Source organism: Fundulus heteroclitus, chromosome 2, assembly GCF_011125445.2.
Source record: "Fundulus heteroclitus isolate FHET01 chromosome 2, MU-UCD_Fhet_4.1, whole genome shotgun sequence".
Classification (NCBI taxonomy): Eukaryota; Metazoa; Chordata; class Actinopteri; order Cyprinodontiformes; family Fundulidae; genus Fundulus; species Fundulus heteroclitus.
Genome location: NC_046362.1, coordinates 13,028,050 through 13,082,931, shown reverse-complemented (window position 1 = coordinate 13,082,931; position 54,882 = coordinate 13,028,050). Strand labels below are relative to the sequence as shown.

General features: G+C 40.8%; 1 protein-coding gene across 1 annotated transcript; it reads right to left on the bottom strand.

Annotated features, from left to right (window-relative positions):
- Window positions 1–17,071: 17,071 nt before the first annotated feature.
- cd82b (CD82 molecule b) lies at window positions 17,072–50,759 on the bottom strand. The gene is made up of 9 exons (XM_036148122.1): window positions 50,651–50,759; window positions 38,240–38,343; window positions 35,300–35,372; window positions 29,606–29,730; window positions 27,074–27,148; window positions 23,821–23,919; window positions 22,478–22,651; window positions 21,323–21,406; window positions 17,072–19,926 (listed from the first exon to the last, which is right to left on the bottom strand). The coding sequence occupies exons 2-9, from the start codon at window positions 38,300–38,302 to the stop codon at window positions 19,849–19,851; spliced, it is 771 nt and encodes a 256-aa protein (XP_036004015.1). The 5' UTR covers window positions 38,303–38,343; window positions 50,651–50,759; the 3' UTR covers window positions 17,072–19,848.
- Window positions 50,760–54,882: the final 4,123 nt, after the last annotated feature.

Genomic DNA, 54,882 nt, shown 5'->3' with positions numbered 1-54,882 from the left:
GTGGGGGGAGGGGGGCCCGAGTCGAGGACGACAGAGACAGCCACAGCAGGGGGGCATGCTGTTCTCCGTATTAGACTGTCAATGAATCTCATTAACATGGCTTCTCTAATCAGCAGCTGCGAATGTTCCTCTGAAGGCCATCCACCCTGCTTCCCACCTCCCTCCTTGCATTATGATACTCCCAAGGTAAATCTACCATTGCTTTTTTTTTTTTCCCCCTCTTTATATCGAAAAAGGGGTTGAAGAAAACTCTTTGAGAGAGCCGGGCTGCATCGCTCTGCCTCCTCCCACATTACGTCCGCTGGGCTCTTTCCTTTTATGTGGAAACACAGCAAGCTACCATGTTAAAGATATCTACTGTGCCTTGTCACCTCATGACGGGCTCGTTTTCCCACCATTTCCACTCAGCGAGCGCGGGGAGAGAAATGAGCGCTCAAGCTGAAAATTTTTTCCACATGACAGCTTTTTGATAAAAAAAAAAACACAGGCAAAAAAATATATATAATAATTCACATAGTAAAATTGTGTGAATTTGTTCTTGGTGCCATTTAGACATCTGTAAACTGAGTAAAACGAAAAGAGAAAAGAGGAGGGATGTCCAAAAATATTTGCAAGTATACTTCACCTTGCAAATGTACTAATACTGCAAGGACTTTTTTTTTTTATGTTTTGTAATGTTGCATAATTGTGAGGCAGAAGAAAAACGATGGACAGTTTTTAAAGTTTACAAATATCGGAAAGAAGGGGATTTGGATTTAGTTTCCTCGGCCTCAGCTTTGTGGAATCGCCTTTCGCTGAAGCTTCAAGCCTTTTAAGGTGTGTTTCTAGCAGCTTTGCACATCTGCAGACTGACATTTTTGCTTTTTACTAAAAAGAAGAAATGTTTCGCTTTATAGTCCCACAGAGGGTAAATTTTGCCTTTGCTTTTAACCCATCCCTTAGGGAGCAGTGTGCTGCTAACACTGAGTGGCACACAGGGAGCAATCTGTGCTCTAGGGCAATGGTTGCCAAACTGGGGGTCGGGACCCCCCTGGGGGTCGGGAGAGGATTTGATGCTGATGTGGTAAAAAGAGTTAGTACTTCTTTATTTGCGAAACTGATATCAAAGTTTAACTTTACAATATTCTTTAATTTAACGCAGGGGAAAGGCTGTGCTTTTTTGTAAAAGTTGTTATAAAAATACTACTTTATTCTTTGCAATTTTACAACTTTATTCTCGTAACCCCCCTCCCCCCAAAACTCCCAAAATTCCAGCTGCTAAAAGGGGGTCACCAGTCTTTGGCACAGTTATATTGGGAGTCACAGGCTAAAAAGTTTGGGAACCCCCTGCTCTGGGGTCTTGCTCAGGGACCCCAACCTTTGGGGCGTATCCAAGACACCAACGTCAGCTCTCTCTAAACACTAGGCCACCTTTTCTTACTTACAAAACCTCTCCTTCCAGTCTTAGTCAGACTGAGAGAGTCTGAAGATCAATTGACACGTATTGCCATGTTGAGCCCTTCTGACACATGAATATGCCTTGATCTAAACCATTCCATTGTAGCTCTGACAGGACAGGATGTTAGTCTTGCATGAAAGGTGACCCAGAGCCTCAGGGTCAAGTCTTTTGCACCTTCTAACATGTTTTCTTCTGTTATTGTCCTATATTTAATTCCTTTCGCTCTCCAATCAACACAGACTAGCTCCACTGTCCCTGCTGAAGAAAACCACAGCAAGATGCTGCCACTACAACTCACATTTTGCACATAGTACAAAATGTTCTATTTTAATCTCATTTGACCAAAACACCTTCCACATACTTTTTGTGTCCCTAATGCCTTGTGGCAAACTGCAAATGACGATCCTACTTCGCCTTTTTTTCCAACAATGGCTTTCTTCTTGCCCCTCTTCCCTTGAATTGTGGAGTGTATACCTAATAGCTAACCGGTAGATAAATCCCCCCTTTTTTAGGTGTGGGTCTCTGCTGCTCTTCCAGAGATGCCACCATTCTCTTGGCTGTTTTTTAATTATGTAAGGTCTTTTTTTTGCCATGGTCTGTCAGTGTAGATGAACAGCCATGCTTGATGTTTCTGCACATTTGCCTATTTCCATTTTGGGATGATGAATTTCACATTGTTCCCTGGGATATTCAAAACGTGCCGTTTTTAACCTGCTTTAAACGTCTCTATAATTTCCCCCCCTGACCTGTCTGCTGTGTTTGTTTGTCCTCACAATGCTGTTTGCTCTCTAACCCTCCGGGTCCTCTACAGAACAACTGGATTCATACAGAGATTAATTTACTATTTACTGATTAGGTGATTTAAAGCAACTAGAGGCATTGGGTTGTTTTCTGACTGAGGGTATCAGATCAAAGGAATCACCATGTATCCTATTTTCATCTATTATATGTAAAAGTGAGAAACAAGTATTATTTTTCTTCCAGTTCACCAATTCATTGTGATTTGAAATCTGCGACTGGAACGTGACAGAAGTTTTTCCAACTCACCCGAAGGTGTCTGTGAAGAGGCATGTCACTGGAGCCCATCAGGATTCTGTTTGCTCATAAAACAGGAAGGTCTGGCCCCAAAAGGGAGCTTTTTTTTTTTTTTAATTTTCGCTGCCCTGTGGTTTTCTTTAATGAGAATGCCTGGCGTCCAAGGGACACAAACTGGGGCCAGCTAGACCTTAACTGTGAATGTGCGTGGCATAAGATAAAACAGGAGATTCAGAGGTTGGAGACAAACTGACGTGCCAGACACATTCCCAGGGCTGCACGTGTTCATTCTTCATTCTGGATCAAGTTCTGCCAATTTTGGGAAATATGGTTTCCAAAGCAGTGAAAGCAACCAAAACGAATTGCTTCATTTTATCAGAATCAGCTTTTTTGGCCATGACTATGTTCACAATTAAGGAATTTGACTTTGGTTACAAGTGCTCAAAGCACACAGACATAAAGTGTAAACATATACCCTTTAGAAGAAGTAAAAATGGGGCTAAATGCAGCAGTCTGTACGTTCTTTTTTTAAGCCAAATTTTAAACCCAAAATTTATTTCAACCCTCTAAGGCTCTTCTGATTTCTGAACCAACCCCTTTAAATGCAACTGTTTCTGACTCACGTCTTCAGATCCATAGTGATTTACAATCTACTTGCAAAATGTTCTCACTTTACACTCCTCAGCAACCCTGTTCCAATTCCTGCGAAAGCTTGGGCTGTATTCCTTTGTGCTACATGTTCTGAAAGGCTAAATAAATCAACTGCAGACCCTCCAGAGAGCAGGGAAAGCAACTGGAACGAGCAGTGTGGAATAAAAAAAGACATCTGGCGAATGCGCTGGAGCTCTCCTGCTGCATGAGGAGAAGACGAGTTATTCGGTGAAGTTATTGGACAACTTAGACTCCCAGATCTGTGTGAGTCAGCAGTACGAAAGCTGAAATTTAAAAACCCCTTAACATTCACACACCGAACACCTAAAAACAGCTGTAAAATGCACACCCGAATGAAAGACGCAGAAGCTTGGTCTCATTGTTAAGGTAACACAGAATATTTAACCTGAACAATTAAGCATAATGTTACTTTGAGTATTTTGTAGTTATTGACGATGGATTACACAAAAATGTCACTTTTTTCCCCTCTCGTCTTAGTTTTAGTTTTGTTTGTCTATATGTAGCTGTACATTGAAAGTTAACTATATGAGCTAAGACATCAAATGTGTCGTCAGATTCAAGTCAAACCTACAGCAACTACAAATTCAATAACATTAGAACCAAAACTGACTATTCTGAAGAGCTTTTCTGGGGGTATATATTTGCTTTTTCCGACGTGGCCATTTGGAGCCTCCAAATGGCCAGTATAGAAAACACTTCCATACATGATTGACAAAACATTGTAATTTGTTAATCCTTTTACATACACTCATACAGCAAACTGAAAGTTCAAAAAGTGGCAAAAAATAGTCTTTGCACAGGTAAGCAAACACCTCTCCGTACCCCGTGCACATGCACAGGCAAAAACTATCTACCGTGTGCTCAAAAATGTATTTTTGTCTTATTTTAAAGAGGCCTAGTCACATAACTATGACCATTAAAAAACACACAAAAAAACATATTAATCTTCAAATAAAAAATATACGGCGAGCTTTTGTCCAGATAGTGTTTACTAAAAAGAATTTTGCATCGGGTGCGATCAGCAGACATTGCTGTGCGTCATCTTCTAGCAGTACCAAACTATCAGAAAGCAAGATGGCGACAATTGACACAGCTACTATAAGGATTAGGAGACCATTCTGCAATACCTAACAGTAAAGTGACTGCTCAGTGTGCTTAAACAACAACCAAATCTACAGGGTTAGGGTTACTTAACCTCTTTCTTTTAGCACCTCTGCTGGGTGTCGCTTACTCACTGGGCTCCATTCCTTCCTCTTGTTTACTCACTGTGCAGATGCGCAATATCGCACTTCCGTGGTCTTGTCATGGTAAATATGCACAAAAGCTCTTTATTTACGAACAAATAGAGCAAAAACAAAGTGTGAACCTCAGAAATAAAATATAAGCCAAGTTAATTGGAAAACCTTTGCATTGAAGCAGAGTGAGCTAGTGGCATAGGAATTCGTAAAGTCATAGTATGTGACTATACCCCTTTAAAATAGTGATTTCCAGCAAATCAACATATAAACAAACCGCAACGGTACATAAAAGTTTCTACTTATTAGAAAATGATAAAATACTATCCTTCTAAAGGTGATTTCAAACCAAACATGTTTTCTGCAGCAAAGTCGCCACATTTGCTTGCTTTTGCTCACCTGACATATCGTCAGCAATTCCCACAGCGGGCAACAACCCAGAAATACAGCAGAACAATGATGCTATGTAGTGACGCTTTGACTTAGCTGCCACTCCAGTCTCCTCACTTACTTTTCTCCAGGCTTTGCCCTTTCTGTACTTGTCTCGGTAGTAATAATTGGTTGAGTCATACAACTCAAGCTCACAGCAGACCGCCACTATCAGCTTGTCGTCCACGTTGAATGAACAGTTTCGTGTCTGCCGCACATTACAGCCACGTCCAGTTCCTGATTGGTTGTCCGATGTCACAGGACACAAAAGTTCAGATTTTCCAACTCCAGCAACTGTCGCTTTGCATTCATCGCAGGTGTTGCGTCACTGTAGCTTCGCTGTAATTGCCAAAATCGCTAGAAACGCATCTGTTGCATTGCTTTGCATCACATCACTCCTGTGTTGCACCTGTACAGAGGGAAATTGGGCGCTACGTTCACCGACAGCACGTTTGTTGTGAACGCACCATAAGTCTTCCTCCACCGAGTTTGGCAAACAATGTGAGCCCAGTTTGGTCCAGTCCTCCTCTCAAAAACTGCTTTCCCTTCTCTAACTGTCTCATCTGGTGATTAGCTACCTGTAACAAAACGTTTGCCATGATTTGTTTGGTAAAACACTCTGAAAGTTGTCTGGTAATGCTATATTCACAATTACCCAGGAAGGGTGAGGAAAAAAGACTACTTAAGCTCTTGTCATTTGAAATTCGTTTTAAGTTTGGCTCCATAAATATGATAATGCCATGTCAGTAATTTCATTGGCTGTAACATCAGAATAGATGCCATATGTAGGATATGATTGGCTCTGGAGAGACCACAGTTCAAAGCAATTGGCCAAAATAGGTGTCAATCAAAAGAAGAGAAATTGGAGGCCATTTTGGATCAGGCTGTGTTCACAACTTTGTTTTGTTTCCAAATGGCCTCACTCTGAAAGTAAACTTGTGTACTTCCGGCCCTTCTCACACTGCCCTTCTCACACTGAAAGTTGCTGTTGGGTAAGTTTATGTAGTACAGTATCAAAAAATTTTGTTTTTACTCTGTTTAAGTAAAAGCTATAAAAAAACACAATTAATGATTTAAATTTATAAATATGAAAGCAATTTAGACGAGAGCCAGAAAAGCATTGGGTTGCTTCAGCTCATATTTTAACACCACTCTTTCAGCTCTGGTCTTCAAAATGAACTCTATTCCCCATTGCTGGTTGGTATATTGATTTCAGAACTTGAGCACCTGCACTCTTTACAGAGGATATATAATTATAACTCACAACTTTTCCCTTTAACATCCACACCACTGTGCAAAAAAACGAAGTTTGCAGAGGGTGTGACTCGACAGTCCGCTCTAAGGGTGCAGCTAAGCGTTTGGATTCTGTGACAGTATCAGGTGTGTAAGTAGCATTTTAGATGCTCCCTGAGCTTTTCCAGGTCTGTTAGTTTGGAAATAATGCCAGCAGGCTCGTGATCTGCTGATAGGCTGAACTGATAAAGACAGCAGTGATGAGTAATGTACAGTAACTTTGTGCAGAAACCAAGTCTCCTGCTAAAGGGTAGATTTTTAAGCTGCGGTACAACTTTCCCATTTGGATTTTACATGACTGGATTTAACGCATACCAAAATAACATTTACATAATATTTACATTTTTATGATATGCCATAGCAAATTCTAACCTTCAAAGTGACAAAGGCACATAATTTGTGCTGTTGATGATCGATGTTTGATCCTGCCACACTGGCTTAGTGGTATCCAGTTGACTGACTGCTCTTAACTGAATAATTTTTACACATATTTGAGGTGCTTGGATCATGCTAAAGTTGCCGTATATTAGTGGTGAAACATAATTCAGAAAATCATACATGTTGTGGTTAGGCTGGACATCTGGGCTTAATGGTTTATGCATTTATTCTTGGTGTTTTAGTCGGAGGAAAGCTTCCCATTTTAGGTTACAACCTACGCCACCGACCAGCGGGAGGGATCATGAATTCACCAGCCAACAAACGAGACCTCTCAAAAAGCTTATGGGGCCTAAATGCGCAGACGGCTGTGCGCACTTGCCGCCGCATTTGTATTCCACACACAAACACGGCCGCGAAAGCTGGAACATTTGATCCCGTATCAACCCCGGTCCCAGTAGGTTAGCCGGAGAAAGATCCTATTAAACGGTGTAGCTGCTGCAGCAGCGACTAGACGAGGGGGAATACAACACTGACCTCCATCTGCTGTGGTCAGCTCCACAGCAGAGTCAGCAGAGTCGGAGCTTATTCTGGGTCTGATAAAGCATGTGAGTTCAGAGCCAATTGAGAGAGAGAGAGAGAGAGAAGAGGAAAAAGCGGAGGTGGGTGGAAGCAGGGAGCAAAGTCAGGCAACAGAACGAGAAACGGCCGTCTGCAACAAAAGCGCTGTGAGGCTTTCGTATCGGGGAGACAGGTGCATTATCATAGGTTAATGAGAAGCCTAGTGCTGCCTGTAGCTGCAATCAGGGGAGCACAGCCTCCGCCGGCACCTCCATCAATCAGACCAGACAGGAGCCCTCACTCAAGCGCACAGAGCCACAAACACAGAGGTGGAGACGGCCCGCCCAAACACACAGCACCCGGCCCACATACGAGGGACGTAGTGGCTCCTCACAGCTTGTGGAGTACGCTGAGGGAACAGCATTACGGCTTTAATTTGGTGCAGGAGATTGCGGAGTGATTATGAGGTATTTACGGACACAATGAGGGATAATTAGCACTTCAAGCACAGATCTCAGGTGTGATTATCAAACCAAGTTAACTGTACGGCGGTGTGAAACCTCGCCACATAATACAGTGCCGGGTGTATTCAGGTCTTTTACCAAGAGGCCTTGAAAACCTTTTTTTTGCTTTCTTTCTCCAGCTGCAGATCTTATTATGAATAACAATAACACGATTCATTGTCCTCAGCCAAATAACAGCTTTTCACTGTAGAGATTTTTGTTTTTCTGGCTTGTTTGTCCCTCTAAGGTTTGAAGTCTGGGCTGCTCTAATGAGAGAGGTTATGCGCAATTTGCTTTTACTTTCGTTGCCAGGGAGACAACAAAACCTCATCAAACCACTCCCACGTCATAATAAACGTTGGAAACGCCGGACACGATAACAAACGGCAGACGCAGAGTCCAATTTGCCGAAAAAAAAAAAAATGCTACAGTTCTGAATTTCTTCACCGCAAACACCAATCAACATACAAATTAGAATCTTATTTTATGGGTTTACATTGGGATTTAATGTAAAACATTAGGCTGCCAAATTTGATCAGCTTCAAAAGATGAAAAAAAAGGTTAATTAGGCAAGCCATCAAGACAAATGTTTCATGTGGTTGAAGCTAATTTGATTTCATGGGCGGATAAGCATTCTATGAGGCCTGAGGTCAGTGATTTGTTGTTGCAACCCCCCGCTGTCCTTGTATTGAGTTTTGACCTAGCAACAAGAGAGCAACCAGCCACTGAAATCTTAAATCAATTTGTAAACTAATGCCTTGAAAAAATTGTGTTAATACTGTTACGGTATATTCTAAAGCCTTGGAAAAATATCAATCAATTTTGCCGTGTTGATCGCTGCAATTCCAGTGGGAGGGAACATCTCCACCAGCTTTGCGCATATAGAGATAAATTGTTGTCCATTCTTCTTTGCAAAAGCTCAAACATCATTCAGATTGGATAGAGGTTCTTTGTAAATAACAATTTTCAATTTGCCTTAGATCTGGACTTTGACTGGGCCATTTTATCACACAAAGAAGTTTTGAGCTAAACTGTTCATTTGTAAATCTAGCTGTAAGTTTGGAAGTTGAACCTCCACTCAAGTCTCAAGTCTTCTTCAGGATTCTCCAGAATTTTGCTCCACTGATCTTCCCACCAGCTCTGATCAGCTTCAGTGTATATGCTGAAGAAAAGCTTACAAACACCATGATATGATTACTGCCATGTTTCCTATGGGGGAAGCGTGTTTAGGGTAATGTTAGAGTTCTACAACGCATTTTTGGTGTCATCAGACCAGATAACCTTCTTCTACATGTCTGTTTTGTCTCCTGCATGAGTTCTGGCAGTCTAAAAACTGGACTTTGTGTGGCTTTCTTTCGTAAAGCCCAGGTTTGTGGAGTGGATGACAAACAACTCTCTTGTCAACAGATTTTGTCAACAAAGCTTTGGATCTCTGCGTCTTCTCCAAAGTTACCAAAGGCTGATTTATTGGTTAACGGCCTTAGTTTAGGGTGGGTGGCCATGGATTTGGTAGGTTTGCAGCTTTGCCATACTCATTCCATTTAGTGGTGGATTAAACAGCGCTCCATCAGATGTTCAAAAGCTTGGGATGTTGTCTTAAAACCTTACTCTGCTTTATACTTCACAGGCCCAGCTGTCATTTAATGTCTGAGCAGTTCATGGATAAAAGAAAAACAAAAAAGCTTTTACCAAGGGTGATTGAGATAACACAAAGTAAATTGCGAGCAATGAAATGAGCTGGTTACATTTTATTTTAGTTTTTATATCTTAAACAAATTAATAAATTACTCAAGTTTTGTTAACTTGAGGGGTCTTGAATCAGCGTCCCTTTGCAGAACCAGGCACACATGGTGATGAATTGAAACCAACTTGGCTTTTGAGGGCTCTAATAATATCAGATGAAAATAATAAAATACTGTTCCCAACATTGACCTTTTGTGATTAGTTTTAGTTCCTCTCCACTTTTGGGAATACACATTATAGAGAGCCCAGGGAAGCCCCAGAAACTCGCTGGAGGGACAATAGATCCCATCTGGCCTGGGAAGGCCCTGGGATCCCCTAGAATGAGCTGGAGCACCATATACAGCACTATGTTCCATCTGTTGGCCTGTTTTTAAGCGCTTTATAAATAAAGATGGTATGGAGGATGTCGCTGGGGAGAGGTTGTCCTGGGTTTCTCTTCTGGACGCGTTGCCCCCGTGACCCGATCTCGGATAAGCGAGACAATGAACGGATGGAGTTTGCTGATTCTGCCTTTCAATAAATTTCTCTGCAATGAGGTTTAAATTCACACGCTGCTGTCTGTTTAGGCTACTAACATCCTCAGCATGCTACTGTTTTAAACTTTTAGGTATGTGCACAGGAACCATTTTTATCATAAATGGGTTACCTTATCATTTTTTGCAAAAATACTGCAAACATTTGGTAATAAATGTAAATATTGATAAACATAGCATTTATTTTATAGTCAGCACCAGGCTTTGCTCATTGTGAACTTTGTTTAGCCATTCTGGGTCGTCTTCCCTGCTCTAACCCATTAAAACAGAACCCCTCTGACTTCACATGCCCTCATTTATACAATGAGCACAGAGTGCAAATACATATAATAAATAAATAAATAGATAAAAATCAGTGTGCAGACAGATAGATTGCTCAGGGCTCAGAAAGAAACTGCTGAATACACTTTATTGTTGATTTCATGCATAATTTATGAAACAAAAAGCACATATTTAACCATTAAAATCACAAACATGTTTTTTTTTTTACAAAAAAAAGCAGATTTAAGGTGTCAAAGGGAAAAAGGTCTCCAAATCAACCCTGCCCTATGTGAAAAGAAAGAATTATTTCCAGAAATGTTTAATTTGACAACATTGTGAGGCTAAATTAAAACACAAGCAAACCTTTTATTTTATTTTAGTTTGGTTTTTCTGTCATTCAAAAGGTGAACATGCTGGAGTATGATAATTTTCTGGCAGCATAAGTCAAATGCGCTGGGGCCGGAGGTCACAAACTAATGTTGAACTAATGTTCTCCTGCAGGAGGTTCTCCTAGAGAGCAGAGTTCACCGTTCCATCAGCTGTAGCCAGTCACCTGGGTCCTGAAGCAACGTGGTGGTGGTGTCTGAAGGCCCAGACACCACCACCACGTTGGGCTGTAGATATGGACTTCTTTTTCTGAAAGGCTTTGTTTTGTGTCGTATTTAACGGGACTCATGCCTTCCAATGAGCTCAGCTGTTTTTTGGTTTGTTTTTTAGGTTAACGTGAGACAGTCCATTGTTTTCTTTGTTGTCAGTCATGGTTTTCACCTTGGATGCCACATTTATTCGGTCTTTTTCTTACGGTTGGGTCATGAAGTCTGACCTTATCTGAGGCAAATGAGGTCCGCAGAGCTTCACCTGTTGCTCCGTCTTCTTATGACCAAGAGCTGTCCATGCGCTCTTGGAGTTAATTTGGTAGGCCTACCTCACCTGGAAAGGTTTACCACTCTCCATGTTTTCTTGTTCCAAATGGCATTGGCTGTGGTTGGCTGGAGTCCAGAAGCCTTAGCAGTGGCTTCATAACCCTCTATTTTAGCCTCCTTGTTGTCAATCATGTTCTACTTAAGGGATTCCCTTATTCTAATGGTATGGCGACAATCAGGTCTGGGTATGGTTTGTGAAATTCGACCTCAGCTTTCCAAAAAAAAAAATAAACGTGTGGTTAAATCATAGAATGTATGATACAAGAAGAGGGGGCGATACTTTTTCACACCAGTTTTTTTTTTCCATCCATTGTCTAACTCTCTTATCCGTGCAGGGTTGTTTGTACGGTGGGGGGTGAGGGTCCATATCTCCGCCTCCTATTGGGCTAAAATATCAAATTAAATGTAGACATTTTTCTCTCAAAGCTCCATGAGTCTGCACAAGGCAGATGGCCGCACTATCAAGCTCTGTTTTTCTGGCCATCACTTGTCACTTTGTGGCGTTTCTCATCACCACCCCCTCCTTTCCTCGCTCCCACCTCCGTCTCCCTGGACTTTAGTGGAAACCATGTGTTTTCACAGACTCTGCTGATGCTCCCCGGTGTTTGGCTAGGCAGTGGAGGAGTGCCAGAGTGATTTCAGCAGCCTTTCTTCTGCTAAAGCCAAAGAGGCCACGTGGAAAGGAGAGCTTGCCCTTATCGAGCGGGATTTACCCACAGGGGGAAGCACAGAGGTATAAAGAGCTGAGGACGGGGGAAAGAAAGGCAGGAGGATATGTCCATAATTCACCCGGATCCTCCAAGCCACTGGGCAGGAAATGAGGCAGAGGACACCCACTGACCTGAAGCCACTTGCTGCCTCTCCGCCTATCTCCCAAACAATTTAAACTGCTAATGGAACTGGACGGATCCTCTTTCCATCGCAGACAGGGGCACTGTGACTCATACCGCTCATTTCTGATTAGAGCTCCTCGGGCTTTGGGAGTAATCTGCACCAGACTCTGGATAGAGCCAGACGGTTATGTTATTATACATATCTGTCAGACCGATACGTGTAACAGACTGAGTGCACTCTCGTTGCTCGTGTGTGAGGGACAGGGAGCGTTGTAAACAGGAAAGACAGACACAGGAGGAAGGGACCGAGCAGAGGGAGGTCAGTTTGCAGGTGGGACCAAACACTCCTATGGAGCAGAGAGCAGGATGCTGGGTAGGGGACCGCTGCAGCTGCAGTAAGACCTCTGCTGTCATCGGATGGCCACTACAGATGCAGAGAATACATTTTCATGTGGGGGTAAAGGGCAGAATACCATAGAAGCTAAAAGCTGATAAATAATCATGTTATTTACAGTGTCAAATAAAAAGTATTCACGCCCCCTCTCTATTTGGTTACCAACCAGATGCGGTTTCTATAACGTTTCTGTGATAAGAACAAAGTAGTGGCCGATTGTGAAGTGGAAGAAAAATATTGTAAGCTTTTTATTTTTCGCCTTTTGGAAATAAAAACATAAAAAGTAAAAAAAAAATAAAAAGTTACAAAAAAAGTGAGGCAATACTGTTTAGATACGTTTGTCGCAATTACAGTTGCATGTCTTTTGGCGTATTTCTCTGCAACCTTTGCACATCCAATAAACTAAACAAAAATTTTTTGCTCATTCTACTTTGCAAAATACCTCAAGGTCAGTCAGATTTGATGGGGAACATCTGTGAAGAGCAATTTTCATTGTTACTCAACAGCTGGATTTAGGGTTGGACTTTGACTAGGCCCGGGCGTGTCAGTTTAGGTGGGCTGTCACATCTCAGTATGCATGCAGCTCAGCCATTTACTTTCTATCTTTGAACGATCCTGGAGAATCTAGTTTAAAACTCTCCCACAGCTTTCTATGTCACCTGTCTGCTCTGTTCCTTGGTCTTCATGATGTGGTTTCTATATTAATGTTATCTAACACAACTCTGAGAACTTCACAGAGAACAGGTGGATTTATACTGAGATTAAACTGTGCACACCAGGACTCTGCTCACATATTGAGAGACATTTAACGGCAACGGGTTGTTTAGGTTTTTATTTTTATTTCAAAAAAGGGAAATAAAAATGCACATCTAATTATTCAGGTATTTGACTCTATTTTGTACTTGACAACTATGCAATACTAAGTTGTTGTTTTTTTGTCACACTAAATCCCATTAAATTCACCAAGGCTTGTGGTTTTGTGGTTGAAATGTAACAATATGTGAAAATGTTCAAAATTACACGTATACTTTTGCAAGGCAAAAAATAGAGAAAATAAAAATCTGTTGTACAAATATAACCTCAAATGTTCACAGGGCAAATATCTCTAAAATCCCTTTTTCCCCTTTCCATTCTTTAAACCAATCTGGGTTATTTGGTGTCTAGTAAACATTAACTCAACATGTTCATCACTCATCTTTTTTACTTCACTTGGCCCCGGTGGGACCATCATCCATCTCACTTCCCCTGCCTTGAACTCGCCGACTGACAGATGTGTCCGAGAAGCATCCTTCCTCATATTGTCTGACCTCAACAATTTATTTGAATTTGTGCGTGTCTGTCAGCTGTCAGGCGAATCCAGCAGCGGAATAATATCCTGTGACAGTACGAACAAAAACATCACAGTTAAAAAAAATAAAATAGAAAATCACGAAGTGAACGGTTGAATCTGTTAGTCTTGCACTTGTTCTTTGGACTGATGCAGTTTCTTGTTCCTTTTGATTTGGTCTTACAAATGTTAATCTCTCAGTGCAAAAATAAAGTAAAAAAAGTAGCTGCTATTCCATTACAAAAACAATTAATGAAAAAAGAAATGAATAATGTTTTTCAGATATTAGGATCCAGAAAGGTTTTTATATTCCTTTATTTGATCAAGCTAACTTCAAAACAAATAAGCGATTAATCAGAAACATCAAAGAGAATAAAATTCATGAAGAGTGTGAAAGCAGCAGCTAATTAACAGCAAACATGGTTGATCCGAGTCATTGAGGAACGGCCAGTTGTTAATAACAACTCCCCGCTGGCTGTTTTTGATATGGGTGAAATGCTCCCACCCCCATTTCTTACAGTGCATTAAAACAAACCAAACTACATCATTTTCGACGCTTTTTGGCTTTAGGACCACCTTAGACTGAGACAAGAAAACTGAGCTGAATTCTTCTTCTGTTCAGCTCAGTTTATATGCACTTCCATTACATTTACATTATTTACATATTTTTTTAAGCTGTTTTGATTTGTGAAAGGTTTGATCTATTGGTCAAAACAATAAGAAAACGTGCATATGCCACAAAAGGACGGGCTTCTGTGCCAGACTTGAGCAAGAACCACCACTGAGAATTCATGTATACAGGACTGTCTCAGAAAATTAGAATATTGTGATAAAGTTCTTTATTTTCTGTAATGCCATTAAAAAACATGAAATGTCATACATTCTGGATTCATTACAAATCAACTGAAATATCGCAAGCCTTTTATTGTTTTAATATCGCTGATTATGGCATACAGCTGAAGAAAACTCAAAAATCCTATCTCAAAATATTAGAATATTTCCTCAGACCAAGTAAAAAAAAAAAATTATAACAGCAAAACAAAATCAAACATTTGAAAATGTCCATTAATGCACTCAGTACTTGGTTGGGAATCCTTTTGCACAGATTACTGCATCAATGCGGCGTGGCATGGAGGCAGTCAGCCTGTGGCATTGCTGAGGTGTTATGGATGCCCAGGATGCTTCAATAGCGGCCTTTAGCTCATTTGCTTTGTTGGGTCTGGTGTCTTTCAGCTTCTTCTTCACAATACCCCACAAATTCTCTATGGGGTTCAGGTCAGGGGAATTGGCAGGCCAATCAAGGACAGTAATGCCATGGTCAGTACACCAGTTACTGTGAGAATCTTATGTCGTCTCTTAACCACTACCATACTTGTGATTTAGTTTACTGAACCAAGCTGAGTGTTTTTCAAGGCTCAGGAAACCCTGCAGTGTTTCGAGTTAATTAGACGGTTCAAGTGATTAGTTGAATAGCCTACTAGTATACTTTTTCACGATATTCTAATATTTTGAGATAGGATATTTGTGTTTCTTAAGCTGTAAGCCATAATCAGCGATATTAAAACAATAAAAGGCTTGCGAAATTTCAGTTGATTTGTAATGAATCCAGAATGTATGACAGTTCATGTTTTTTAATTGCATTACAGAAAATAAAGAACTTTATCACAATATTCTAATTTTCTGAGACAGTCCTGTAATATCTTGATATAATCAGTGCCAGGTATATGCTTTAAAACTCAGCAACATGAACGGGCAGTAATGTAACACATTTCATTAGTATTGGTCCAGAACAGTATCGTAATTGTCTCCCTCTCAATATTTCAGACGCTGCACTGTCCCTTTCTTTTCTTGACAGCGCCAGATATGTCGGCTCAAGGTGAGTTTCTGCAGGACATGATATTGTTTCAAAAGATATAACCGGCTGACTCAACTGGGACTGCTGAAGTAGTGTGTAGTGTGCTCTGTTTTGAAATTACTCCCTGATAATTTGGCTCGCATCATATTTCAGGGAGTTTCCAGGTAATCGCGGATGGACAAAACCAACAGGAAAAAGTTGTTCTCCTGTCCCGTAGGCTTTTGGTTTTGCTTTGAACGTCAAAAAGACATAATGAGCCAAGTTTCAATTGCTCTCTGCACGACTCGAGCATTCGTCTGCTGCAGCAGCTAGTACAGTCTCTCTACTGTGAGTCATTTTAACTGGTGAAAACCACTTAGACTGGGGTAAACCCCAGACCTGTTGGGTCACACAATACAATTTCACAGGCAGTGATCACCAAAAAACTGGGTCTGGCTTTTATAAACTGGTGCGTCAAGTCAACAGTCTCCAGCTGACATAAAATCAGACACAAGTTCACCGACAGGTATCGGTAGTTGATTAGAGCCCAAACCTAATACTTGGGACATGATCAGGACATCATTGCTACTTGCTATATTGGAAAATACCTCGATTTGAAAAAATAAAATAAAAGGTTTTAGCAAACATACTATTTCTCCTGTTTCCTATTATGGTAAATAGTCATCAGAAGAAGACCTTTTGCAAATCAAAACAAAAAGCCAATTTCACCTCCTTCCTTGTTTTCCCATCATGCTAACTAGTTTAAGTGGTCTGAAAAAATCTCATGACCTTTAAAAATGCCGAATCCCTGTCTGTATTCGGCCTTATTCTCAGCTGCAGCTGCTCAATATCAGACATGTGATCTTAATCAAAAGTTGACATCTCTGAGCTCGCTGTTGCAACAGCTACTTCCTGCTACTAAAACTCCTAAACAGCATAATTGTTTATTTTGCATGACATGTATGAAAATGTGCATTAAGAAAGTGCCCAATGTAAAAAAGACCCGGTAAAACAAAAAAACCCGGTCATAACAGACTAATTAAATTTGCAGGGAGAGGCAATTAACAGGGAAATAACGTAACACATTCTCACAACAGCCCAGTGGATTTGAGTTCTGGGCCCAGTGGGAGTACGTGATGCGAGCGTGTTGTTTAGTTTAAGAGCAGCAGTCTGCGCCGAGGAATTTGCTTCTGGCGTGACACCGTTGCAATCCCCTGTTTCCCATAAAAAAACAGCCATGCACTCAGGATCTTTGGAGAAGAGCTTTTCCTGCACTGCGGAGGAACAATCTTATTATACGAGGAGCTCTTCGCCACAGGGGTAGTTCGTCTCAATTAACAGACAGCTCCACTTGGGCAGCAGGAAGAGAAATGGATCAGCTCAGATGTACTAAAATTGCAGATTTCATTGGTATATGGGGGATAATGCTCACCGTTACAAATGCGAATCTTACATAAATTATTTTTTTTTTTTTTCCATTGTCTTTCATCTTACACCTAAAATAGTCAGGGTATGACTGGTGACAGGTGCATACTGCCATCTTCTGGCTGTTTAAGCACAGAGCCTGCCTCGTCAAAACCACATGCTGATTTGAGCTGCACTGGACCGTTTAACGTAAGAAGCATTTGAAATTATTACATTTGGTGACAAAATTAAAAGTAAGAAAAAAAGAGAGGCGAGCAGATTCTCAATAGTTCAAGTTTTATTCTTAAAATCCAAAAAAAAAAAAAAAAAACAAGATGAAAACCTTCTGATGACTTTCAACTCCACATTTTTTTAACTCTACCAAACGACATCATTACACATAATATTTCATACAAAAAGCCTTCAATTTCCATCAAGTTAAACTAACGTGGAAGTTTGCGAGGCTAACCGAAGGAAAGCTGACTGTAACGCAATTCAATTCAATTCAATTCAAACTGTTTCCTCTTTTGGCATACGGGTGATAGGTGAACATCATGTAAAAGGAGGAAGGACTGAAAAACATAAAACATGCAGTCTGCTCGCTCATGTACCATTAAACACAGATTATTATTGTATTTTTAAACTGAAATGGATGGGGGTGGGGGTGGCACAAGAGAACAGAGGTTTTCTAGGACGCATGACAGAAAGATGTCTTAATAAACATGCAACAACTTAGCTTTTTAAAAAAGTTTTTCCTTCTTCTCAATATTACAGTCTGTATCTAAATAATGTAGAATAACATTTACAACATTTTATTTGTTTCAGCACCTCAACTTAAAAAAACAAACTCATATATAGATAAAATTATTACTCACAAAGTTATATTTCTTTTTGTTAAATTAGAAAATTATGACTGACAAGAAACCTGAAATTTAGTTTCTGAGAAAATCTGAATATTGCATAAGAACAATGAGAGAATTTTTTACTACAGAAATGTTTAGTTATGCTCTACAAAATCACCAAGTCAGCAGGAAGTCTGCTGACTTGGCATTCGTCCAGCAGGGAGCGAGCGGCATCCTCCACAATGAAGGTAAGCCATCAAAGTTAATTACTAAAGAAGCTGGTTGTGCGCAGGGTGCTGTATCTCAAGCATATAAATGAAAAGGACTTTTTGTGTTAGGAAACTGCACAAGCAAGATGGATTACCAAAGTTTTCAGAGGATTGTGAAGCAAAACCAAGCTTTCCACACAAAGACCAACCAGGACCTGGGAGGCAAACGTCTTATCTGGGCTAAGGAGAAAAAGGACCGGATTGTTGATCAGGGGTCCAAAGTCCTCTTTTCATATGAGAGACGATTCTTAAGTTCATTTATAAATGAAAGTCCCAGAGTCTGGGGGAAGAGTGGAGACGCACAGAATCCAGTTTCCACAGTCAGAGATGGTTTGGGGAGCCATGTCGTCTGCTGGTGTTGCTCCACTGTGTTTTCTGAGGTCCGAGGTCAGCGTCTACCGGGAAACTTTAGAGCAATTCATGCTTTCTTCTGGTGGACAAGCTTTGATGAGGATGCAGATTTCATTTTACAGCAGGAATTGGCGCCTGCCCACAAACCTCTAGAAGAGCCGACGGCCGCTATGAAAGACCTCACATCTTATGTAACAATCACATTTTCTAAGAAACTAAACTTCCAACCAACCATCGAAATGAGCTGACATAAATTTTCACTATGTGTGAAATGGATTAATAAGAGTTTCCCTTTTGGAACTGATTCCCTGAAATAAATTAGCTTTTTGAGATAATTGACATGCACCTGTATAAACCAGAGCAGTTAATGTATTAGGCACTGAACAACGCGAGCGCAGGGGAAACGGACTGTGGCTGTCTTTTAATTACAAAAAGAGCTTAAATAACTACGCTGGGCACCGCGACGGGGAGCGGAGGGCTTTCTGTTCGCCAAAAAACATTAAAAGAAATAACAATATGGCTTGATGAGTGATGACAGATTCACGCGAGGGATTCCAAAGTCTCCGATTCGGACCGAAATAGCGCTGACGAGCTGCGATGGGAGCTGCGGTCTGCACATCGTGAACAATGGGGAGGAAACAAAGAACAGTAGGGCTCTTAAAACAAGAGCATGTGGGTGAAAACTTTCCCATATGAAGTGCTGACCGAGCACCAGAGTGCCTTAATCCCTTAGTGAGCATATGTACAGTCAAAAGGAACAGATGACACGAAAATATATATATATATAAAAAAAGAACAGATACAAAATAAGAACTCAACACGTCACACATACTCTTCATGTGGGGCTGCTTGCTTCCAGCCGACAGGAAGACAGAGATTCAGGGGATGATGAAGGACAATAGGGAGGAGGAGGAGGTGGCGGGGTCAGCGGAGGCTCATGTCAGGGTTGCTGGGTGCAGAGCGCTGATTGTGAACCCAACCAAACCAAAAAGCTCCACCGCAGCAGCCCTGAGCGGAGCAAGCCTTACTCAGCACCAATAATACCAGGTGTAGGTTCACAGGGTGGCAGCGATCCTACCGAGGGGCCTTCACACACACTCTCTCTGGTTTCCCTCCCACCTGCCTGACTAGAAATCGGGAGTGAAAATGTCCCCAAAAAAAAAAAAATGTCACTAAAGTGCTCAATCTAGCACTGAGGTCAGCGCAGACAAAACCGCTTAAAATCTAAATGGACCTTTTGCATAGAATCCAATGACAAAATTCTTGAGCTTTTGAAGAATAAAATAATAATAATAATAATAAAAACATCAAAGGACAACGCTTTAAATATGAGTCCAACGTGTGTGTCGAGCTTTGACTGACAGCTGTGTGTGAGTTTTTGAGCGTGGGACACGTCGGGCGAGGGCGTGAGAAATTTGCACAGCTGTCAAGACACGAGAACCTCCGACGGTGAAGACAGCTGTCTCAATTTCTGCGTGTGTGTGTGTGTGTGTGTGTGTGTGTGTGTGTGTGTGTGTGTGTGTGTGCGCGTAGAGGAGAGAAAGGCAGAGTCCGTCCATCTGTGTTTAACGTGTGGCTGGCTTCGTGCTGGGCTCAGTACTTGGGTACTTTGCTGTAATCCTCCTGGACGACACTCTTGCACAGGCACATGGAGAGGATCATCCCCAGGAGCTGCAGCAAATGGAGTTATCAGATTTGTCATCAGAAATTAAACCCACCAACAAAATGATCACGCGTTCACGCTAAACACACACAGGCTTTCGCTGGAAACTGGGAACGTCTCTTTGGACCTGAAGAATATACATTTGCCATATTTTCCTACAAATTCTCAACGTTTTATGTTTTTTATTTAAACTGCGTCTCCTGTGAAACTAGTGGACATGAGAATAGTGTGCGTTTGTAGCTTTGCCCAATATTAAAACCACGGCAACCTCCCGGTTCGGATTTGTAACCCTGTCATACGTTAACATGTTGTCTGGATGTCTCTACCAGCTCGGCACGTGTGTACGCAGCAATCTTTGACTTTGACTAGACCGTTTTTAGCACATGACTGTGATTTATCTAAACCATTCCACTGTAGCTGTAGGTTTGTGGCCACGGTCCTGCAGGAAGAAGAACTATCGCCCCAGTTTCTGAAGGCTTTTCTTTTCCCTGCTTTTGTCCCATATTCAGCTCCATCCCTCGTCCTATCCACTCTGACCGACTCGCTTGTCCCTGCTAGAGAAAAGTATCCCCACAGCATGACGTGGAGATATGCAGGGTGCCAATTAGTATTTTACTTATCTTAAAGCTTCATTTTAGTCTCATTTGAACAGAGGACCTTCTGCTGCGTCCCATACGTGGCTTGTAGGAAAACGCGAATGGGACTTTTTATGAATTTCCTTCAATTATGGCTTTCTTTTTGCCACTTGTTCATAAGAACAATGAACAATTGTCCTGTCAGATTCTACCTCCTTCTCTTTGGGTCGCCCAGAACTCCTCCAGAGTTACCGTGGGCCTCTTGGCTGCTTCTCTGATTAATGCTCTCGCCTCCTGCCCCGTCAGTTTAGGTGGACGGCCGGGCCTTGGTAGCTTGGTATATATATATATATATATATATATATATATATATATATATATATATATATATATATATATATATATATATATATATATATATATATATATATATATTTTAACAACCCATCTCTGCTTCTCTTCCTTGTTTTTCATGATGCTGTTTGTTCTCTCATGTTCTCTAACAAACCTCCAAGGCGCTGACCGAATGGCTGGATTTATAGAGATCAAATTACACACTGGGGAACTCTCTTTACCAATTAGGTGACAACTGGAAACAAGCGCTTGCACTGAATTTCATTTAGACGTATTAGAGAGACCGGAGATAAATGAGTGCAGCAATTTACAGATTTTATTAATTGTAAACAAAATAAACCACTTTCTATAATTTATTTGCCTTCATCTGCCGCATAAAATCCTGATAAAATGTGGGAAAGTCCAATGTTTTTTTTTTTACAAAGCACTGTACATGATATGAAACATCTGAACAAAGAAGAAATACATATCCTACCTCCACAACCGCCACACAGACACAGATCCCCAGAAGAATGGCACAGTTATCCAGCAGCCATCTCTCCACGCTGGTTATGCACCCCTGCAGGAGATAACCAAAAAGGTTGAGGAGTGCACAAGAAGGAGGGGGGTGACACGCTGAGACGCGACCGCAGCCGGACACGCTCAGAGAACTGTTGGCTTTGGACGGAGCTCCGGCAGAAACAGAGGCTGTAACCTTTCTGAGGCGCGCGGCCCAAACAGCAGAACCCTGGAGGTTTCCTGGTGTTGAGCTAATGGCGCTACACAAACAGCTTGTCTCCGAGGTCAGCGATTTCTCGTGCTTGATTATGTTCCAGTGAAATGCCACACTGAGCTGGCAGCTGGAGTTTCACAACGCACAGCAAGGCCAGAGATGTGATGATTTAAGGCGTGAGGTCTGATGAAATGCTGCAGGAAAGGGAAAACCTCAGAAAAAAAAAAAATTTGCTTAGTTTAGAGCAAATGTCCATTTTTTCGTCGTTTTTGTGTCACTAGCGGCCTTTAATGAAAGTAGGGAGACAGGAAGGGGCTGAGAGTGAGGGGGGAGACATGCAGCAAAGGTCCATGGGCCGGAGTCACATACCACCCGTGCCACCGAAGCGCTCCGGTGAAATACTTCTTTTTAAACAGGTTGCTTTTCAATTTGATATCCAATAAAGTTATTTTTATCCAATTTTTAGAATGACTGCAACGATCAACCCTCCAAAAGTTATTTAAAAAAAAAACATGAAAACCTCTCATATAGTCATATAGCATCTCTAGGTCCAGTCAGAAGTTTACATACACTCAACGCGGGCCCAGATAACATTCATGTTGGGCTTTTGCTGATGGATTTTCCTTGATTCTTTTTCCAGGACGGAACAATAATCCAACCAAGAACTTTAGGGATTCTGAAAAACTAGTCTTTAGGTGCAGAAGTTTGGATTTATTTTGGGCAACACACTGTCAATGTTATACTTTGAGGCTCACATATATACATACACCCCTTTTAACACTGGATATTATCACTGGAAGTAGACTGGTTCCTGTCAGGACCCAAAAAACTTAGAAATAACTCAGGGAACAAAGGGTGGAATCCACCATCTGTGGGGATTTTCCAGCAGCGGAGCTGATTTTCCACAGCATTACGTACCGTTTCATAGACAGGTGGCTGTGGAGACAGGGAGTCACACAGGCCAAACTCCTTCACGTCAGTGCCGGGGAGGGAATCGTTGCGACACGAGCACGAGTAGAGCTTCTGCGTGCTGTTCTTGATCAAAAGGTTCTCTGACCAGTTGCCTGGACCGGTCCACCCGCAGCATTTCATCTGGTGACATGGATGACAGGGAAGATGTGAGCAAAGGGGAGCAAGAACAGAAAAAACTATAAGACAGATGAGAAAGATGAGAAAATCAGGCACAGGCCAAATCTTTTAAGGCGATTTCATCTTGGGAGCTTTTTCCAGACACATCAGAACAAAAGCGGATTCACGAGAGAAGTGGGAAAACAAAGAGGAGAGATCCAGACTACGGGCTGAGTCAGTTCATCCAAAGAGCAACACATACATGGTCTCCTACTGAGCCTTAACGGCGACTGCAGTATCGATCACTGAAACCACGAGCGCTGAAACACTAAAAGTCTTTCACGATGCCTCAGTGGTTCAGAAACAAAATGGCAGAAAGCCGCTCCAGTGAAATCTGTTCACACTGACGTCTGAAGCGGCTGATATTTCCCAAAGAGTCCTTTGGCTCACAAGCTAGAGCAAAGAAACAAAATATGAATGGTCATTTATTACCTAGATTTGGATTATTCCATAAATATGACCATTCTGGGTTCTGATGGGGCTCATTTGTCAGATTAAATGCAACATTTGAAGATAAAAACATTTAAGCAGGCTCTAACTCAACATTTCTGTGTTAAAAATGTTGTTTTAATACAGTACAATACAGGTAATATTCAAATCTTAAACATTGTGTTTTCATTAGGTGAAAGCGTAAAATCATTATAACCAAAAATAAAGCCTTGAACACATCAGACTCTGTGTAATTATTCTTTATAACGCGTTTCATTTAGTTAACTGAGTTATGGAAATAAATTAACTTTTTAATAATAATCTGATTTATTGATAGAAGTGACTGCGAAATGGACTTACGATTCAGGGTTCTGTTCACCAAAATATCAATTTACTTTAAGAGCCAGAAACTTCCCCTTTTTTTTGTTAAATTTTTTTACACAATTTAAATTGGTTGATAAACAGATTCGTCTGGATCGGATCGGTTGTCAAACCCTCAGGCTGCATCGTTTTAAAAGGAAAATCAGTGCAAACCAGCAGAACCCTGGAAGATACCAAATACTGTACTTTTTTCATAGCACTGCAGGTGTTCACTGAAACATTTACCAAAAAGACAGGAGCCTGCTCTTATTGTCCTGTAAGAAGATGCACCAAACAGGTTAGGGTGTTATTTATTTCCCATCCAGCTGCATTCATTGACTCACCTTCCTCTGAATGTAATCCCAGGTGTGCTCTGTGGTCTTGTTCTGACCGGTGTAGTTGATTATCATTCCCTGAATGATTTTGGACATCTCGTCTTTCAGCTAGAGAGAAACAGTAAATGAAGGGCACACCGTTATATAAAACAATCAGAAGCAACCCCGCTGCTCAGTGGTTATTATTACTACCACTGCACTAATAAACAAGGATTATCATTCCATGCTCATTAACCTCTTCAGATAACAATAAATATGCAAAAAGGTTTCTCTGATTTGTTGCCAACCTTTGGGGAAGAGCAGGCGAATTTCCACAGAACGAATGAGTCTGAACTCTGCACCCAGCTGACGGGTATTTAAATAATCCGTCAGTAAAGTGATTTAAATCCTGTATCTCACGCCTGTTCACTGTTCATTGTTTGTGACTACCTGAAGCCTCCCTGGGGGAAACCTGCCAGTTCTAAAAAGCATTCAGCATAAATGATGCACCCCGCTTTTGTAGATTAAGCATTAATTATTCAAAAAACTAGACAGTGAACGGCAGGAGAATGGCTCTAAATACAGAAAAAGAAAGACAGCAAAATTAAAATCCTTTCCCATAGGTAATCATCAACATGCATGGCTAATGTTTTTGAGCAAAATGCCACAGTTCACACATGTAGGAAGGAGAAGCATTTGCACCGACAGCGCTAAAACGGGGACCTACTCTGTGTTTATGTGTGTAAGACCACAGGGCAGAAGCTGCGAAGCGGCCTCGGAGCTCTACGCATGACGAGTGTGAGCCTCACCCTGTTCTGGGAAGGCGCACACCGCCCTGCCCTGTGGTGAGCCTTAAACACAGGGGCTGCGTCAAAGGCCGCAGGCTCTCATGTGCCATCGCAGGCAAACGCACATACATGTTGCGGCGCTCACAGCTGAATCCCGCTGAGTGCCGAAGTTTATCAAGGGAGGTAGTTTTCTCTTTTTTTTTTTTTTTCCTGGGAAAGAACGCCCTTGTCCAGAGAACAGAACGTGTCAGACACGGAGGCGTTCACACAAAACACTCCCCCTGAAACAAACACTAAAGCCTGGCTCCCTTTTCTATAGGATCTGATAGGATCAGTTTATCAGAAGTAAACTACCTCAGTATTAAAGGCAGCTGCAGTCCTGTTGTACCTGGATCCTCAGGGATGATAAAAATACTGTACATCACAAACAAAGCCCAGATCCCGTGGTCTGATGTGACCAAGATATATTTATTTGGCTCAGATTGTGTCCAGAGTGTGTGGTGGAGTGAAAACACTAGTACGTCTTGCCCACAGTCAAGCATGGTAGTGGGAGTGTCATGCTGTGGGGCTGCATGTGTGCCGCAGGCGGCTGGCAGCTACATTTCCTTAAAGGAACCATGAATGCCAACATGTACTGTGACATAAGCAGCCTCCTCTCTCCTTTTAGACACTGGGCTGAAGGGCACTTCTCCAACATGATGATGACCCCAAATACACCTGGAAGACAACTGCTGCCTTGCTAAAGAAACCAAAGGCAAAGGGCTGGACTGAACCAGCATGTCTCCAGACCTATAAGCCCTACTGAGCATCTCAGGAGCGTCCGCCAATGGGAGGCGGAGGAGCACAAGGTCTCTGACATCCACCGGCTCCTGGATGTCCTCATGGAGGAAAGGAAGAGGATTCTATGGCAACCTGTTAAGCTCTAGTGAACTCCAGGCTCAAGAGACTTTATTAGAAAATAAAAGTCTTTGGACACTTTGGGCACAATTTGGGACATTTTCACTTAGGGATGAACTCACTTTAGTTTCCAGCAGTTCAGACATCTCTTATACAAACTCTACACTGATTACCTTACATTGCATTAAACTGTTATATCTTTGTTGTCCCATGAGAAGATATAACAAAATATTAACAGAAATGTGAGGGACGTACTCGCTTTAGTGAGGTACTTTAAGTCAGAGGAGATCTTTATAACAAAGGGACACCAGTTAACAAGGCGGCAGACGAGTTTTTGCACTAATTCACTTAACCTTTCCAGTTAGGTTACGCTTCAACGTCTGGATACAACAAAGTGCAAAATATCTCCTTTATCACCTCGGTAATACATCATCTAATGTATGTTATTTTACAAGCAGACTGACTAATATAAAAAGAGATGCTGCTCCTATTGATCATTATTATTTTTATGATTATTATTGTTTTGTTTAAGGATATGTCGAATGAACAAAAATTATTCAGATCTGTTTGATCTTTCTCACTTTACTTTTACAAAATCAGTTTTGTATAGCTTTTTTCATTTCTTTTGAATTTTTCACAAGAGCTGCTCTTTCAAGAAAACATGGTTCTTTTGAGTTTTTGTGGCTTTCCCATAAAATCCAACAAGTCTTTTCATTCAATTTAGTCACAGTTCATAATATTTGCCACTTTATCAGGGAAACGGGTCCGATTCAGAACCAAACATATGGAACCCAAATCAGTTCACACGCCATTCGCCAGACTCACATCAAGTTATATACAGTCCAATTTCTTGCTTTGTTTTTTTGTAGCTTTATTTGAAGGGGTCTTATTTAATAAGGTGGCATTTATTCCTCTTTCATAGAAAATATGTAAAAGCGTCCCTGATACTTTTGAGTAAAGTTATTCTAACTTCTATTCAGGGCCTTTAAAATATCCTACAATGTATTTCTATTCATAATTGACCCCACCTATAGGGGGCAGTGTGTTATCAGAGACGTGACAGAAGTGTTTATTGTCCCTGAAACAATAACTGCACTTCTGTGTTTTAGCAGAAGAGATCTGTGACCCTCAGTCCGTCCCACATAAGAAAGCTAAAAACCTCCCTAACTAAGAGGACAATAAAATCGCTCAACGCAAACAATCCATTCGCTACTTCCTCTATCTCCTTTTTCTATCCGGATCTGAATTCATTTCAGTTTCAAACTGACATCCTGTGAATTTCCATTTGATCATCTGAGAAAACGTGTTTCATCACAGGATGCGGTGGGTTCCCTGACAGGTTTTTTTTTTTTTACCCAACACCTACATTCCACCGGTTACAGCTGTGAGGGGAAACACAAACACCTCGGCTGGCAAAGAGCTGAGCCCACAGAGGGAAACGTGGTGAGGCGCAGCGTATGAGAAACAGGGGTTTCAGGGGTGAAAACACACGATTAGAGAACACTATACAATAATCTACTGAAATAGAATGAAAAATAAATAAAAAGGAAGAGAAAAAAGTAACAACTGGGGGGGAAAAAGTAGAGCGTGTCTCTTACCAGATCTCTCTGGAAGTAAATGAGAACACCCGCAGTGACTTGAGCAATGAGGATGAGCAGAAGGCAGGTGAAGTACTGTGGGAAATAAACATAACAGGAAGCAATATTTAACATCTTCGCACAAAACGCTGAAGATATTGCAGTAATAACAGAGATAAAAAAAATAACTTGGTTCATACTTTTATACTTTAATCTCTTCGGCTGCTGTACTGAATAGACTATTTTTTGTATTATTTCTAACAGTGATGGAGCAGAACGCCACACTTATGAAAATCTAAGACATCTATTTTGGCTACCAGTGTTCTAATTTACACTTTAAATCACAGGTTGAAAATATTCTTTAGTACAAATGATGTTTGTAAAACAATATTCCCATCCAGAGTAAAATGAAAGCTGGTCCACAGTTCCTCGACCAGACTAATCCTCAACTAAACAGTTGACGGGTATAATGGCTTTGAATTGTAAATGGACTGGACTTCATACAGGGCCACTTTGACTAGAGCCACTTTATGCATTTAATGCAGCGCTGATGCTGAGCCCTGAACCCGAGCCAATCAGAGCAAAATCATGTGACTCCGATCTCTGGTCCGTTGATTGGTGCCGCTCCTCTGACATCCCATAGCATAAAGTTGTATGAACCATTTATTTTAAGAAATGCAAAAAGGTCTCCATCCTTTTATAAATATAGATAAAAATAATAATAAAAGGAACTTCCATGCTTTTCAGTACTGCGTAGGAACTAGGCGGGGCGAACATGAGATCCCAGCGGTATGATGCAGTTGAGTAGATATAAAAATGGAATATGAAATGTAATGTAATACGAGAATGTGAAGCACAATCTGTTTTATTCCTAAGATAAAATAACAGTTATTTCCACTGTTACTAAAATGCTATAACCTAAATTATTATAATTATAATAATAATAATGCTATCTGGATCTGACTGGCAAATAGATTGGGCAAGTCTTTGTTCTAAGTGCCGAAAAAGCGTTGCATCCTTTCTTTTCACCCAGCTGACTGTCACTGCACAGAAACAGGTGGGGGAGGGGTAGAGAAAACTGACTTTAATCAAACTGCATAACGTAAAAACTTTGTGCTTTTGAAGCAATAAGATTTCAGAATCTTGGTATATCTTGATACCAGTAACTGTCTCATGTCTTGTAGGAACCTGCTTTTTTGTACAAAATTTAAAGTTTGAATTCCAGACGGTTTCAGTGACAAAACCCTCCGCAGTCAAGAATGCTTAAGTGTGTAATTGGTGTGTGTGTGTGTGTGTGTGTGTGTGTGTGGGGTGGGGGGGGGGTTGTTTGGCGCCAGCTGGTCTCTGTCACTCAGAGAAATGGGTCATGTCAGTTCTTTCGTTAACCCCTTGCAGGTTTAATGCTGTTGAGGTCAGGCACCCATCCCCACTCTTGTCAAAGCCACCCCCCCCCCCCCCACTCTTGTCAAAGCCACCCCCTCCACACATAGCCCTGCTTTTATCCCGGACACCTCTCTCCTCTCAGCAGCACCGAGCCCGCTGCCAGCTCACAACCTAACACATTAGCAGGAGTGTTCAAGGGCTTTAGTGTCAGCAGGAATCTATCACGCGTTATAAGCCAAGCTCGAGTGGCCGGGCAGGTGGATCCACGGTAAAAACTGGAGTTTATTTTGTCGGGTTAAGTGACGTACAAAAGTTGGCCTGCATGAAAAACTAATATGCTGAACATAATGCCCCCACAGGTAAATGAGGAAGTGGCACTATTATGCTACGGGGACGCTTTTCTTCAGTAATGGACACAGATTATATGGAAATGGATGGAGCGAGATGAAGGTTAATACTGGAAGGAAACCCATCAGAGGCTGCAAGCGACAGAGGTTCAACTTCCATCTGGCCACAGACCCTAAACACTACGGAGATTAGGGCCGGGTATCATCTAGGCTGAGCCGATTCGATACTATTCTCGATTCAATACGATTCTCCATATAGCTCAGCTTGATTTGATTTGATTCCAATATCGATATTTATTACTTTCAAATTAATGTTCAGTCATTTAATCACCAAAACCAGTCAAATATTATATTTATGTTGAAATTATTGAACACTGATATATTAACAAGAAGATAAAGTGCATTGGTTCAATGCATTTAACAAATCCGTCTCACTTCCTCTCTGTGAACAGTAATGGTGCGCTGTAATAACGCCCCCTAGGGGTTGGGAGGTATATTGATATTGAAAGCCAGAATATGGATATTAAATCGTTTTTAAAAACATCAATATTAATCTTTTTATCGATTTTTATGCACAGCCCTAACAGAGATTGTTCATTTGTTTGTTCTTTTTAATAATAGATTTTAAAAAAAAAACCTTCAGTGTGTGACAACTGAAGTCTGACAACAGACTTTTTAAATTCACCACAGCTGGGTTTCCTGATAATGCTTCTCTCATGCTGCAGTCTGCGCTGATGAAATCAGCTTCACTGCTCTAAAGAGAGGAACTGAACTGTGGCACGGAGCGTCCGAGCTCCTTCAAACAGTGCGCGTTTCTCCTCACCAGTCCCAGCAGACAACGGATTTCATAGATGGCCCCGATGCAGCCGAAGAAGCCCATGGACATCGTCAGAGAGCCCACACCGATGAGGATATATGAAGCCACCTTCATTGTGTTAGAAGATTCTTCTGCAGAAGATAGAACAAAAAATGCAAAAAGTGATCATAACATTAAGAAGAATAAACAGCAAAAGCCAAATTTGTGTTGCAGTAAAAGCCAGCTTTCTTAACAGAGTTAAGCCTTATTTTGAGCCAAGGATCCAGACAGTTACTCCGAGCCACAGATTTCTCACAGACTAAACACTTTTCGCTCAATTCAAAGCATTTCTCTGTGACAGACTATTTTATAAAGAGTTTGCCACCAGGGGGAGTTGGACAGGGACAAGTCAGCCTGCCGCTTGATTAATTGATTTCACTCTTTGGTATGTGGAGAGGGTGAGATCCAGGACGAGGAGGAGGGAGAGGAGGGAGCTGAGACTAAAAAGAGAACTGGAGAGGGGATGAACGGGAGCCATTATGTGGCTCTGTGCTATCTGTACTGGAGCAGGCCCAGAGACGGAGCGCTCTGTCTGCAGATGGAGCCAGAATCTGTGCTTTGTGAAAAGATTCCAAGTTATGAGGACGCCTGGCCAAAGCAAACGGGGCAGATTCATCAATCTGAGCCATGAGGCGAAGGAGAAAACTTCCACAGAATCTCTTCTACTGGTGCAATAACCCAGAGATGCACCGATCATAATGCTTTTACAGCTTTCTTTAAGGGTCTGGTCTGCCTTACTTGGGTTTTTGTTTCTAAGGACCAAAGCACATCTATTAATTAAGTGTAAACTTTGTAATAAAAGTATTAAATATAAACATCGAGAACAAACAGCAAAAATGTGCTGCAGGATCCTGCATAGAAGTCGTAGTTCTGAATCCAGCAGAAAAATTATGGCACAAACGTTCATTTGAATCTCACTAAAGTCAAAACCAAATGCATCCAAGAACACGTAGTTTGGTCACTGGCTCATTGATTCATGACAGATCCACACACAAAAAAAAAAAAGTTTCTCATTCCAAGTAAAGCTCTAAGACTCTACTTCTCCTGAATATGCATGAAGAACATATGTCCGTCTAAACACCTTTTGCATGAAGTTCTATTGCATGAATACGAATAATCTTCTCAGGCTTTTTTGCGTTATCTGGCCTTCTCGTTATCACAGGACGCAGGCTGTGTCGCCAGCAGAAAGCCGAATATGCTATCTGTCATGTTCCGGGACATTTCCCTACCGTGTTCCAGTTATATTTGATAATTTTACCCCTTTGGTGCAGGCATTTTTTTTTCCCGGATCGAACATCAAAACAGGAAAATGCCGGAAGAATCCGACCCTTAATGCAAAAAAAGACGCAGCGTCACTGTGCAAACTTACGCAAAGACCGTAAATGTAAAACAGTGAAGCAGAGCCCCTTTAAAACTTTTAATACGCCGTCGCACTCTGCCCCAAAGACATGCAGACTTTACACGGGTTACCGCAGCGGCTCATGTTGTGGTGGTTTGGGAGTGTAATTTAAGGCTGGACACACATGGGGGGAACATGTGCCGAGCATTTATGCGGCTACAGGGTAGTGTTCAACGGATTGGGAGACACACTCTCTGAACACGCTGCTGAAACCTGTCATTTAAGGTCTCTGACACATGCGCGCAGCTACCCGAACACAAACGGTCTCTGAAAACGCAACACACACCCTCAGCTTTCCTTAACACTGTTAGAACGTGAAGGATTTAGGGCGTGGAAGAAATACATGAAGAGGAAGTGTCAGAGGAGAGCATTGACGACGCAGAAAAAGGAAGATATTTGTGTGTGTGGTATAAAGAAGAACCTATGTAACGGTACATTAAGGTATAAGAAGACAGGTACCAGATGAATCCTTAATGCAGAGGGAACTGAGCCACTGAGACCCAATCAGCCGATCCTTCATCTTTTTACTTATTGAGTTAAACGTTCTTAAAGGATCTTTCCCCAACTCTCAGCCGATCCGCTGCTGAACGACAGTAACAGATACTTCCTTCTGCGCTGTTCTGTATTACTCTGCTCTGCGGTTAGGTCAAAAAAGCTGATGCAATCATCATAAAGAAAGCACTTAACAAAAAAAAAAATGTTCACACTACTGCAATTTTTAAACACTGAGCCAATTTCCAACCACAAATATCTCATTTGGAGGTCATGACCAACTCAAAGTTGTGCCTTATTGTGAAGTGGAAGGCTTTTAAAGTTTTTCACGAATCTGAAAAGCTGTGCAGCGTTCGTATTTTGCTCCCTTTATTGTGCTACCGCTGATTAAAATCTAGGACTACGTCAGGAAGTAGTCCATAACTGTAAAGAGGAAAGAAAAAAACAGAAACACATATATGTGGTTAAAGATAAAAAATCACATTCAAAAATCTTAAAAGGGTTCCATGCGTTTGTATTCAACTTTGTGCATCTAAAAACTGACATTTTTGCCAGTTTCTTGGCGAAATTCCTTCCGGCTCGGTCAAATTGGATGGAGATTGGGTCTGTTTTTGAGTCTTGTGAGAGATTCTCGGTTGGATTTCGGTCAGGACTTTGACTGGGCCGTTTTTTTTTATCACACGGATAACCTTTGAACTCAACCTATTTATTTCCTTCCATGACTCTTCCATCCATGTTCTATAAAGTCTGACCAGCTCCCCTGTTCCTGCTGAAGAAACGCATCCCCACAGCATGATGCAGCCACCACCATCTTCCACCACAGGGATGGTGTGTTCAGGGTGATATACATAGTTATTTTCCTGCCACACAGTAGTTTGCATGTGTGGTAAAAAAAAAACCCTCATTCGATCAACTCTGGTCTCATCCAGCCACAGCCCCTCTGTAAACATGTTTGCTGGGCAGCACACTAATGGAAAACTGCTAGCAGGGACCTCTTATTGCCTTTTTTAACGACTTTCTTTTAGCCACTAATACATATGAAGAATGGATAGCAGTGGTGCCGTTTGCTTTTCTTTTTCAGATGACGGATTGAACAGCGTTCTGTGAGATGATGGGATATTGTTTTAGAGCCTAACCCTGCTTTAACGTTCCACTTTTATCCCCGACCTGTCTGCTGTGTCCCTTGGTCTTCATGCTGTTTGTTCACTAATGGTCAACAGCAAACCTCTGAGGCCTTCATGGAACAGCTAATATTATTCTAAGGTTAAATTACATACCTGACTATTTACTAATTAAGGGAGACTTTTGAAGGCAATTGCTTACGTTGGATTTTGTTTAGCTGTAAGAGACCAAAGGAAGCTGAATAGAAATGCTCGCCACAGCTTACACAAGATTTTCTACCTAAGACAGTGCTAGATAGCTACTCTATACCAGTTTATTGAGTGTTTTTTTTCTAACAGAAGTTTCCATTCAAACTGGAAAAAACTTTTTGTTGACTTTTAAGAAGAGGAGGCGAGAGAGCTGCCTGGGATCGCCAAGCAGCTTCCAGCGCCACGAGAGCAGGCCGCCAGATTCAGCCGCTCCTACTCAGCCCAGAGCGTTTCTCTGCTGAATTTCCCCCACGGAGGTTACCGTAAAGGACATTTCTTTTCTTCTAATCTAAACATGACCGGAGCCCCGTGTTTGGCTTGCATACAGGTGGTATGAAACCACTGTTGACATTGTGACCAGATTTTTAAAAAGTAAACACAAGTGGACCGGCGCTGGGCTGAAGTTTGAGTTTACACTGAGCTTAAACAGTCCGAGGACGGGCGATTTCAGCGCCGTGCTCCCTGCGTGTCTCGAAATTGATGTCCAAACTGTACTTTGGCGCACTCTCTGATTCACATTCCTCCTTTCCAAGGCTGACGTCTGTTTAAGCACATGGCAAGCAGTGTTTGGGCAAGCGCCGCTGACGTGGACTTATTTCACCTCGGCGCTGGAGAAGAAATATCAACATGGCCGTGTTCATTTAGAGGCCTCCGCTGGTAGGAGGAGAAGTCCTTTTCGCCGAAAAACTAAAGGGCTTGAAGCCACAATATTCACAAAGTTTCCCTCCCCGAGGTCACTGCAGGCAGCTGCCGACGACCCTCTGATAGGACCCATAAAGAATAGCAAAGTGAAAACACAGAGATCCTGTTTATGGTCGGGCCGTGGAACAAACCTTCTAGGGGAACTTCTAAAGTCAATAAACATATCTGCCTTCAGCCTGTGCTCATCCACGCAGTGGGAAAGACATTTCCAGTTAAGCTAGCTGAGGCTGACCCCTCGAGATATTAGGCCCAAAAATACATGCTGGAGAGATGTTTATTAGGGACCCTCGCAGGAGGAAAACCATGAGTGAGAATCTGTGGACAAACCGCTGCATTATCACAATATGCCCCGCAGGGAGGATGCGTACTGTACTTGTTTTTCGAAGGTCTGACTAAAGATTAGCGCACTCAACTCAATAACATCGTGGGTGTGATTTTTCCGCTGTTTCTGACCTCGGAGCCTTAAATAGCAAGACGGCATACACAATGGCTGCCGAAGGAGACGGCGTGAGCTCTGCGTGACCTTTGCCAAAGCTCTAACCTTTTCATGGGATTTTTGGAACAATAGAAAGAAAACGACAGACTAAAAATACATTTCATTTATCCCTTCAGTGCTTTCCTAGCATCAAAATAAACGTAATAGGACCCATGATTTCCATTCAAAGAACCAATCTACTAAATGGTACGAACTGCTATAACCAGATGGATCTTATAGAATGGTTGGATGTATGGATGGATGGAGTTTGTATTACAACAGTAAATCGTTTTCTTCTGTCAAAGAGGTTAGATCCACATAAAAAGGATCAGCTGCATTGTTTAACAGCCATCATTTTGCCTTGGTTCCTTTCTGCAGCCGAGGCACATCTCTGCAGGGAAAGGGCTACCAAAGGACCAAACTAAGCAATGCTATATTTATTGCTATATTTATTTCCAACATGCAGCGAATGGACCAGCAATAAATTCATACAATTCCTTGGGGAAAAGAGGGAAAACTCCACGGCCGCTCTTGGAAATGCTCTGCTTGTGTTGAGAACACTGAGAGCATTTATCAAGACGATTTTTGGAAACAAACAGTTTCCATTTGAGGTTCTCTGCTTCAGGCCAGGCTGGACCTGGGTTTAATTAAGCTGCCCTGAAAAAAGCTCCATGCGTTTTAAACGCTGATCATCTACGTATACTCCACCACTATGCTCTTTGGAAGTCGTGCGTCTTCATTTAAAGGTATTGACGCGACCAGACAAGGTGATAGCATCAGTTGCAGATGGAAATTACATCTGTGCCCCCTCTCCCCTGCCAGGTGGGCAGACTAACTAACCCTGCGGAGGAAATAAAAGTCAGACTTTCCAACCTGAGATGAGAATCAAGAGCATCACCTCCCACTGACTAACCTACTCCAACACAGATGTGTCTCCTGTTGCATGTGTGTGTGTGTGTGTGTATGTCTACAGGGTAGCCTTCGCTCAGTGAGTCACATTTTCACAACAAAGCCAACATCCCATTGATTTTCCGTGGGAATGTTTATGGGACCTCCATAAAAAAAAGGCAAAGCGGACACAGCTTTCAGTCATTTGCCACATTTTCCAGTTTCTGTTGCAGTGCATAAAGTGCATAAAGAAAGAAAGCAAGAATATGCTGAGTGTTATGACAACTGGACGTGTTGGCAAGGCGGCAGGTGCGTCTGAGAGCGTCAGGACTTACGCAGGACAGCTATGAAGCTCTCCTTATCGAGCAGCACCCACAGTCCAAAGCCCATGATCACCGCTCCAAAGATCTGCAAAGGAGAAAGAGGAAATATTCAGGGACCACAAGTCATACAAACATTTCTGCTTTTTTTTTTTCTGTCCCATCTGGAAGTTATCAGGTCTTAACTCCTCTCTCTCTCTCTCTCTCTCTCTCTCTCTCTCTCTCTCTCTGTCATAGCAACACTGCAGAAAGCGCCTCTGCTGGGGTTTCTCACGATTAAACCCCCAGTGTTGGGTAACAAATTCAGCATTGTTAGTTTATGATTATTTCAGACTCTCTGAATAATTAAATTTAACTCTAACTGAGGTTTTAAAGGTCTGACTGTGAGGGTATTGAAGTAAGCCTTTGTTTAGAAGTTGTGGGGTACTGCTGCGGGGACCAAAATCTTCAATAAGAGGCTCTGTTGATTCTTCAGCTTCCTGCGTTTATAATTGCCCCCTCTGCAGCCTCACCAAAGTAATTAGTGCCCTGCTTAGGAGCTGTTCTTTTAGGGAGACTGCTGAGAGCACCCGGCGGCCATCATTAGCCCACCACTTCCTGGCTTCTCTTGGCCTCACCGTGCATAATTTGTCCACATGGACAAACACTTGACACAGACACACACGCTTCCTATTAGACCCTAGTTGACTTCAAAAGGTCTGTGACAGGTTTATAGGCGCAGACTCACGGGAAAGGTCTGGACATACTCGCGGAGTCAGTTTCAGAAGCCAGTGACTGGACTTTAAGGCCAGGGTGAGGGGAAGAGAAGAGGAAACAAACTGGAACCATCTGCTGTTACTCAGACCCGACTGATCTGTGAAGTCTCGTTCTTCAGGCAGCATTTCCTTACGTATCTCCTCTAATCGGCATTAGAATTTGAATAGGGATAACCATGCAAATGAAAAGGCAATGTAGCTATGAAGGCAATGTAGCTTTCCAGGTTAGCGGAGATGCATCGATCAGGCTTTTAAAGTCCGATACCAAAGTTCTTTGTAAGGACGGTAACACACTGAGCCGAGGTTTAGAGGAATTCCTTTTGAATCCAAAAGAAAATGAAGGGATGACAAGATTATCCCCATTTAGGCTGAGACATCAGCTGGTGATCTTAAACTGGTGATTTTGATCTTAATGGGCCCTAACCGGTAGTAGGCCAGTCATAGAGCGAGACTGTTAGAAACATCTGTCTCTCATGAAATGTGCTAGACTTGTAAATGTTGGTAGTCTTTCGTAAATCTCAAATTTAAAGGCAAGGATCTACAATCACTACCTATGAGTAATTTTGGGCTTAACTGTAAAATAGAACCTTATGCTACCAATTAGCTGACATTACATATAGAGACTGCTGCCGTCGGTAATGCTAGCTACGTTAATTATAAGATCTTCAAGAATCAAGAATCTTTTATTGTCACCACGTGTTACCGTGGTGAAATTTCCTTTGAGTGGGATCTGTGACAAAGCGTCTGGCCCTTCTCTGGACTCGTACAGCATAAACTGAGTCCAGATCTTGCAGACGGCATCCCACAATCCCCTGTGCTGTCCACACCACCCATGGTAAATCCTTCTTCTCCTTCACTGTGCAGCTTCCATGGCAAACAGTTATGCTAAGACCTAAAACGCTTTGTATTGTAGCCCTGTAAAAGGTTTTAGCAGCTTAATATACAGATAAGCTAAACATTTTTCATACCCCAGGCCGACGTAGATTAAAAATAAACTTTCATTTTCACCACTAAATTTTAAGCGACCCAGCCAGATTTCTGTTTTTAATCTGAAAGATAATCTGTGGAGGAAGCTAAAGATTAGGGTGATGGCAAGAGGCCTTCCAGCCTCAAAGACTTGAAACTCATCACCCAAGATACATTCTCAAAATAGCAGAGATATAATTTCCTGTTGGTGATTGAGAAGATACGCCATTTTTAATGGAAATAGGAAGAAAAACTCACCAAATCTTTGTTTCAACATGTACTCCTTTTCCATATTTTTTTTTATTATCTTCTGAGAGATGTCACTCTCATTTCTTGTCAGGTACAAACCTTTAGACTGAATGAAAACAATGTGAAATCTAAATCTACCAGGAGTAAAATTAGTTTTGGGCTTAACTGTAAGATACAGTTGAAACCTAAACTCTGTAATCATTTTGGTCTTTGCTATAAAAATTGGTAAAATGTCAGCCTTTGTATGAGGCTGCTTTCACACAAATACACACCAGGACAGCATCTCTGCTCCTGATATAACGAGTGACCCACCATGTCAGGGAGGCTGCAAAAATATTTTTTTAACGCTCTGCATATATTTTAACGTTATAGTTGTTAAAATTAAATTAAATCAGAATTGTCTAAAATCAGTAATATAGGCAGCTTTACATGGGGATGGGAAACTGGTCAGGCACATTTCAATTCAAAGCCCATGTCTTTAACGTTGATCTGATTTTTACTGAGATAAAAACAAAGCGCACTAAATACTGGATCCTGGTTGTTGATTGGCCTAAAAACCATCAAAAACGTTAGCGTTCAGTTTTTAGGGATGAAATAAAGAGAGAAAATGCTGAATTAATTTACTAAATTTTAAAGTGCTTTAAAGGTTCAAAAGAAAACCAAAGCGCATAAGAATAAAATCCTGTTTCACTGTTTGTGCTTCCAATCATCCCTAAGAGGCGCTCATGGTAAACCTGTCAGCTTCAGACCCTAAGCCCAACCCAGGTGGATGCAACACTACAGATTAGCACAGGTAGTGTTATCTGTTCAGCAGTGGTACAGCTTTTACAGCGTCTGATTTTTCCGATCCAGAGCTTTGACGTTCTGATTTCTGGGTACAAACAGAGGACTGCCTTACCTATGTCTATCTTAGGTAAATCAACCATCAAGTTACAAATAATTAAGTTACTGACAAAAAAAAAATTTCGGGTGAAGAACTACTTACAAAAAAGAGCAGGTTGAACAGGAATAAAAAGTACTTGGTGACTGTGATGCATCCTTTCCCCATGGTTGGGATTCAGCTGGTTTGCCTTGCAGAGAGACGGGAGTCTGAGTAAAAAAAAAAAAAAAAAGAGACAAAAACATTCATTTAGTCTTACCTCCATGGGAGAGAGCTGTGGAGCAAGGTCACAGCTAAATCTGCACAGCTGGATACCTTACTAAACACAGCGACAGTCTTCAAAACACTGGCCTCATTCACAGGCCTCAAGTATTTTCATTACAAACTTCCGTACTTTTTTAAGAGTCAATTTTCTAGACATGTTTTTCCAGTTTATTCAGCATTTTGGACATTCAAGTACAAAATATTCACCAACAACTGATTAACTAGTAGTCCTATATGTAGGCTCAAGACAACATGAACAGCATCTATGGTACAGTGCCACAGGGCAGCTTAGACCAGCTACTTCAAAATATAACCTCTTTGATTTGCTGAATAAAGCTTATGAAATAAATATTTGCAGCTGTTGCTCAAATAATGTTAGTACCTTGGTTTGATTTTTTTTAAATAATTAAAAATAACTGCACTGTTAATGTGTTGTATGTATGCTGTATTTTAGCCGTCCCTATAAGTTTAAAGGCCACAGGTCCAGCTCAACTGGATTCTAAAGTTATTTAAAGTCTGAAAAAGTTACAACGCTGTCCTTTTTCAAATTTCTGAATGTGTTAGCAAGTCAAAAACAAAACCACTCATGGATAAAATATTAAAATCCAGATGTGATTTAGCAAAAACCTAGAAATGTAAAAAAAAAAAAAAACCACTCACAACAGTCCATACTTTTCAAGAATTCTGACGAGTCCATAAAAGTCCTGCATTCATTCACAAAAGTGCTAAACGTCCTCTCGTTCACACTTCTGCCAGCGAATCACAAATCTGTTACCACACAGCGGTAAAAACTGTCTTGCTCACCATCAGAACGGCACATTTCACCAAGAAAAGGAAACAATGCCTCTCTGAAGCATTAAAGGAAAGACAGCGTGGTTAAAGTGAGAAGTCTGACAGAACAATTGGGTTGGCAGTGTTTCTATTTTCATGGCATCAGAGAAACCGAGCGACTTTACCACCGTGTTTACTAGCAACAACAGTTTGGGCTGCAAACATTGTTTTATGGCCTATTTTAAGCGCAGCCACATTCAATGGTACATGTGGGGCGATGGAAAACGTATAAACACACGCCGCCACGCTGATGCAAACCTGACCCTGCATCTTAAACTGTGGCCGACGTTTTAAGTCGCTCTTCCTCCTCGTTAAAGTGACTTCATCCAGGGACTCCATATCTTAAAGCGGCGAGAGCGCACGTGTGGGGCCGACCCAGCAACACGCACACAATATATGTTTTTCTTAAAACTCATCAAGGCAGCAGGATTCACTTTGAACTTCACAAAGCCCAAAGAAAATATACGCGCTTACAAGATGTTTTCATACCCTGGAGGGAGCAAAAATACACCCGTCCATTGTGGTTATTTGAGGAGTCTGAAAATATCCAGAGAAGACAACTCCCCGTGGTTCAGATTACAAGCTGCTTCCTTCTCCCCCTTCAGTTCCACTCAAAATCTCCAGATTCAGAGTCTGGGCCTACTATAGTGTATGATTAAGTCCATTTAAAGAAACAAATACACTACTGCAACAGCAAAAAAAGAAAGCATCCATACCAACAGATATTCAATATACTTCTTCAACACAAGCTTCCTAGAGGTTATGAGAATAGTAGAAGTCGTTTTAATCTACTTCTAAGCTTTCTAAACGTCCGCACCACACTTTAGAAGAAACAAATCATCACTATCAGATCTTGAGTCAATATTGAAAAAAAAAAAATAGTTTCAGGAAATGACAACAAACATCTTTCTCCTCAATGTAAACCCATCCTATTTAGTCAGAGTCACATGATGCGTTTAAAGGGATCGTTATCGATGAAACCAGACAGATGTGAAGGGTGATCAATAAAGCTGGTTTTTACAAGAACACAAAACTGCATGAAAAAAAAGAGAGAGACGATTATCTGTCGGCCACGTCTTCTTTCTGCTACGCTTTCTTTTCCTGTTCAGCCGCCAAGACGAATGTCTGCGCTGCACTGCCTTTTTTAAATCTTTTTGTCCATCGTCCAACGGATAAAACACACTGCCTTGCAAAAAAACAAAACCAAATACATTCAAACCTCTTCAACTTTTTTTTATCATTTTGTGATTTTACACAGAGAAACGCATACATGTGACATGGAAGGAGGAAGAGATGTGGACCGCTAAATCTGACGCGTGGCTCTGACACCCTTTGATAAAATCCAGTGGAAACAACGGCCTTTAGGCCTAGTCCACACATAGCAGTTTTTTGTTTTTTTTAAAAACGAATGTCTCTCCTACACCATTTTTAAAAATAATACCATACACACAAGAGTTTTTTTTTAGAAAAGTTTTCATCCACACCAACCCGCAGAAATACGCCACTGAGCATTTTTTTTTTTTTTTAAACGCCAGATACATTGGGGGCAGTGTACCGCAAAACTAAAACTTATGTCAGCCAATCAGAATCCCTCAAAACAACCACCACTTCCTGTTAGGAATGAATCCTGGTGCTTGAAGGTTCAATCTTGTAAAAAAAATAAAAAATACAAACAAAAAGTGTCTGAAGCAATGTTAAAAATCTGCCCCTCTCAGACTAAATTTGTTTTTAACTCCACCGTATGGCCAAGTGTATAAACAATGGTCGCACGTGTGCGACGCAGCGAGACAAAGTTCCTCGCAGACCGTGATGCGCCGGACATCAATATCCATCTTTTTACGGGAAGTATAACGGCGTTTATGTGTGGCTGAAAGGTATAACCGCATAAAAACTTTTTTTTATGCGGTTTTCCCAGACATCCTGCTACGCATAGACTAGACCTCGGTCTATGCGTGCGTCATTTAATCTCTGCACACGTCCGGCTGTTCTGCGAAGGCTACAGAGGTTTTTGGCTGGTTGTTGTTTTTTTAAACATCAGGAAACCAACAGCAACCTGAAAACCAACAACCAGAAATAAACAACTTAAAGATAAAGGTGTGAAGATGTTTAAAGTTCGGTTAGGTTGTAAATAAATATCCTGAGTTACCATCATCTCAGAGAATGCTGTTTTATTCATCGCCCGAAAATAGAAGATCGGCCAGAAGAAAGCCGCAAGGCACGGAGGAGACACAGTAAATACGATGAAAAATCGTTTTTTTTTTATTTCTATAAACACCATGTGTGGCAGGAAATGCGTCAGCCTGGACACACAATCTTCAGAGGTAAGCCCGGTGGTGGCAGCATCATGTCAGCAGGGTCAGAATTGATGGGAAGACGGATGGAGCGAAATGCAGAGCAAATCCTGGAAGAAAACCTTTTGGGGGGCTTCTGATATCCCACTGGGACAGAGGACAATAAATGGACGCTACACACTTTTTTAGATTTGTCTTTGTAAAATAAACCAATGAATCAATGCATGCATCATCATTATACGTCCAAATTCTTGCAATTTTTTTTGCTGTTAAATAATAACACAGTCCTTTTGAATAATCACCCGGCTCTCTGTTTAATCTACCATGACAAGTTGGACTCATGGGATTTTGACCCCCGAGAGGTTTGCTGATGGGAACAAGACAAGAGCACCAGTTAATTAGACATCAAATTTAAATACACTAAATACAAGCACAGCCAGCTGTTCCTCCAAATGTCCCTGATCCAGATTGCCTGACCGGCATCGTGGAGTGAAGGACACATCATTTTGCAACACAGCTGAATTAATATCACTAATACAGAACGTCCATGAAATGAACTTAATGGGCAGTAAATACTAAGACGGCTTCCTGTTTACAAAAGCGAACACATTGCAAAGCCCAAACCACTCAGCAGATACGCCTGCAAAGTAGATAATCCTCAAAGGAGATTGTTGTCTAGATGTTGAGTACCAATGCGGATTAAAAAAGGCTTAGTTATGATATTGTCTGCTGACTAAGCTCTGTTCACACAAAAACAGGTTCAAGCAACATCTCAGCTCTACTTATTGCATTTCCCCATCTTTTAGAAGATGAATGATTATCAAAATGTTTGAAACATGTCCTCCTAAGAGTAAGAACAACAGGGAAAGCTGGGTATAACGTCGTGACACTCTTAGAAGTTGCTCAGCAAACCGTTCCTTTTCAGTTTCTCGTGTTTATTCTAAGATCCTCACTAGGACTTCAGTTAGCCAAGGAATCCAAAGTTGATAAAAAAAATTGTAATGCATTTTGAGAACGATATGCTGATGAGAAGAAACTGTTTTTTGTTAAAGCTGTTTCCCTGATCTGGGATCTGGGCACACATAAGCAGGCCATGATGAAGACAAAACAACATGTGCTTTGACTTACATATTTGCTGACTATGAGATTTGCAGATGTTTTCTTGTTGCTAATTATATTGTCTTAAATAACTAGCAGGGGTGTAACGAGATCTCGCTATAACAAAATCTCACAAAGCGCTTCCTAGTTGCCTTTCAACCCAGGACTTTATCATTAAGTCTAAACTATTGTTCTGAGTCCTGGATATGAGGGTGAGTGCTCTGTGCTTAGGATTTATCCTGCTGTGTTGACAAAGTCAACAGATAAAGACATTTTATCAGGATGATCAAATGGGTTTGGTTACAAAAGCTTTAAAGAAAGCTAAAATATCTTGTAGAAAAAAAGAAATGGTGACTGAGTGGTAATATGAATGATTTTCGGCTCTGGGAGAATGCCGCTAATCTTTAGCTGCCACCAATGCTAAAGTTAGCATTTCTTTATCCGTACCATGCCCACCTTCATGACTATTTATGTTTGGACCTAAGTTCTGAGACCCTTCGCTTCATTGGCTATGGTGATGGTGGTGTGCCTGACAGACTGAGTTAAACAGGAATCTCTATGATCTATGATGTTTGCAGATGATACTGTGATCTATTGCGAGAGCAGAGAACAGGTGGAGCAAAATCCAGAGCAGGAGGTTTGTCCTGGATAGGAGAGGACTGAGGGTTAGGAGCAGAGAGACAGGATGTATGCATGTGAATGAGACGGGCCTCAGTGGAGCCGTCAAGTTACAGGAACTAAAGATAAAGAAGGTGGAGAATTTTTGATACTAAGGGTCAACAGTTCAGAGCAAAAGGACTAGGGATGAGTACCGAATTTGATACTTTCATAGGTACCGATCGAATTCCGTCGCTACTACAGAGTAGCGATTCATGTAAAATCGAACAATACCATGGTTTGGTACCTAAACGCATCACTGTGACACTGTGGGAGTGGAAGAGTGGGCGATTTGCCATGCCAAACAGTAGCACAGCATTATTTACCGATTTTTCAGACCAATCCAGCTACCTTTTTTAAAAAAAAGCGACTAGCAAAAAAATCTAACAACTTTCTTCTGTTACTGGTGACTTCCCTTGAAAGCAATTATTGTCTTGGGAGAACAGCTAGCGCTGATGTGAACACCTTCCCAACTTCTCCAAGCGCTGTCTCACCCAGATAGACAGCTGCTGCAGCCGTGTCTTGAAATTCGCCTATAGTCAGAGCAAAGAGAGCAGTCTCTCTGTTCCCTCATCGCAAATGTATCCTGCCTTGATTTATAAAGCGGGCCAAAATATGTTTTTAATAATGTTTTTTTTTTTTGTTCTCTGAAACTGTTGCACTAAAACAATTCCCTGAATTTGATTCACACAGAGCTTCAATCCCGTTTTCTCCTCGTTCACTCTGTGCCTTTGATAACTGTTGCTTCAGTAAAAATTTGTTTTACGTGCTGAAGATTCAGGCAGTGTATTAAAATTTACAAATTATTTACTAAGGTTAAGTTGTAGATTCACACAAAATTATATAGAGAAATATATATGTTAAATTGAAAAAAAAAATAGATATTTTATTAAGAAATTAACATTTATTACTACATAAACACACAAAAGTACCAAAAATAGGTACAGTTAGGAAAGTAGCAGAGATGAAGATGTTGAGGTTCTCTTTGGGAGTGATGAGGATGGATAGGATCAGAGGAACTGTGCATGTTAGATGTGCTGGAGATAAAGCCAGAGAATCCAGACTGAGATAGGCTGGACATACATACAGGGTGAATAGGGCTGGAGCTGCAGGCAGGAGGCCTAGAGGAAAACCAAAGAACAGATTTATAGATGGAGTGAAAGAAGAAATGAAAAAAGATTGGCATGAGTGAGGAAGACGAAGAGTATATGGTTAGATGGAGGCAGGTGCCTTAATGTGGTGAAAAAAAGAGGTTTGGAAGTGGCATTTTGAAGTAAGTCAGGAAGTAGTTTTTGAGTTACCCTGCTGAGCATGGCATTTGGACCATCTTAGAAATAAATAAGAAAAAAAAAACCCGCAAAAAAATGGAAAACCTAAACCTGGACTAAATGATTATATCTGTGATACGTACAGAATAGTTCAGTGTTTTTTTTGTGACACCTCCCCTAAAAAACAACAACAAAAAAAATCAATGTGCATTCCTCTTTTAAAAAAAAACAACAAAAAAAAACATTGCCAAAATCTTCTCTTTTCTCAGTCATTCAACACATAGCCCCGTGCAGTAAAATGCTATGATTTCCTTTAAAACTGACTTTAAAGACACGTCACATCTGACTTCTTCAAAGCGGACACTAAAAGTCTTCTGAAGTGAAATTGAAAGCAGACTCAAAATCCAATGCCAACAGTCCTATTATAACTTGCATAACTACCACCGTATAATGCTGCTGAAATGAAAAGACTGTGGTGGAGTCTATCTTTATACGCTGTGTGCATCGACTGTGCTTGAAGCACCGAAATGACTTACTATGAAAAAAAAAACTCTGGACGAGTTACCAGAACTTTCCAAACTCTTTGACCTACCGATATAAATTTTTTCCCTCTGCAGCTTAATTTTCCCTTCTGTGTGGTTTAGTTTAAGGTGCTATTGCCAAGGCGCAGTGCAGGCTTTGGGGAGTAATAACAGAACAGTATCTCAGCTGAAACTGCCAGATAACCGGTCGCGAATCTTGGTCAGGAGAGATGAAGACGGCAACAAATGTCTGCGACGGAGCCATCATGGATTTACGGCGGCAGCGCAGGGCGTCTAGATACTAAAACCCACGCAAAGATGCAACCTCCCTCCACTCCCTCCTGTTAATACTGGAGACATGACCTATTTACACATCTGTGCGTTCACCTAGCAAAAAGCAAAGAAAACTGCATCAATTATTCTGCTACCATTATAAGCCCTTAATGCTGAAATAATGTCGTTTAATCTTCAATACAAAATGACGGCAGCCTGTTGTTTGGGTCATTTCCATTTCCAGGAAGAGCTTTTGTTGTTCGTTCAACTTTAAAAAAGGTAAACTTTATCAGTAACCGCGGCAACTTGCAAACTAGAGAACGTGGACTGCGATGATTCATCTTTACGTCTCTAAAAGTTTCACCTTGTCTAACCCCCGGGATATCTTCTGGCTAGACCTTGCTTCAACTGAGTCAGCAGGTGAAGAGGAAGGGACTTTCCCAGTTAGCGTTTCCATGGCAACAGCATGACAAAAACCTGTAAATTCCCCTCCGGGGTTAGGTACCAAATGACTTCCCTTATTCTGTGAAAATCAATAACAATACAGGCCAACAACGAAAACTTTTTTTTTTTTTTTGCGTAATAATTGGGTTTGTTAACCTGAATATTGCTCAGAATGATGTTAAGAGGAGTGAGGCAACCAGAAGTTCCATATAAGGAATGTTGGTTTAACTCCAGCCTTCAATTAGGGCTGTTGTAGAAGAGGCGGGTGGATGAAACCGGTGAAAAGTAAGCAATTAAGGTAGAAAACTGAAAAATTCAGACACCTTTGCTAATTTTTTTTTGGTCAAATGGGGAAACCTGGCCAATCATTACTTACCAGTGGTGTTACATAGGAAGCATCACCCGAAGCCTGATATAAAAAACACTGTTTTCTAATCCGTGTTTATGAGGAGCCTCCCTTCTCTTATTTTGGCTGTTGCAGAGCAATGGGGGGGGGGGGGGGGGGGGGGGGCAAGGTTCTCCGACTGCAACGATGTGCTGATGTGGTTAAGAAAATTTTCGTGTGGAAAGCAGCCAAGGCAAAGTTGTGTAGCCTGAAAGCGAGGCTTGGAAATTCATTTAGTAATAACACAGAGTTAGATACATTAATTTAGCGTAACTACATGTCTTAAACAGAAGCGATCACAGCTTCAGCAGCAGCAGCTAGAGCGTGATGCAGAGGAACGTGATAAGCACCGTCTCCTGATACGATTGTACGCCGGGCACTTTGAGCTTTTCATGCAGACCTTGAAAATAACCTCAAATTTACATATTTAGGAATGGAATTGAGTCAATTTGTCGCTTTATCAATCCAAATGGTTATTCCATTGTTTCTCACCATCTTTTTACCTATTGTATATAATCTTATTTCAGAATTTTTAATGAATTATGGAGATAATCATAACAAAAAAATCTAAAATCCCTGGTAGAATTTAATTGAATGTTACATTCTGCTGCCTATTTCCATTCATTGTGGTTCTGATCTCAGTTTAGACCCTTTGACTCTAATGTAGCTAATAGAGAAATATGTGTGCAATATAGCAATAGCAAAGGATTGTTTTAATGAAATATTTGGTAGGATTTTAATTTCAAATGCCATGGCCCCAAATTCTGTATATTGGCTGTGGGCAGACTTTCACTGTCCTCGATGGCCACACTTGATATATATTTTTAGTGGTCATGATGCTAATAGTGACAAACAGTGGCAGGGCAATGTGGTGAAGCAAAAAAAAAAAAATGTCAGAAAGAAAGACTCACGGAAATAATAATAGGTTCATAATAACTGATTCCACAATAGTTTTGCAGTTGGATGCTTTTTTTGATGTAGGGTAACCTAAAGTCCCTTAAATGATTTAAGTGATCATTTAAGGGACTTTAGGGTAACCCATTGTTGAAATATCCTGCTGTGACAGGCATTTGGTTTCCATAATACAAAAAAGTCAGATCCAACATGACTAAATTGACAAAGGTACAGAATTACAAACCGAAAAAAAAAACACTTGTCTAGAAACATGTGGGATTAGAAAACTGGTTCAAACAAAGTTGGGTTATGCCTTTAGGTAAGCACACTTGGTAAACAAGGTGGACTTGGTGGAGTAGTTCAAAAAACTGCTAAGCTACTGGGATTTTGGCACACAACCAGCTCTCAGGTTTATAGAAGATGATCCACCCAACCACTGTCTATACGTGCCTGTCTCCAACGATCATTTACTGAGAGGAGGGGTACACCCTGGACAGGTCGCCAGTCTATCAATGGAGAATGACCCAGAAAATAGAAACGTATGCAGTCAGAAGCGTTTGTGAGGACAAGGATATCACACAGGCGTGACAGGGTCAAAGGTTCAAAATCATAGGAAACAATGGCAACTCAAAAAAAAAAACACTCCTTAAACCAAAGGTATGCAGAGTACCATCTCTGAAGACGTGCCACGTCAAACCTGGATGGGTTACCACAACAGAAGACTCATCGGGTGCCATTCCTCTCAGCTAAGAACATGAAAACAAGGCTACAGTTCACTCAGGCTGACTGAAACCGAAAATGTCAACTGGTCTAATGAGAATTTTTTTGCATTAACGACATGAAAGCATGAATCCATCGTGCCTTGTATAAATGGTTCAAACCGATGGAGGTGGACATTGTCCAGGCATACTTTGGGTCCCTTATTCCAGATGACCATCGTTAACATGTCACAGCTGGCAGTGTCCGTTCCTTTATAACCTTAATTGACAGATCTTCTGCTAGCTACTGCCAGCTGGATAACGCCCCAGGTCATGAAGTTCAGGTCATCTTAGCCTGGTTTACCGTACCCCGGTGGCATGCATGGTTACCTCAGGTCACTTCAGAAGAACTCGTTTGGGATAAGTTCAAAGACAAGGTTGGGATCATTGGTGTTCAGCTGAGAAGTCTGCAGCAACTGAGTGATGATATCATGTCAGTGTCAATCAAAATTTCTCAGGGATGTATCAGACTCCTTGCTGAATCTATATCACAAGAAAATAAGTTTGTTCTGAAGGAAAAACCCTATACAAGCACGTGTGTGCCCATTTTCAAGTAAATCCTGTGCTTGAGACACACACAAAAAGGTATTTAAATGAGTAACCCTTACAGGTGTCAAGGAATACCAATAGTTTTTTAAAAAAATGACATGCAAGCATGTGATTTTGAACCCATTTGTGGGAGTACCTTGAATCAGCGCTATGGACATTTGTTATTTTGAGTTACAACTCTTGTGCATATCTAGGTTAATTATGTCCAAGCTTTTATGCAAAGCTCACTGGCTGACATCTGGGCTCTCTTTCCGTGTGTTTTTTTATGTGGATTATTGGGCATGCGCTGAGTGTTCTTGCTTTTTTTCAACCTTTGACCCCATCCGGCCACACAAAGGTAAAGGTTTCCACAATTGTGTCTGCTTCAAAGTGCGGGAATGTCAACAAACGCACGTGTCATATCGTGGCTTTCTTGCCGGCAGACGCAAAGCAAAAATCGGATGACAGTCACATTGTTGATGCCACTAATGGCAAGGAGCAAAATGGCTGGCCTGCTACAGCCAATTCCATCAGTCATCAACAAAGACGTCGTTTCTGCTGAAAAGCTAATGTCCAAAGCAGTTTGAGGACTCAAAGAAACAGAAATCTGGCATTGATCCAGCATGGAAAAGAGAATTCCAATGGCTGGTAATAACGTGTGATTAAGCTGGCAGGCCTTCACGATGGGTTGTTTGGGCTCACGTTTAAATCTTTGACTTTACATTTATTATAGCCATGCATTTTTTTGACAATTCCAATTCCACGATTTCAGCCTAACACTGACACATTGATAATTATTACCATTATAATTATGCACATTACATAAACATTACAGAAAATGCACATTACATACAATTTATTGTGGGAAAATATCCCATCTGATATTCAACTATACATATCAATGTTCATATATGCATATGTTAAAAAGAAATACCTGGAAAAGTTAAAATATTAAAATTTTAACTTTTGACTCAGATGATATTTACCATTAAAATGTCAAAAAATCCTGGGGATGACCCCATATTCCTCATTCCCATCCCAGGGATTAAAATCATTTTAAAAGGATGAAGGGCAAAAGACCCCCAAACAAAGAAACAAACAAAAAAAATGTCTCTGGCTGTAACTTAGCGCTGCCTCTCCTCAACTTGTTGCAGTGCCACTTAGCTGGCTGAAAAAAGGATTCTACACTTTTTCTTTGCCTGAAAATATTTGAAGCTGCGGAAATAAAAGCAATGGTGAGAAAACTAAATTAACTACCACTCCTACAGAGGTAATGCTGTTTTAAAACTATTTATCTAGTTGACAGCATGCTGGCTACAAGAGCAGATAGCCCGACTAACCTGCTAGCTAATAACATCTATTACTGTATACGGAGTAGAAGAAGGGAAAAAAACATATTACACTGTACTGTACAACAGTCACATTTAGAGTTCAAAGTCTGTTTTTTGCCCAGATTTACATGTGAATATATTAGACACCCTTATTTCACAATAATAATCAATATATTACACTGTTATAGCAGCAGTAGGAATAGCATTTTTCTTAGTTTTAAATACAAATAACTACATGACATACATTTTTGCTTTTATATTTTGTTGAAAATTCCATTTTTTTTTTCTTTTTAAATAAATGTCTATATTTATTACTAGGGAGCCAGTAGCTTATAAAGTCTCATGAGTTCAGATGATAGATGCCGCTACACTTGGCTAAAATGACAAAACTGAGAAATAAAACCCCTAAACATAAACAAACAAAAAAAATTCTTATGGGCACTAGGACAGGACACCCACAGCCCCCAGATTTCAGCGTTACGCCACTGCCTACAACTCAACATGTGCCAACCTGAGCAAAAAGTCCCACAGAGGTCTGGTTAATGTTTGATGACGGTACACATTTCCAGTATTCAACCAACGAAACCGATGAGGTCACTTGTTATAGATGTAATAACAAAGGTGATACGAGGCGCAGATTTCTGAGCTACTTCTTTGAAACAGATGGAACTGAGGGCGAGAGGCAGCCAGGATGCATCCCCATCGGTTCACGTCTGCCAGAGTCTGAAGAAGTGAATAGTCTTTTCACACCGTCAAAACTATTCAAAGATTACTTTAAAGTCACTCAATAAACCTTACGATGGTGCCAGAAGTTTTATTGATCTCATTCCAATGTAAATTTAGTGGCTCTCTGTTATTAGAACAAAACGCCTAGAGTCCGGGTAGCTTCGACTACTTTACAAAGTAATGCCTGATACTCCAGGCCGGAGTTTTCTAGCGTCACTTGAACTAAACAAACACGAAAAGGACTCACTTTGAGTTGGTCTGCAGACGTCTTCGGCCGCTCCGCGTTCCTGCTAACTGCGAGACGTAAAGAACCCGTGAGAAACAACCCGGGATGTTTGTGTCTGCCTCCTGTTGCGTAGGGCGAGGGCGTGCGTGCGTGTGTGCGTGAATGGACGCGCCCACACCCCCACCACGCGGCGGCAGCCAGTTTATTCCATTTAACCCTTACCTGTCAGACAACATCAGTGACTTCTTGATAGCACTGAAACGTATTCAAACCAATATATTATGTCAATGTATCCGAATGAATTAAAGAAGATGGGTTCCTCTCTTTTAGCATACACTAGATGTAGTTTTTAATTTAAAACTTAAACATTTATTTTTTGCCGACATGTGGCAATATGTTTACGTTTTAGTAGAGAAACATTTCCTTGTGAAATGTTTATTAAAATATTATTCAACATATTTTCTACATGTAGATATATATGTTTATTATTAAAATGTTAAAAAGCGTTATTTATCTCCCTACACACACATACATACATACAATTTATTTGGTACATATAGTAATTAGACAAAACATACGTTAGTAATACATCTCTATATCTTTACATTATCTCTAGCAAACACTGCCTGTATGTGCCTACCTGTGTCCGTTTAGTTTTTAGTTTAAATATTTAATATTTACATAGATACTCCACATACTTCAATATTTTTAGATTATTCCACATCGTGCTTCATAATAAAGCAACATTTTCTTGATGTCATAATATTCAAATTAAATTCATATGTATTATCTATATTTATATTCCATATGTATATGTCTATAAATATATCCAAATCAAATGCTTTTATTGCTTTTATTTACATGTTTATTACAACTGTGAACGATTATTGGGATACTCGTTTTATTCTAGTGGCTCACATTAAAATACATAAAATATGGGTGTTACAAAAATATCCATATTCTATGAATTATATTTTTGTGTTAAAAATGGGAACATAATTGTTGCAACTCCAGAAAATACCAGCTCTAAACTGCTAAACATATTTAAATGTAGGCATCTCTTTAGAAAATATACATTTAAAATACTAAAGACATTAAGTAATATCCAAAAAACACCCCAAATAACTTACTGCACATAATATCTCATAATAAAATACCATGGACATTACATGTTACCAAGATAATTTAGTGAACCATGTTCTCTTATACAATAAAAATGTAACTACCGTAATCATTTTATCTATTTCAAAGTAATTAAGTCATTCATAAACTTTCTTGAGCCAATTTCAAATTGCTTTTTACTGCTGTTTACCAACATGTCCCAGTGACATGGGATAGTAATGCAGGACCCAGTTCCCTTGGTGGAAAGCTTGAAGAGAATGCATACACACAGACACACAGGATCTTTTAGGTCATAAACATCCCAGTCTACAAATACTCATTTCCTCAATAACATAATGCCCCCTTTTAAGCTCTGCACAATGTATGATTCTGTGGAAATGAAAAGCATGGGGGTTGGGATACGTTTTTTGAAAGGTTTCAGAGTCTAGATGGGTAGATATGCAAGTTTGAACATGTTTCACAACCTAAAAACACAAAAACACCACAAGATGGGATTACAAAACAGCTCCTTTGAGACATAAAACTGAAAGTAATTTCTGTTGTGAGAGCTTTGTGGTGTAATGTGTTTTCCAACAAACTTTCTTCCCTCTCAAAAAAAATAAAAAAATAAATAAAACATGTTTTTATGAGATGGGACAGATACTCTGAAAAAGCATGTGAGTACACATACTTTTGAAAGAGTCCATACTCCAGAAGAAGTCTGGTCCTACCTTCAATTTGTGCAAATGAGAGGTAAAGATTTTCAAAGTGCTATAGAGGTTGTCATTGTGGATGAAAGCTGGACAGAGGGTCATGTAGCTGTGCAGGTTACCAGTCATGGTTACCCGTCATGGTATGAAGTAAAGGAGAATTAATAAAATGTGAATTCACAGAGCTCAACGTCAGCGCAGCAACACTAAAGATTTCAACAGTTAGAGCTCCACCACCAATAAACACCTCTGGTAGCACTGTATGCACAATAAATCTCTGTGGAGCAGCTAAGTACTGTAGTTAAGTGAGTGAAGATTGGACGTAGGGCTGCACAATTTTAAGAAAACATTTAATATTAAAGGTGAATGTGGTGGTATCAATATGACTTCAATAAACAAACAAATCTTTATTCAAACAGTGGTAACGTCTTTCATCTCGGGTTCTTCAGAACCGAACCCACATAGACTATCCAGCTGCTAGAAGGAAAAAAATAATGTGTTTATTAATTCCATCTTAACAATTTAGCTTTATTAAAGTATTATTAAACTGCTGTTTTGTCAGTGAGAGGGTTCAGCTGTAAGATCTTGTAAGAGCTGCATCATATAGTCCACAGAGCAACAGAAAATGTTCCAATAATAAACAAGCGTGTCTTTTTATTTCCAAACTAATGATCAAAGTTCCATCACAATTCATTTAGCATTTACAGTATCCCACATATATACATAAAAACACTTTGCTACAAGTTGAAACAGGTTATCAAGATATGCCGTTCATAACACTACTTGTTGACTGAGGGACTGAAGTGACTTACAAAGCATTTTTGACCCATTTTCAAAAGTCAAGAAGACTAGTTTCTAATTTCATTCCTCCAATGTATGACAGCAGGGATGATGAAAGAGTCCCTCTGCCTCCTCTCCTCTGCAAAATTGCTGTTCTCTCCAAAAATAAACCTGGCTTGCAGACCTTTGAACATTTCACAGGGCTGATCGTTTGAGGCCTACAGCACTGATGGAAACGGAACGACACTTTTTTTTAAAGCTCCATAATTATCATGCTGGTCTGCGCAGAGCAGTGCTCTATAAGGATGGGGCACAGAATGTTACTTGGGAGAGCCGTTTCTAATTAAACACTGTAAAAAAAAAAAAAAAAAGATAATGACTGCTTCTTAGGGGTACAGGAGACCTCACCCATGTTCTAGTTTCCCTATCTGAGCTGAAACATGGGTGAGGAAGGTGCACATTTTCCTTCAGTGCTGAATTTGCAGCTGCTCTTACCAAAAATCGCTCTGACCGCAGGACCTCTCCCTTCTGGGGCAGGACTTAATGTGGTCATTGCAAACACGGAGGACCACCTCTGAAGAGCTACAGCTTGTTTCTTGTTTGAATCCGTTTTATGTTTCCAGTTTCAAACGTACAAGCCGATCAAACGATGTTTCTTATCTAACTGATGAACTTCAGCCAGTCGAATTGAGTTGAAAAAGGTTACAGTTGACAAATAAGCCCCTGTCAGCACATTTCTAAAACCCAGCAATTATGTCTTTCCATCGGGCCTGGCAAGTATTTAGAGGTAGATTTTTTATTTTATTTTTTACAAAAATTTGTATTTGATTTAGGCACGCGTAATTCAGGATTACTCTCAGCAGTGTGCTTATCGGTTTCCAGAATCCTTGTTGGGTTACTGCATCCATTTTCTGTCACTGAATCTGAAAGAACGGCTACTACGGTTGTGCCAAATATGTTTGGAGGGATTTGTAGCGTCCGACACATGTATTTGGATCCCTGGTAAAGATGTGCAAAAAGCTTTAGCATAAATCCCTCTCCACCCAGAGTTCTGACTTAATTTCTTATAAATAAAAACAAATAAGCTTTTATACAGATCTGTACCAGGGGATGCAAATGACCGTGTATTACACACAATAACACAACAGCAGGTCATTTAAATAGGTACAAAAAGTTAAGACGCATTAAGAGCAGGATTAACCTTTAATAATCATTGACTAATACTGAACAAGTTCCCTGTTTGGTTCACAAGAACACCACGTAATATTAAATACGTATTTACATATATACAAGGAGCAGAACGCAGTGCTGATAACCGTTCTTAAAAAAATTGTTTTAAGGCAAGACTATGGATATGGTGCACGGCATTTAAAAAAAAAAAAAAAAAACTATGCTACATTACTAAGAGATCATAACAGGCTATTGTGTGTTAATCAAGCACAGCAACATGCTTGACTTGACCCGCTAATTATAAATCAAAGGTTTGATTTTGATGAAGGGTAAAGTCCCTCCTAATAGTGCACAGGCAGCAGAGACAACCGCGCGGCCTCTCTTGTACAACTCACCTCACAGGTACACGTATCAACATGACAATTTCTTTGTTGTGCTTTGAAAACTTTTGGCTGAAAGCCTAAGAAACAAGACATTTCAAAACTAATACAA

What these genes read in the sequence shown, in the direction of transcription:
- cd82b (XM_036148122.1), bottom strand. Translation starts at nt 38,302, where the DNA reads ATGGGGAAAGGATGCATCACAGTCACCAAGTACTTTTTATTCCTGTTC. An exon ending in TTTACTTCCAGAGAGATCTG is followed by an intron (nt 23,920 to 27,073) that starts GTAAGAGACACG and finishes GTTTCTCTCTAG; the next exon opens with CTGAAAGACGAGATGTCCAA. An exon ending in AGCCACCTGTCTATGAAACG is followed by an intron (nt 21,407 to 22,477) that starts GTACGTAATGCT and finishes TATCTCCTGCAG; the next exon opens with GGGTGCATAACCAGCGTGGA.